General features: G+C 52.3%; 5 protein-coding genes across 6 annotated transcripts; all 5 read left to right on the top strand.

The window, feature by feature from the left end:
• Positions 1–11448: 11448 nt before the first annotated feature.
• S100a2 (S100 calcium binding protein A2) lies at positions 11449–13349 on the top strand. Its single transcript, XM_076861635.1, has 3 exons — positions 11449–11486; positions 12007–12154; positions 13099–13349. The coding sequence occupies exons 2-3, from the start codon at positions 12014–12016 to the stop codon at positions 13249–13251; spliced, it is 294 nt and encodes a 97-aa protein (XP_076717750.1). The 5' UTR covers positions 11449–11486; positions 12007–12013; the 3' UTR covers positions 13252–13349.
• A 10778-nt stretch (positions 13350–24127) lies between these two features.
• On the top strand, positions 24128–24850 carry S100a3 (S100 calcium binding protein A3). Its single transcript, XM_076861636.1, has 2 exons — positions 24128–24268; positions 24686–24850. Exons 1-2 carry the CDS (start codon positions 24128–24130, stop codon positions 24848–24850), a joined length of 306 nt encoding a protein of 101 aa, XP_076717751.1.
• A 1453-nt stretch (positions 24851–26303) lies between these two features.
• Positions 26304–28465, top strand: S100a4 (S100 calcium binding protein A4). 2 transcript variants are annotated; one of them, XM_076861637.1, is made up of 3 exons: positions 26368–26385; positions 27240–27382; positions 28301–28465. In XM_076861637.1, the coding sequence occupies exons 2-3, from the start codon at positions 27275–27277 to the stop codon at positions 28463–28465; spliced, it is 273 nt and encodes a 90-aa protein (XP_076717752.1). In that variant the 5' UTR covers positions 26368–26385; positions 27240–27274. The 2 variants fall into 2 exon arrangements, 1 of the variants encoding a protein (XP_076717752.1); XR_013091876.1 differs by lacking the exon at positions 27240–27382 and having other exon boundaries at positions 26304–26385; positions 28301–28389.
• S100a5 (S100 calcium binding protein A5) lies at positions 28447–34509 on the top strand. The gene is made up of 3 exons (XM_076861634.1): positions 28447–28516; positions 31798–31949; positions 34366–34509. Exons 1-3 carry the CDS (start codon positions 28477–28479, stop codon positions 34507–34509), a joined length of 336 nt encoding a protein of 111 aa, XP_076717749.1. The 5' UTR covers positions 28447–28476.
• A 1279-nt stretch (positions 34510–35788) lies between these two features.
• On the top strand, positions 35789–37098 carry S100a6 (S100 calcium binding protein A6). Its single transcript, XM_076861817.1, has 3 exons — positions 35789–35873; positions 36440–36598; positions 36867–37098. Exons 2-3 carry the CDS (start codon positions 36461–36463, stop codon positions 37005–37007), a joined length of 279 nt encoding a protein of 92 aa, XP_076717932.1. The 5' UTR covers positions 35789–35873; positions 36440–36460; the 3' UTR covers positions 37008–37098.
• The last annotated feature ends 14268 nt before the right edge of the window (positions 37099–51366 follow it).

Raw genomic sequence — 51366 nt, 5'->3', positions numbered from 1 at the left:
ACTAAGTTGCTCAGGGGGGCCTTGAACTTGCGATCCTCCTACCTCCACTTCCTGAGCTTCTGGGATTACAGGGATTACATTGCATCCAGTTGATTTGGGTCTTAAAGATGAGTCTGGTGACCTCGCAACAAAAGATAGCAGTATTTAGGGCTTGCTTTCCTTCTTTCTTTCTTTCTTTCTTTCTTCCTTTCTTCTTTTTTTTTCCTTTGCTTTTGAACTTTACTAAGAAAAACCAAACAGACCCAGGCACACTGGCCCATGCCTGTAATCCCAACAACTCAGAAGGCCAAAGAGGAAGACCGTGAGTTCAAAGCCAGCCACAGCAATTTAGTGAGGCCCTTACTCAATTTAAAAAAAAGAGGGGGCTGGGATGTGGCTCAGTGGTTAAGTGCCTCTGGGTTCAATCCCTGGTACAAAAAAAAAAAAAAGAAGAGAAAAACCTAAACAGAATCAAATACAGAGGATCAATAACCATGTTTAATGAAACACACAGTTCCAAGCCACAGACCATGAAGGGCCATCTGCCAGATACGGTCGTCACTGAAGGCTTGACCCTTGTTCGCGGTGCCAATCCAATAACAAGGACACTGTGTTGAGAAAAGTGAGTCTTCATTGCTTTGCTACCAAAGGAGAAACACAGGAGCCTCCTGTCCTGGAGGCTGTGATTCTGCCCACGAGGAGGAAAAATAGGTTTTAAAGGGGTGATTCAAAGGCTGTTTGACTTGTTCTCTGTTCATTTATTGATTTGGGAGATAGCCATTTTTTTAGGGGTCCCCAATATGCTTTATCTCATTCCTGGGGTGAGTGTGTGCTCAAGGACAGATTACCCCGCCCAGGATGGGGAAGAAAAGCAACTCTTTCCTCCAAGATTAAGGAGGGGCAGAGATTAGGGAGGGAGGGGAGAGAAAGAGAAAGAAATATGTCTATTTAAAAAATAAGTCCCAGTGGCAGAGCAGCAAGGGCTATCTATATTCAGTATAAAGTGGACCATTATTACACAGTGTATAGATTTGTTGTTGTTGTTGTTGTTACTGAGGATTGAATCCAGGATCACCTTACAACTGAGCTACATCCCTAGCCCTTTTTATTTTTTATTTTTATTTTTTTTGATTTTGAGGCAGGGCCTCGCTGTGTTGCTGAGGCTGGCCTTGAAATTGATAGCCTCTTGCCTCAGCCTCCCAAATCTCTGGGATTACAGGTGTGCACCCACCGTGCCCAGCTGATAGTGTGTGAATCTAAACATGGGTGTTAAATGAGAACAGAATCATGCTACCCAAAGCATCGGGCAGAATACCCCCCAAAGAGATATCCAATGTCCCTTTGATTGAAATAATGGTTTTTGAGGTTAAGAACCGGCTGAGGGAGGGGTCTCTCTAGTCTGTCACCCGAACAGCAGGGAAGAGATAGTTTAAAAAGAAACTGTAACAGAGCTCCACTTTATGCTCTGAATATAGTCCTTGTGCTCTGCCACTGCAACTTATTTAAAAAAATTTTTTTTTTTTTTTTTTTTTTTTTGTAGTTGTAGATGGACAGAATGCCTTTATTTTATTTGTTTCTCTCTATGTGGTGCTGAGGATGGAGCCCAGGGCCTCACACATGCTAGGGAAGCGCCCAGCCAGGGAGCTACAGCGCCCGCCTCCCCAACTTATTTATGGACATGTTGCTTTCTCCTCCTGTCTCCCTGCTCCTCCCTAGTCCCTCCCCTCCCTAATCTCAGGGGAAACAGGATTACCTCTGTTCCCCATCCTTGGCAGAGTTATCTGTCCCGAGCACACACCCACCATAGGAACGAAGTCATCCAGACTTTGGGGATGGCACCAGAAGATCTCAGAGATGGATACCTCCCAAACCAACAAGCGAATTACCACTCCAACAGAGGTCACTGTAGCCTTCGAATCACCTCTTTAAAAGCCTGTTCCTGCTGATGGGCAGAATCACAGCTTTTGGGACGGGAGTCCCCTGTGTTTCCCCTTTGCTAGCAAAGCAATAAACCTTCTTTCTTTTTCTCAAAACCATGTCCTCATTATTGGATTGACATGGGGACAAGGATCCAGCAGTAGCAAAAGCACATTGCTACTTGGGATGCTGAGTCAGGAGGATCCCAAGTTCTAGGTCAGCCTGGAAAACAGCAAGACCCTGTCTCAAAATAAAGAAACTAAAAAGGGTTAGGGATGTAGCTTAGTGGTAGAGCGCCCCGGGGTTCAATCCCCAGTGCTGCAAACAATTAAAAAGTTAAAAAATAAAAATAAAGGTAGACAAAAAGAGAACGGGAACTCAACTCTGTTCATAGTAGTTGAAGAAGGGAGAGACGGGAGCTCAGGAGGACGTGGTCAGGAAGTCGCTGTCCCAGGCAGGTTGGGGGGCAGGTTCTCCAGGTAGGAGAAGAAGGGTCAGTTAGGTGAGATTCCTAGGAAAACCCAGTGGCTCTTGGCGTGTGCTCAGTGGGGACTGTGGCTGGCTTGGCGTTTGGCCAACCTGGGGTTCTACAGGCCAGACGGAGGGGATGCCCACACTGGGGAGGGGAGCAGAGGGCTGGGAGGGTGGAGCTGGCTGAGCACCGTTTCCAACCCTTTGATTTTAGGAGCTGTCCAAACTGAGGGGGTATAAGACTGAGAATGAGGGAGAGAGGAAGGGAGGAAACAGAGGGAAGCAAGCAAGCGCGAGAGGTGTAGAGAACCAGTTTTAGCCTCAGTTGAGGAAGGAGGGGGCAGAGGAAAGGGGGAGGGGCCAGGGCAGGAAGCTTGGGCGAAGCAGTTGCAGGGGCAGGACTGATGGATGAGTGGCGCTCTCCTCCACGCAGAGACCACCGCCTCCACCTTCACACCAAATTAACGCAGCAGTTATCTGGGCAAAGAAGGTTTTGATAGCACAAAGAGTTACAAGGGCGGGGGGTGTGTGTCTTGGGAACTAACAGGGAGCTGACAGGGTTCTGGCAAGCATTATACAAGGGCAGACAGCAGGTTTAGGATCTACATTGTTTACCATCTCAAGGTGGGGAGCAGACTCAGTCCAACATCAGAGTTAACCAGGAGCAGCTGGGATTTCAGGGAGGGTGGTCATCTGGTCAAGGAGAGCCGGGCAGGGGGAAGTTCAAAGCAAGGGCAGGAATCCCAAGCAAGTGTTTAAAACATCCAATTATGGTCAGGCCAAATAGAAATCTTGGTATTTTACAGTCAAACAGAAATGAACTTTCGTGACTTTGTGACGAGGTGGCTCCCCATCTTAAAATGGAATTAGGCTGGGTTCATCACTCCCTCGCCAGGCCAATCTGAGTTCAAATCCTGGCACTACACTTAATCCCGAGCTTTAGTTTCCTGATCTGATTAATCATAGACATTGTTCCCGTGGTAGGGTGGCTGGGAGGATCAAATTAGATACTCTATGCTCAGTACTTAGAGCAAAGCCCAAGAGTCAGCACTCTGGAAATGTTAGCTTCTTCCTGCCGGCCTGCCTTCTGTCCTTCCTTCTCGGGAGCAGATGTTTATCTGGACAGAAACCGGGCAGGTTCAGAAGGTCATTCTTCATCACTTCACTCGGAGATGATCTGGTTCCAAGACACTAGGTCTTGTTCATCCTGTGACTTCATGATACATCCAAACATTCCGGGAACCAGCTCTGTTCCTTTCCAGGAGGAAAGTCCCAAGTGCAAGCCAGAGACTGGCTGGTAGAGAGAGAGAGCTGGGGAACTGGATGTGGATAATCTTACAGGGTTGCACGGATAAATTGGATGACATGTGTGTCTCTCCCCATGTGAGGAATTGATTTCTCATTAGGAAACGGCATAGGGGGAGACACTGGACTAGAGCAAGCCACCAAATCCCACTATCTTTGAAGCTGGACCTAGATATTTTGGCAGTTATAATGGGAGAAGCTGAGTGGTGGTAATCCCAGCAACTCAAGAGGCTGAGGCAGGAGGATCCCAAGTTTGAGGCCAGCTGGGGCAGTTTAATGAGGTCTCATCTCCAAATAAACAATGAACAGGGACTGGGAATGTGGCTCATTGGTAAAGAGCCTCTGAGTTCACTCCCTAGTACCACTCAAATGGTGAGATCACTCACCATGGGGTACACACACACACACACACACACACACACACACACACACACATTTAATCATTGAACCACATCCCCAGCCCTTTTCATTTTTTATTTTGAGACAGGGTCTTGCTAAGTTGCTCGGGGATCCTTCTGCCTCAGCCTCTGAGGCTGCTGGGATTGAAGGTGTGTGCCACCACACCCAGCTAAGTGGTGAGTGTAACTGGCTCCCTCCCTTTAGTAAGAGACCCTTGGGCACCGGGATGAGTCTCTATTCCACACTAGTCAATCATAACACTCTGTCTCCGTGGAAACAGGGATTGGCCTATGGCCCAGTGTGTGAACCCGGCAGAGCCAATCAGACTCTTCCTTGGATTAACATAGAGACACTGGGTTTTCAAAACTGGAGGAATAGGTGATCATGTTCCTCATTATACAGAGAGGCCCTGCTATGCCACAGCAAGAGGGAAGCTGACATGGAAAGAGAGACACACAGCGCGAGAGAAGGATGGATGGATGAGGGATGGAGGAATGAATGGCGTTAAGTCCCCCGTTCTGGCCCTCAAGGATGCGGTTCATGGATTTGGTGAACGATGGCAGTGACCTTATGCCCTGTAGCAGCCACACCCCTTTTGGTGAACCCGAGTTGAACTTCTGTCTTAGAGCCGAAAGATCTCCATTAATAGAATTAGAAATGGTGGAGTCAAGTCTTAGCTCCTGTGTCACAGCCATTTTCTAGTCTTACAAGTTGATCTTTTAAAATGTCTTTCTTGGGATCACTTCCTCATGAGTAATACCCTATAATTTTAAAAACCACCGCTTATACTTCTGAGTCACCTTGCTTTTTCTGAAACTGCCTCTAGTCTTTTCCTGAGACTTAGGACGTTCCCTGGCTTTATCAAGACGCAGTAAAACATATTTCTCAAGTTGGGTGTTTCTGGGAAGGTGGTTAATCACCCTGATTTATGTAGATTTCTGTTAGCACTAGTTTCACCGGAGACACTGTCCTTTCTTGGCTCTCTGTTCTGGCAAATGGCGGAGCCTGGCTTGAGACTCCAGCCTGCCTGACACCCAGGCCCGTGTACTTGCTGGGACGGCAGCCAGCCTCTGGCTGCGGGGAGGCCACGAAGAACTGGTGGCCAGTTTGGAAGCGTCCCAGGCTCTCTTGAATCAGATGTCAGGTGACAGAGCTCAGGGACTATGGGCCTTTGTACACTGACATTCCCTAAGGAACGGTGAGTTGGGGAGATGGCAAGTTCCCAATTCTGGTGCTTAGTGGTGCAGGGAAATGTTCCAGAAAAAAGGTCATGCTTTTAAAAGTTTTTATTTTATTTTATTTTATTTTTTCAGGCCAAGAGATTTAATATGACAGTGAAATATTGAAGTTGAACGAGTTTTTGTTTAAGCTACAAAGCACATTTTCCTTGGGTGACAACAGAATGTAATAAATAATCCTTTAATTATACACCAGGTGATTGTAACATATGGGATGGAAAACCATATTTTGTGGGACTCATTTTAAATAATATTCATGAGTTAGTGATAACGTAGGCATGAAACTCTAAGTTAGTAGTGGCAAATGAATGACTGATCTCAAATGTTACTAAAAACAAGTTCCTAATCTCGAAAGAGAATAAAATAGGAAGGAAATGAACTGGGGTTCCTGGAGAGATCATAAGAAATAACTGCATATGCGTTTTTTTCAGGACTGAGAATTGAACCCAGGGGTCCTTTACTGCTGAGCTACACTCCACCACCCCTTTTATATTGCTGTGTTGCTGAGGCTGGCCTCAAACTTTTGAACCTACTGCCTTAGCCTCCTAAAATGCTGGGATTACAGTTGTGCCACCACACCCAGTTGGAGAAAGACTATTTCTTGAAAAAATTATTTTTAGAAAGCTTAGCTAAGTTAATATTTGAGTATATCCTGCCATTATAGAAACTGATTTTTGGCATGTGTGGAGAAAACAGGCCCTGCTAGCATTTTGATTGTAACTGAATTATAAAATAATTGCATTGATGCTTTTATCCGACATGCATAATTTTTAATGTATTACCACTGAAAACTCTGAGACAGCTAACATGTAATAAATCTCTGATGTTTGAGAATGACATTTGAATGATTGTTGCTGTGAACGTATTTGCTAATTGTTACCATTTTAAGATTCCAAATGATATAGCTATTTGATATATCTTGTGTTGGTTAATTGGTATTTGAAAATAAGCATATTTTTTATTTCTAAGTAGTTTTGGGAAAAAGTGAATTGAATATAGTTTCCAGTCATGTGTTGTCCTAATTTGTATTAAGGAATTTATTTAAAAATCTTCTCATCAGAAGAGAGTTAATTAAGTAAGGCACAGTGGCACATGCCTATAATCCCCATAACTCAGGCAACTGAGGCCAGCCTCAACCCCTCAGCAAGACCCTGTCTCAAAATAAAAAATAAAAGGACTGAGGATGTGGCTCAGTAGTTAAGCATCCCTAGGTTCATTCCCCAGTACAGAGAGAGAGAGAGTGTGAGAGAGAGAGAGAGAGAGAGAAGAAACAACAAGAAGAGAGTTAATTAGTAACTCTCTTTTTTTTTTTTTAATGGAACCAAAAGTTTAGGAAATCTGACTTCTTTCCTTCATGGTTGGCAGGTTGACACTTACAACCATCATTTCTCTGCAAGTTTTCTACCTAGTTTATTAAAAACCAATGCTATAAATGACTTTTTAAAAAAGGGGCTGGGATGTAGCTTATGGTGGAGCACTTGCTGAGCCTGTGGGTTCAGTCCTGGGATCAGTCCCCAGGCTGCAGAAACACACACACGCACAACCTCGATGCTATGAAAGTTCTCTGAAAGTGTATTTTGGAGTCATTTTTTTTTTTTTTTCCAGCATTCTCTGAATCTGTTTCTTCCAGGGTAAATATTTTACCTAGCAGTTTTAGAATAGGAAGAGCTGTTGCCAGAAGGGAAGGCCTTTTTGGAGATATGTGCTGTTTTTCAGTGAGGTCTTTAATGTGGGTCACCCTATGAGAAACGTGAAATTTCTGGACAGCACTTTCCCACTGAAAGGGACCTGTGCATGAGCCAAGTTGGGGGACAGCAGACCACTTATTTTTATTATTTTAATATTTTCAACTTCAATATTCTTTGCTTTCGAAACCATTTTTGGAGTGGCACTTCCCAGTTTGTGATGCTGTCCTGGAAGGGTTGGGACACAGGCTCCACAGACATCCAGACGCCGTAACTTGAATATCAATTCCTCTTTATCAAAAGTTCCCTGTGACTCTGGAGTAATTATCTCTTTTGGGGGGTTGGGGGGGGTGAGTCCTGGGGATTGACCTCAGTGGCACTCAACCACTGAGCCACATCTCCAGCCCTATTGTGTATTTTATTTAGAGACAGGGTCTCACTGAGTCGTGGCTGGCCTGGAACTTGTGATCCTCCTGCCTCAGCCTCCTGACTTGCTGGGATCACAGGCCCATGCACTGGGACCCACTGTCCCTGGGCACTTGAAATGATTTCTGAGGAATCTCAGCCCACCTGGGCTTCTTAGCAGGAGCGGCTAGGAAACTCCTTTGAAGCGAGGCAGGGGTGGGTGTGGGAAGGCTCCTTGGAGGTGAATCAGCGCCGCTGGGTCCAGGGTGAGTCAGGAGCAGGGCCTGGGAAGGGCTGGCCACCAGAGGGAGAAGCGGTGGGGAAGTCGGAAGCGGAGACCCGCGCTGCAATGACATGTTGCCACCACCAGGGGGCATGAGCCGGTCGGGCAAAAGCAAGCAGACGGCTGGGGCAACACTTGTGCAAAAGCAAGCAGACCGCTGGGGCAACACTTGTGCCCACTTGGAGCACTCCGAGGGCGTGGATGGAATGCGAAGGTCCAGTTTCTCCAGCTGGACATCCTTGCCATGGGCATCCCCACTGCCTGCCTGTGTCCTGGCTTCTCTGCCTGCAGGGAAGTGGAGAATGTTGGAACAGGATCAGGCTCAGGCCTCTCATTCATCCAACAGACCTGTCCCGCGGTGGGGGAATGATTGCAAGCTGGTGGCAAGTGAGTCTGATTTTCACAGACGCAAAGCATTGCCGTTGGGTGGGCGCAATTCTGGCTTCAGTTCCTGAGGGGAGACACCTGGCTATGGACAGGCCTCCAGATGCTGGGGACTCCCGAGAGCCCTCTCCCCCTTCTGGTTCCAAACCAGTCCCTCTGTCCCCATCCCGCTTCCGTTTGACCTTTCCCCCAACTTCTCTTTCATAGCTCCTTACCCTCCCTCTCTTTCTCTCTTTTTCCATGACTGCCTCTTTGTCTCTCTTTGTCGGCCTCCTGTCTCCATCCCTCCCCACCAGGGAGTTTGCTCGGCTCCTTAGCTGGTCCCCGGGAGGGGACGTTTCCTGTGGTCACGCCTCAGGGATTTGTAGCTCTCTGAAGCTCTGTTTTCCAGCCTGGTGCCTCAGTTGCACTCCTGGGACCCAGAGGAGACGTTATTATTTGCTAGTGTGATCAGTGGTGTGACCTCGGGTGGTGACAACAACTCCCTGACCGCCTGGCTCCTAGATGCCACCCCCAGTGACCCCCATTGCCATTCAGCGGTCATAAACACTGCTTAGCGCCTGGTGTGGGTGAGACCCTTTGCTCATGCAGAAATGAATCAGGCCCAGTCCCTGCTTGGTGACCTCACCGTGAGCGGGTGAGGGCAAAAGAAAACAGGTACACAAAAGACTCAGTGTAGCTGGGAGTGCTCCAGAGGGCTCTGTGTGGGACAGAACAGGTGGAAACCGAATCTGGCTGGGCCTGGGAAGGCTCTGTGAAGGGGAGAAGGGATCTTGGCAGAAGGAGATGTAATGTGGGTGTGTGTGGGCATATTCTGAGCAAAGCGATCCGATCGCATCAGCCAAGGGTCTGGGACACGGCAGGTGTGTCCAGCCCTGTACGTGCTCAGTGAGCAAGGCAGTCGGGCATCATCAGGGAGGTGGGAAAGCAGGGGGGACCGGAGTGTGGAGCACCTCACTGCTGGCCCTACGGAAGAGCCGGTGCAGTTAGAGTAGGGAGGGACCCTCTGAAGCCCCCGTGAAATGGAACAATGGCTGTGTACCACATCCCATTTGCCCTCATCCTAACCCACTTCATCTCCTGCTCCCCTTGGCCCCTAAGTCTCACAGTGGCCCCCAGGAAGGACCGGCCCGGCTCAGGGTCTGACCTCTCTGCTCTTGGTCTGCTCAGGCTGTGTGGTGCCATCATCCATATCTAGACCTGGGTCCTGCAGTGGAGGGTCTCCATGCCAGTACTTTGGCCCGGTTTTCCGGTTGCTGCTGCCCTGTTGCTGGGGGAGTAGGGCGTGCCGCTGAGTCACTGCCTGGGCATCTGGGTCTGGAACCACGGGTGAGTCACCAAGGCGGGGGTGTTGGGGGGTTGGGGGAGGGGAAAATCTGTTTGACATCTGGAGCGGGGAGGGGAGCTAGGCCGACAGGAAGGGCGGTGCCCATCGGGGTTTAGGGTACACAGAGTGCAGGAGGTGGGTGCCCTGGGGGGGTGGTGGTGAAGCTGAATCTTCCCTGAAAACTTCTCCCCTGGGCTGGCTTGAAGGCCACAGTGCTCACCCTTCTCTGGGCTTGGAGAGGGCATGTGGGGAGTTGGGGGTGGTGAGGGGGGCTGTGGCTGGGCCTCTGCTTCAGGCCTGGCCTCCTGGCTGGGGAAACTACCCAACTCCCTCTTTCCAGCTTCAGGTAGGGGTGTCTTCCCCACCCACTCCCCCATCTTCCCAAGCTGGAGAAAAGGAGCCCAGGGTTTTCCTGTTCTGCCCTGGACCCCTCCAGGGGCTCCCTTGTGCTCCACACAGATGTTTGCTCCACTTTAACTGAGGCTGCAGGCACAGCAATCCCCATTTCTCACTGTGAGGTATTTTTAATTGCACCCCATCACTTTGTTACCTTAAAGTTACATTAGAAGTAATTTTAGTTGGGGTGCGGTGGCTCACGCCTGTAATCCCAGTGGCTCAGGAGGCTGAGGCAGGAGGATTGCAAGTTCAAAGCCAGCCTCAGCAATTCAGTGAGGCCCTAAGCAACTTAGCAAGACCCTGTCTCAAAATGGAAAGGTCTGGGGATGTGGCTCAGTGGTTAAGTGCACCTGGGTTCAATCCTTGGTACCAAACAAACAAACAAAAATTTATTTCTTTCACTTCTTAAAGTCAGCATTGACCTCCTCCTCTTGATGCCCCCCAGATGCCTTCTCTGGTCCCCGGCTTTCTAAGGGCAGCTCCAGACGCCTTCTCTCTCACACATGCTCAAACACACGCACACAGAAACATGCACACACATGCAGGCACAGGACCTCGGGGCTGCGAATCTCTTGCCTACTCTGGGTCACCAAAGCATCTGAGTGAGCTGTGACTCACAGGCATATCATGAGAACCAGGCCAAGCAGCCTCTGACCCCTGGCCCATGTGGCCCCTTTCCCATGACATCTCCCTCTAGCTGCCCTGCCCTGGGTGGGCTCAGGGGCTGCCCTTAGCTGGGGGGGGGCCCTCCTCCAGCTGGTGGAGCTCCCAGCAATCTCTGAGAGGAAGGGGGGCAGCACAGGGTGAGTGGGGTGGCAGGAGGCCAGGCTGCGGGGCAGTCAGGCCAGAACAGGTTCTGTTTCCTGAAAGCGCCAAGTCTGAGGCTGTGGGACTGACATATAAATCCCCTTCCTGAGAGCCGGGCCGCTTTGTTCCCTCCTGGGTCTCTCTGTCACCCATCTGGTGAGTGCATCTCTGTCTTGACTCTTGTTTCCATAGCTTTCTGTCTGATTCCTCGGTGGGATTGGCCTTGAGCCCCTTGGGGGGACCCTCTGTGAGATAGATGGAGGGATCTTTCTCCAGGTTCTTCCGGGAGGTCTCAGTTTGGGGGTCATCCGCGGCCTTCCCTCGGGTCTCTTGGTCGGGGCATGTTATTCTGCAGGAGAACTTCTTTGGGGGTCTAGACCAAGGGCAGGTGATATGAGTGTGAGGGGTGCTTTAAGGAGAATTCTGAGTTGGTTTTGTTTTTGCAAAGTCCTGGCTAATCCTTGGTAAGGCTGAGGAACAAGAAGCAGGGGTCTCCAACACAGGGCCCCACCCAGGGCTCTGGCCTGGAATAGCGGCATAGCTCTGCCCACGGCTGCTCCCCATGCTCTCCCACCTAGGTGAGGGCAGGTGGGTGGGCGGGGCTGGCCGCGGGGCCCAGGGCTTTCCCTGCCTCCAGGACAGCTCCTCTGGCCTTGCTCTGGGACCTGCCTGACTTTGCAGGCTGACCTCAGCCCTCTCAGCGGCAAATGGAAAATGCCCTCTGAGGTCCATCCTTGTGACCCCAGATTCTACCTGGATCCCAAGGCACGAAATGTTTAGTTTCTTTAGTTCTAATCCCAGCAAGGTCCTTCGTGGTGGGGGCATTCGGAGGCCCCTGCCCTGCCCGTGTCTTGCCAGCATACACAGCACTCCAGGACTGAGGACCTCCGGTGAGCAAGGAGACACGTCTCCGAGAGCCCCTAGCCCGAGGGAGGCAACATCCCTGCCAAAGAGGCTCCCAGGCAGTCGGCAGCCCTGGCCCGAGGCACAAGAGACCCCTGGAGGGAGCCTCAGACTTCCGGGAGCCAGGGCTATTGCCCGGTGGTGCAGGGAGCCACCGGCCAGCCCTGTGCACACCTGGGCTCCCCGGAGCTTGGCACAGCTCTAGTCACCCTGTTAGTTCCCTTCCCAAGACACTCAAAAGGGGGAGCCCTGCCCTCAGAGGTGTGTTCCTAGTGTGACTGTGCCCTTGGGGGACACGGGGAAGGTCCAGCATCTGCCCTCATGCCAGGTGTAGGCACGACCCCTGCCCACGGGAGCCACATTGTGAGGGCGAGATGGGGCCCCCACTTGCAGAGGGGCTTGGTGAAGTGGGGGGGGGCACCCAGGGCAGAAGTGGGTCCTGCTGGCTGGGCTGTGGCCCCAGGTGTCTCGGTGACATCAACATCATTGCCACTTCTACGGCCCCAGGTCCAAGATGTCCAGTCCCCTGGAGCAGGCGCTGGAGGTGATGGTCAATACCTTCCACAAGTACTCTGGCCAAGAGGGAGACAAGTTCAAGCTGAGTAAAGGGGAGATGAAGGAACTTCTGCAGAAGGAGCTGCCGAGCTTTGTAGGGGTGAGTGGGGCAGGCTGGGGGGAATGCGGGGCGGGGTGCAGGGTAAGTCTCTGCCTCTTCACTCCTGTGGTGCCTGCTGGTGCAGAGGCCAGGGTGGGGTCGAGGGTTCCCACCACGACTTTGGCTTCTTGGTTTCACTGGAGTGGGAACAAGGCCCGTGTGTGAGCATTCTGTTTATGGCTGTCCCCTGCAACATTCTTGAGAACTGTGTGCTGTTGGGGCCCTCAGAGTCCATCTGTCAATTCTCTTCACTGGAGAATTGAGCAACTCAAAGCCCAGAGAGGGAAAGTGACTGGCCCAAGATCACACAGCTAGCCTGTGTACTTCCCCCTCCTCTTATTTTCCATATTTACGTGCCAAACCAAGGGGGCATGTAGACAGGATAACGCCGCAAAGACATGCACTCTGGGACATTTTGCAGAGAAATGCAGTCATTTCCCAATTTGCCCCTTGCTACCCTTGTACTGACTAACGGTAAAGTCAGGTCTCAGGCTTTGACCATATGAGGCAGGTCTGTCCTTCCGTCCTCCCTCCCTCTCTCCCTCCGTCCATCCCTTCCTCCCTTCCTTCAATTTCCAAATCATTTTGGTGGTATAAAGAGCATTTGCTTTTTCTGAATCCCATGCTGATTTGGGGGAGCAGCAAGCCTGTGTCCTCTTTAGCAAAATGGGGTCATGATATCCAGCTGGTTGGGCTTCCGTGGGGGTTAGAGCCGATGGGCACTTAGAGGTGTGTCCAGCATCCCCCTACCCCCAGGAGGGTCCAGCCGTCTTGCTCACTGGACGCGTGTTGTAGCTTGCGGGGTCTCCCTGCCCACCACGTCCCTGGCAGCCAGTGGGAGGGAGCGCTGGGCCCTGGCTTGGGGGCCTGATTCTGGCTGTGGCTTTGGTGCGGAGTCGGGCAGGAGCCAGCCTGGCCGTGACCCCGGTCCTTCCTGCTTTCAGGAGAAGGTGGATGAGGAGGGGCTGAAGAAGCTGATGGGCAACCTCGATGAGAACAGCGACCAGCAGGTGGACTTCCAGGAGTACGCCGTATTCTTGGCCCTCGTTTCCATCATGTGCAATGACTTCTTCCAGGGCTACCCAGACCGGCCCTGAGGCCGAACTCTGGACTTGGGCCACCAATCTCTTGGGTTCAGGAGGACTCTCTGTCCCTTTTGATTTTGTACTCAATAAAGATTTTTATTTGTTGGTAATACTCTCATTGCTCAGTGCTGCCCGGTCACTTGGCTGGTTCAGTTAAAGTGCTGGGAACTGGGGCCTTCCCGAATCCCACCCCGTTCTGCACCTTGACTCTCCAGGTCAGAGCTGTGCCTTCGGCCCTCGTTTTGAGATTTCAGACACCAATAAAAATCTGGGAATCAAAATATTTTTTCAACATTTTATTTCGCCAAATAAAGATATTTTAAAAAAGGGCAAATACCATCGACCATTCCTAACATCCCATAAAAAGAAAAGTTCAGTTCCAACCCAGAAGTGTCTAACCTCAGAACAACGGACAGACTTTAATACCGTGGGCAAGGAGTGGGCCGAGAAGCTGGTGGGAGACATGGATTGGCCTCAGCAGCCCTGCCAAGCTTCAGTTTTGAGGACTCTTTGTCAGGTTGTAGGCCCTAGGCGGCGTACTTATTTTCATAAAAGCTATACTTATTTTCACATCTGCTTCCAGATTGGCTGGCTCTATCTTGAGTCCATTCCTCCCCTGTTGATCTCTGCTAAAAGCTCCTAGGGAGCTAGCTCCTGCCAAAATTCTTTTTGTTCCCCTAACATTTTCTCTAAAACCGTAGGCCAGGTTGCCACAGGTTCTGCATCCTAAGGCACATCAGGTGACACTTTGACCCGACGCTTTGCCATGTCATAACAAGGGTTACCAACCTTCCCGTCGTCATATGGTTTTCTTTGTAGTCTTTGTCCAGTTTCACATTTTATGTTCTTTTCCTTGTTAGATTCTACTTCTAGTTACCAAATGCTCTACCAGTTAGTGATGGATTTAGTTTACAGAGAGCCTGACTAGTAATGTCATAAATAAATCAGCATTTTAATGCCCCTCACAATAAGCTGTCTGGATAGGTAGGTCATGTTTGGCTCAGTGGCTCAGAGATGCTTTACGGGTTACCTGTCGATGTACAATGAACCAGCCCCCTGTATGGTGCCTTAAAACACAAATTGGTTGTCTCTAATGGTTCTGTGGCTAGCCTGGGCTTAGCTAATGGGTCTCATTTAGGATGTCTCATGCGCTTGCCGCAGTCTGGCTGGGCACAAATCACGAGCCACTCACAGCTTTGTAGATTCAAACAGCAACTCTTTATTCCCGAGCTCACACCAGCCTTCTACAAACACGTTCTGGGGAAATCCACGTTCTCTGCCCAAATCCACACCTCCACTGGGCTTCTGTCTCCCAAATATATTCTGAATCCCGTGAGAACTCAAGGGGAAACTCAGGCAGCAGGATATGCCCTATTCTAAACCGGGAACGCCCTAAACTCGGATTATCCTAAACCGGGAACACCCTAAACGCGGATCCGCCCTGGTCCTTGAGCAAGGTCACCTTACATGCAATGTCGCTGCAAAATGTCCTATTTCCACGAGTCCTTCCACTAAAGAAATATGGGAGTACGCTGGCAAGGAAATTGTCATACCTACTTGGCTGATGGCTCCCAGCATGCGCTTGGTATTGGAAATTGGAGTGGGTCATTTGAAAGTTCTGATTAGCTGGGCATGGTTGGTGCAGTTCTGAAGTGAGTCACACACACAGGTCATCAGTTCCTTGATGGAGCCCAGTGTTACTCTCTATACATGGTTCTCCTGGATCCTGGCTCTTGGCTTCATGTTCTGAGTCAACTCTTTTTTTTCCATAAGATATGTCTGGGCTGGTCATGGTGGTGAACACCTGTAATTCCGGCTACTTGGGGAGAGGCTGAGGCAGGAGGATCCCAAGTTCAAGGCCAGTCTATGTAATTGGGCAAGACTCTGTCTCAAAATAAAAAAATACAAAGGGCTGTGAATATAGCTCAGTGGTAGAGTGCCCCTGGATTCGATCTTCAATACTTGGGATGAGGATGAGAAGAGAGAGAAATGTCTGTTTTATAGGTAAGTAGCTTTCCCTATCTATTTCTTCCCTGTAAAAGGCTGAAGACTCAAAACTCTCTCCCCCCCCCCCCTCTCTCTCTCTCTCTCTTTAGAGTTTTTCTGTTCCTTTCTTTCCAAGATGATACAATTCCTTTAAAAATATTGTGGACTCCCTGCGCACCAATTTATAATTAGATGAAAGCCAGAGCTACACATCTGTTTGAGACTGATCTCTTTTTACCTTAGGCTGAGAGTCAGGGTGCTGTGAGAGAATGTTCTTAAGACCCTTAAAAGCCCTTCTCTGCAATGGTCCAAGTGGCACACTTCTAAAAGTTCTAGAAGCCAAAATGGTGGGTGCAGTGGTGCAAACCTGTGATCCTGGTGGCTTGGGAGGCTGAGGCAGGAGGATGGAGCGTTCAAGCCTACTCTGGGCTATTCAGCCAGACCCTAAAAGCTCAAAAGGCTGGGAACCTAGCTTACTGGTAAAGAGCCCTGGGTTCAATCCACAGCACTGCAAATAAGTAAATAAATAAAGTAAAAATAAAGAAGATTACTAGAATCTGTATTTTTTATTTGAGAGAGCTTAGGAAGTTCCCCTTAAGTCTTTCTGAGTCTCACGAAGAGTCCTCACCTTTGATTTCAGTTTTACCTGGAGACCCCTTCACAGGCAGAGCCCTGGAGTTGACTTTTGCCCTGAGACCCTTTATCACTTTGAGACACTTTTGCTGGCTGGAAAAACTCCAGTGGGACCTCAGTATTTCCTCTAAGTTCTGCTAAAAAACAAAAATAGGTCCTTGTTCGCTTCAGCTCTCTCTTCTCATTTTTAATCAAAGGCAGCCAGAGGAGACAGACAGGCAACTTCACTGTTCTGTCTGAAGTCTTCTTGTCTGGGATCTAGAAACGTCACCAGGTGCCTTTTCCATTCCCCCTCAACACCAGATGATGGTGTTGCCGGACATCTCACCGCTACCTGGCAGGGTCTCCCTTTTCTCCAGCTGCAGGAACAATTGGTTTTTTTGGCTGTCATTCAAATTATTACCAACTAACTACCTTTTTAAGGCCCTCCCAGCTTTCACCCGTTGCCTGGTCCCAAAGCTAATGACACCCGTTTTAGTTTTTTTTTGTACTAGCAGAATCTTCCTTGGGCACTCTACCACTGGGCTACATCCCAGCCCTTTAATTTTTCTTTCTTTCTTTCTTTTAAATTCTGAGACAGACTGGTCTCTAAATTGTCCAGGATGATCTCCAACTTGCGAGTCTCCTGCCTCAGCCTCTCTGAGTAGCTGGGATTATGGGCATGCACTACGGAGCAGGGCTAAAACATGGATTGGCCTGAATGAAAAAGGAAGAGGGGGACGGAGAGTGGACAGATAATAGGCAGTATTTTTCTGAATTGTTTTCTTATTTTTCTTCCTTCCCTGGGAAATCCGCTGCTTGGGAACCATGTGCAGAGTAGCTCAGGTTCAGTTCTCTAGGACGGAAAGGAGCCCAGGAGAAGGTGCTGGAGACCCTCTGGTTCTCACTCTTCGTCCTTCACGGCACACTGAGCCCGGTGAGGCGAGGCTGGGCCGGCCTGCAAGGATAAGTGGTCTCTTTTTGAGGCCATAAACAGACAGAAGCCCACTGTCCTCAGACTCTGCAGGGAAGGAGTGAGGAGACACAGGGAGGGGAGTCACCGTGGTGATCAGCATCTCTCTGCGCAGTTCTCAGAACTCCTTTGTGCACACTGTCATCTCAGCCTCATGGCAACCCCTCAGGAACGATCACTAGGCTCTGTTTACAGATGGAGAAATGGAGAGGTGGCAGCATCAGCCATTTGTGGAACACCCTCTCCACAGGTGCTCTGTGGGGCCTACCAAGACTGGACAGGGAATGTGCTGTTGGTTCTGCACACCACGATGAGGAAACATATGGGAGAGGAAAAAGAAGAACTTGAGCCATGTCTGTAAGAAAAGTCTGCATGTCCATGGGGCACTGGGGGTGGGGGGAGGGGCACTGGGCCTTCCTCTGCTTCTTCAAGGTGAGTCCAGAGCCCCGGGCTTTGTGTGAGCTGAAGGGACCTGGCTGACCAGAGGCCAGGTGCTTCTGGTCTTCCCGCTCTGTTTAACAGGGGGACAGGACCACTCCCTGGTGGCTGGATCCTGCAGTCTGATTTCTTTTGGACTTCTGGTCCCAGTGGGTCCTGGCTTCTGGGCCCTGGATTCTGGAACTGCTTTGGTGGGTGGAAACTGGCTTCAGTCAGCTAACCACCTCTGGAGTTGTCCCCAGCTGGGCCTGTCCCAAAGAAAGCTGATCTCCATTCCTCTTGGGTGTTTGACAAACTAACAAACAAGGCACTTTTCTAGCCACTCCCAACACTCCCCCACCCCTCTCCAGATCTCTGTGCTGAGGCAGAGAGAAGGAAGAGCTGCAGGCCAGACTCTCCCTTTCCCTGTGGGACTGCTGTTGGGAGGAGAGTTAGGGACTCTCACCTCCTGTGATGTCCTACTGGCCTTTGCTCCTTTGGGTTAGCCCCCGGCAGTTTCATTAACAGTCCAAGAAATGGAGGGCAAAGGTAGATTTCTTACCTAAGTCAAGTCTGTTTACTAGTTGCTCAGTTCTTGATTACAAGTTGTTGGGACAAGGAAAAGATAGTCTGGGAACACCGGCAAGAGGAGAGGTTGGGCTAGTGCCCTGGGTGGTGGCGAGACCCAACCACCTGAACTTAGTCTGGGTTTCAGGCTCCTTTTATCCTTAGGCAAGGGGAGCGGACTACTTGGTTTTGGAAAGGATCGAGGACAGATGACCATGTGCCTCTCCAAGCTGTGCTGCCATGGATGCTGCAATCACAAGGCGCCATGCCCCTGTGAATTTTGGAAATCTTTATCTTGGTATCTTTAGCCTTGAAGTGAGAGGAGAGAAAGTAGGGAAATTTAGGGAAAATCAATCTTGTACTAGTTCCAGACAAATGTTCCTTAAATGACTAATACGTGTATATGTGGAATTGCGCAAAAATCTGACCCAATGGTCAGATTGGGAGAAAAAAAAAAAAAAAAAGAGGAAATCTTTTTTTTGGTTTGTTTGTTTTCTTAGTCATTCATGACAGTGGAATGTATTTTGACATATCAAACATACACGGACTATCACTTTCCATTCTTGGGTTGTCCATGATGTAGAGTTTCACTGGTCCTGTATTCCGATATGAACTTAGGAAAGTGATGTCGGATTCACTCTACTGTCTTAAGAGGAAATCTTAACCAAAAGTTAAGGCACAGGAGACGGATACAATAAGAAGGCAGAGATGTTACACTTTCCCATCCTGTTTTAGTCACCGATCAGACACTTGTACAGTTGCAAGTGAAGAGTCAGTATTTTTAGCAAAAGTGGCCAGTAAGTCCTTGAAAAGACCCCAGCTATCACCATGACCCACATGACAGAGTATCACCTGCAGCTAAGCTAGTGGGAGACTCATAATGTATTGTTCAGTTACATCACTTCCAAAATTATTAATTTTTTTTTTTTTTTTTTGTATTGGGGATTAAACCCAGGGGTGCTTAACCACTGAGCCTTTTTATTTTGAGACAAGGTTTCACTAAGTTGCTGAGGCTGGCTTTGAACTTGTGATCCTCCTGCCTCAGCTTCCCAAATGGCTGGGATGATAGGCGTGAGCCACCATGCCTGGCAAAATGAGTGGTTTTTAGAGTTAATTAAGAGCGAGTGAAGTTGGAGGGTTTATTGAGGCTTTTCCTCAATTACAAGCTCTGACGCACAAAAAAGTGATTGAACTGTGAAATGGACGTCGTCAGCTGTTGACTTGGCAGACTAAAAAAAAAGGACAGATCTCCAGGTGCGGTGGCACCCACCTGTCATCCCAGCCACTCAGGGGGCTGAGGCAGGAGGATCAAAAGTTTGAGGCCTGCCTGGGCAACTTCAGAAGACCTTGTCTCAAAATTAAAAAATAAATAAATAAATAAAATAAAAATTCCTGGGGATGTAGCTGGGGGGGAGGGAAGTACTGGGGGAGGGAAAGAAAAAAACAAAACAAAAAATAGTGGTAGGTCTAAGCTTCGCAGACTCCTGGATCCCAGCTCAGGTCTTCTTTTCTGAGTTCTGTGGAGAGTCCTGCCTGGCTCCGGCCCTATCTGCAGTAATCCAATACCCCGCCCCATGCTTTCCCCATACTTGGCTCAGGAGATGAGAAAGGAGGTCAGGCCTTTGGGAAAGGTTCTTTGGCCCCGTGGGGCTGTGGGATTGGAATGGTCACTCTGTCCCCGGGGCTCAGGCCTTTTGGGCACAAATGCAGGGACTGCCCAGGTGCTCAGGACACTTCATTTTATTTTCCCCGGAGGCACAGGACAGACAGTGACCTTTCGGTGGATGATGCAGTGAAATGAGGGCACTGACAGTGGGGACAAGGGGCAGGGGACAGTGCGCTAGGAAGCACCGCCAGACAGGCAGCATGGGCAGGGGACCCCGAGGCCTCTCACATGGCCCACAGTGACAGCAAGTGAAACAAAGCCCTTGGACGCTGGATTCTTAGTCTTCTCCGTCTCCCCCCGCTTCTTTTTTTCTCCACTGGGAAGTCAACCCAGGGTCACTTGACCACTGAGCGACATTCCCCAGTCCCCCACTCTGTTGGTCCTGAGGATTGAACCCAGGGGTCCTTTACCCCTGAGCCACATCCCCAGCTCTTTCTATTTTTTTATGTTGAGACAAGGTCTTGCTGAGGCTGGCTTTGAACTTACGACTCCTGTCTCAGCCTCCTGAGCTACTGGCATCACAAGCTGTGCGCCACCACACCTGGCCCTTTTTTCTTCCTTGAGTCAGTCTCACTAAGTTGCCCAGGCTGGCCTTGAACTTGCCGTCTGCCTGCCTTCCTTAGCCTCCCAATTTGCTGGACCACGACCAGCTTCACATTAGACCTGTAAGGTAGAAATCTTCCAGATCCATTTCAGAGGCAAAGAAAGTAGTGCCCTAAAAAGGTAAAGGCACGCGTGCTGAGGTCAGTTGGTGGAGAGTGGTGGAACTCTGAGTGAGGGTCTGGCTAGGGTCCTTCCATGACGGTCCTCCAATTCCCACGGGTTTGTACCCAGCCCACCCTAGGAGTCACCTTCCAGAGTGAGCTCCTTGCCCAGTCTCTCCCAGGGGACAAACACAGGGCGGGGCAGCCATCCATGTCCAGCAACATTAAAGGCTGGTAGATAAGCACGTGGACTTGGGAGTTCTTCCCTGACCACCCATCTAAAGCAGCCTCTCACCAACACCATTTTCTTTCTCGTAACTCTGCTTTATTTTCCCTCTTGACATTATGTCACCAGACTATTAAACATTCATTTGTTATTGTCTGTTTCCCCGGCTAGATTCATCTCCCTGGAGCAGGAACTGTATCTTTCTTTTTTTTTTTTTTTTTTTTTTTTTAAATATTTTTAGTTGTAGCTGGACACAATACCTTTATTTTGTTTATTTAATTTTTTTAATGTGGTTCTAGGGATCGAACCCAGGACCTCAGCAGTGCTAGACAAGCTCTCTATCAATCACTGAGCCACAACCCCAGCCCCTGAACTGCATCCCTTTTGTTTATGGTGCCAGGTGCCAGAACAGATGCCTCTGAATATTCACATGAACAGTGGCTGGCTCCTGAGCCTGCCACTCACTAGGTATGTGGCCTTGGGCATCAACAGGCCCTTTCTACGTCCTGGGCAGCTATGTATTCCATGAACATTGTATTTATTAACTCATTTAAGCCCCACAACAAACTTATGTGGTAGTTACTACTATTGTCCTCCATCATGGGCAGAGGAAGCCCCGGGAGCAGAAGTGACCCACTTAAGGGGGAAGAAGTGATTGACCTAGAACCAAGTTAATTGTTGGCTCAACATGGCTCCCGCTTCTGAGGCATGACTGTCTCTGCCCTCTTCCCCCTGCTCCCCATAACTCCCTGCCTATAAAACAGGGTTAATCACAGCTTTTCCTTCCCTTCTGCCCCTGTCTCCAGGGGGGTGGAGGCCGTGGAGGTGACGACCCAGGCAAGGCTGGGTGCTGGGCCCTGGTGGGGTCACAGTGTCGTTAGCTCTCGGGCTGCCTCTCTGGGCATGAGGATGTCTTCACTGTCCTGTTGTCCCCTCCCCACCCCACCCTACTCTCCTGGGTCTTCAGTCTCTTTCTGTGAAACAGGGAACTTAGGGTTAGAGGGAGAACAGAGAACGGATGTGAAAGGATTTCCATTTCTGGTCATCTGGTCATTTCTGCTAAAGCAAAAACAAAGCAAAACAAAACAAACAAAAAAAAAAACAACAGAGGAAATTCTGGATACAATTAAAATTATCTATTTTTTCAGAGAATTGCCAAGGCAGTAATAATGAGTAGGTCAAAATCTAAGCGAAAAGCAGAATCTGGGAGGTGAACAGGGCACTGGCCCCTCATGCCCTGAAGGCGTTGGCCAAGCCAAGCCAAATCTGGGCTTTGGGGATTTGGGAAGAGGGAAGCTGAAGCCCAGGGTTCACGGAGGAGGCAGCACACCTGAAAGACACCCCCACCTAATGCTGGAACCCTAAAGGGCTACAGGCTTCAACTAGAAGGCGGAGGAACCTACACACCCCGCTAAGGGACCGCAAGGCTAGTCGCCCAAGGGCCCAGCAGAGCAGAGCGACTCTTCAGGAACGCAGCCCAAGTGGCTCTCCAGAGTCTGAAGCCCAGGTTCCTTCGCGTCACCTGGGGCGGAGGGCTAGAAAACCCAAGCCCAGGCTGCAGGAGCCCCCTAGGAGGAGCATCCTCTGCTTAGGCATCCGGACACCCCCCAGTAACCTCTCCCAGGGAAGAAGCAGTTCACACACAGCCTCCAGCAAGCCGGCAGCAAGGGGTGTGCAGAGAGGTCTGGCAAAGAGGGGTCTCCTTGGCCTTTCTTCCCGTTTGTGGGTGAGGGCTTCCCCCGATGGTCGCCAAGGCACCTCCTTGCACGGAGGCTCTGGGGTGCAACCTAAAAGAGGCGAACGTGTGTCCCCACTGTGTGCTGTGGGTGCTTCTTCAGAGGGAAGAGACGGGGAGAGGGATGGGAGGGATTAGCCCAGCCATGGCTGGAAGGAGCAGGCCCCAGTTCCCACTGGGGGCGGGAGAGGGGGGAATGGGGAGTGGTGTTTGAGGCCAGGGCGGGCCTTTGATGTGTGCGTGGACAGTGGGCGGTGGGCCTGTAATGGGGACTGCTGGGGGAAGCGCAGGTGAGCCCCTGGGGGCAGCCTTAGCATTGACCTACTTGGGACTCCCATAATTACTGCCCTCATTCCTGGGGAAGCTACAAATAGGGATGCCCTGTCCCTCGGCTTCTGGAACGGAAACGCCAACACCTGTGGTGAGTGGTGGCCGCTTGGTCCTTCCCTGGGTCGGCTGTTAGGGTAGCTCAGGGGGCCGCCCCGGTAGCCAGCCTGTCTCCTGACCCAGCGTCTGGGCATGGGGGTGGGCAGAGAGAGGACCACACAGGTGATGGGTGAGGGAAGTCCTACATGGTGGTTCAAGGGTTCTCCTGTGTCATGAAGGGCTCTCTGGAGGTTCAGGCCTGGGTGTGTGTGTGCAGAACTGAGGTCTGGCTCCAGGAGGGGACAGTGGGCTAGAAGTTCTGGTGGAGCCCTTAGTTGGCTCCTTGCCCTCTCCTTGCTCCCTTGCTTCATTCCCGGGGATGGGTTGGGACAAGCCAGGGCTGGAGGGAAAGATTCCTGCCAGGCTCCAGGCCCTGAGCTTCTGAAACAGTAGCAGAGGTGGTGCCAGGCAGACTGGCAGGAGCCCAGAAGGGCATGCTGTGCACCTCTGAGGCTCCTGACTCCCGGGGACCATGGCCTTTCCTCTCCAGGGAACATGGATACCTCGCTAGCCCTGGGCTGTCACAGAGAATTAGGACCCAGCAGGCTTGGCACCCCAGCCCCCTACTTCCCTGCCAATCAGAATGGCCATTTGCCCCAGCAGCAGGGGAATGGCTGGGGAGAGAGTATTGCCCTGTCTGTCCCGTGTTACAGGACTCCCGTCCCCTGGGGGAGCAGGAGTGAGTCACTGGGCTCACATGGAAACAGTTTGTCTTCCTGGCTGCCCAGGGTTTCCCTCGGCTGCAGCAATTATCCTGGAAGGGGACAGTGAGATTTAGGGAGGGGAGCAATTCCAGGATGGCTTCCCCTCCATCAGAACTGGGTCTGGAGGATGGCCTCCAGCACGTAAGGAAGGCCGGTCACAGATTGGTAAAACCCTGAGTGGGCCAACTCCCCAGAGACCTTCTGGTTCATGTCCCCGCTAGGCCTGCGGGTGGGACTGAGCCCACCTCAAGGCCTCTGAGACCCAGGGAGAAATGGCTGGCCCAGGTGCTCGCTGGCAGGGGCAGAGGCTCCCAGTGTTTCTTTTGACTGCAGTTTCCTTGGGTTCAGGGCAGGAGGCAGGGGGTCTGGGGGGTTCCCTCTCAGACTGGACCCTCCCTGCCCTTGCTCAGCTTCCCCGAGGGCCTGAGGGCAAGGACCTCCTACGCAGGTTCCTTCAGGAAGGGGCTCTGGGGTCCTGAGGGGAGGAGAGCTCTAGGGTGGGAGCAGGGGACGCCGAGCAGGGGACTGAGCCATTTCTGGGTGTTGTGGGTCAGAGAAGGTGGGCAAGTGTCAGGGAGTCCCCAGGGAGCTCCGCTGTGGGGGTGAGGGTGGTGGGCGAGTCAGTTTGCACTGACGCTGGGAAGTGAGACCTCTTTGTCCAGGAGAATCACAATGGGGACAGCGGGAAGGGAACTAGTGTGGTCAGGGAGGGTTGCTGGGAGGAGGGAGAGCTTGGGGGGCCTGAACCTGGTGGAGATTACGTCCGGAAGAGCCCCCGGGAAACACCAGGAAGGGGTCCCTGGGAAGTTCCGTGGGCAGAGAGGCTGGCTGGCCTCTGCTGCAGCTCGCATCCTTGCTCTGTGACAGTGAGGATGACCCGGCCCCTGGAGCAGGCAGTAGCTGCCATCGTGTGCACCTTCCAGGAATATGCAGGGCGCTGCGGGGACAAGTACAAGCTCTGTCAGTCGGAGCTCAAGGAGCTGCTGCAGAAGGAGATGCCCACCTGGACCCCGGTGAGCCCCGGGCTGCCCGCCCTTCCCTGACAGCAGAGGGACAAGCACGAGTGTAGGGCAGCAGGCGGGCAGAGGATAGGCCCAGGGAGGGAGGGAACCGACACAGCACAAGCCTCAGTTTCCTCATCTAGAAGATGGGGTGACGGTCACTGCTGCTACTTTGCAGGGTTTGGGGAGGATCAAGTGAGAGCTCAGTGGAGACAGACTAAAACAGCAGGCACTTGACAGTGAAGAGCAGGCCCCGGGTAAACGGCTGAGAAAGGGGGACAGAAATGGGCATGCTCCTCACCGGGAGAGGGAGGCTGAGGTTGGTGCCCAGGAGGCTGTGGGTTGTGGGGGGAGGGGAAGCAATGTGGGGGGGCTCTTCTGCCTTCCTTATCCTGCTCGTCCATCCCTTCCCATCCTGCCCTGGCACAGACTGAGTTTCGGGAGTGCGACTACAATAAATTCATGAGTGTCCTGGACACCAACAAGGACTGCGAGGTGGACTTCGCCGAGTACGTGCGCTCGCTGGCCTGCCTCTGTCTCTACTGCCACGAGTACTTCAAGGACTGCCGCCCAGAGCCCCCCTGTGCTGAGTAGCCTCCACCCGGGGCTGGCCTTGGGCAGTCTCCCACGCCCTGCCTGTCCTTCCTCCTGTCACTCTTTTGATCTGGAATTGCCCAGGTTCAGCCCATTTTACCCAAGGCTCAGAGACCTTCCCAGGATGCCCAGATGCCCAGCTGGCGAGGGGTGGCACAGCTATCAACCCCTGCTGCCTCTCTGCTGTGGACGGGAGGGGTCGGCTCTGAGGCCAGGCCCAGCAGGGTGTGCATAGGCCATGCCAGGAGGGAAGGGCCTGTCTAACCCCTAATAAAGCACTGGTGTCAGCTTGGTTGGTTGATTCTTCTGAGAGGACATGCTGGGCCGTGGGACAGGGTGCTGCAGAGCTCTTTGTTCCTCTCTGGACTTTTCCACTGGAGGAAGGAGGCTGAGGGCGGGAGCTGGAGCTCCCCTCGGGCCCTGAGGGCAGTTTCAAATGCCGCAGATGCACTGGTCTCAATGGTCCAGCAGGAGGGTGGGGTCACTCCCATCCAGAGGACCCTGGGGACTCCCTCTGCTTTGTCTTTGAGGGAGAAGCCCCCATCTTGGGCTATCAAAAAGGGAGGGTCATGGTGGGGGTGCAGGGGACAAAACTGAACCCTCCTGATGGGATGTTCCTAGGAGGAGGGTGGGGCCGAGGGGGTGGGGTGGGGCTGTGGGAGCCCAGAGGGCAGCACTAATAGGATTAGGGTGTCCAGGTGTTTGCTCCCAGCCAGGGAAGCTTCTCTGTATGGGAGGGGGGTATTTTGAGACAAACCCCACCCCTGAAACCACAGTCCCTTGGGGGCCTTAATGCCCACTACTGGTCCTATTCAATCCTGAGTGGGATGCCACACCTTGAGAGGTTAATCCGTTTCTTGCCCACCACTAGCTCCCCTAGCCACCTGGCTTCTTTATTCCTGACACCCATCCCAATCTTTAACGGCCCCTCCTGACCCCTTCTCTGAAACTTGCATCCATTCCTGAGTCCCACAGCTCACTCCCACCCCCCACTCCACCACACCTCCCCCAGAGCGTTCCCATGGATATTCCTGGGGTGTCCCAATCCCCTCCTGGACCTGCTCCCCCACACATTACACCACCGCCATCATGGTTTGGGGAGGGAAGAAGAGCTTACTAAGCTGTCCCGCTGCACTGGCCTGGGCTCCCCTCCCAAGTTCCTGGGCCACCCCCCACCTGTCACTGTGTGGGAATGGCTTCTCCTTTCCTGTCAGGTGGGCTACTCCCTCCCTGTCCCCACACCTCAGCACAGACTGCCCTGTCTTCCAACCCCCGACACCCAGGCTAAGTTGTGGACACTGGGTGGTACCCATCCTCTGGGGGTCCCTGCTGGTGTACCCCGTGCCCATCTGCGCCTCGGGGAGGGGAAGCTTGGCTTCCGCCCTGGTGGAGGGGGCTGTGGCACTTACCACAGCAGGAGGGCAGTTTCCGCTCTCCCCCATCCCCTGCATGGGCAGGGCCTGGCTGGGTATAAATAGGTCAGACTGCTGGGCTCTCCCCACAGCTCTCCCCAGCATTTCCTCTCTCTTGGTCTGGTGAGTTGTGTGGCCTGACCGGCAGGCAAGGGGTGTCCGAGGCCGAGGCTGGGGTAGGAGAAGGGGAGAGTGTGGGGGGGCAGATGTACCAAATGGATCCAGATGTGAGATTCTGATGTGGAAGCTCCGGTGCGAGTGCACACGAGTGCGCACGCGTGTACGTGTGTGCACAGGTGTGTGTGAGAGAGTGAAAAAAGAAAACGGGTGTAGGTGGCTGGATTCCAGCTCTCAGAGAGCTTCTGAGGGGCCAGGGCTTGGATGTGCTGCTGCCACAGTGTGTCTGGTGCGCGTGCCCCACGATTGGCCCGCTGGCTTGTGTCTTCTGGGTTGCACAAGCTCTTGTGTGCACACTCGGGTGTGGGAGGCAAAGCGAAGGCACCTGTGGGCTTTTGCCTCTGCCTGCACCCCGCAGCCCAGCCCAAGAGAACTCGGCCTCCGTCCCCTCCCCTGCACCCCCACCTCTGCCACCTCTTCCCGCCCGTCCCTGTGCTGGGTGCTGGGCACTAGGCAGTAGGCAGCTGTTTTTTTCCGCTGCAGGCCCCTGGGCAGGCCTCCAGCAGCCGCGCCCATGCTGGGAGGGAGAAGAATGAGCCGGGGCGGGGCACTTGTGGCTGGCAGAGGGCTGGAAAAACGCTGTTGTTGAAGCCAGACCAGAGGGAGGCCCAGGGGCTTGCTGCCTGGATCTCCAGAGCCACTGCCCAAAGCACATAGTCCCCACTGTGCACCGCTTCCTCGCCAGGAGGGGTCCCTTGGGGTGGGAGTAGAGTCTCACCAAGTGCCCCTCAAGCTGGGAGTGGAGTGGGGCTCTAGGTACATTGCTGAGGTTTGCTGGGCAAGACGCCTCCTGCCCCCAGGTCCCGACTGCTGCCATGGCTTGCCCCTGGGTGTGATGGTGCCCACCTTCCACAAGTGCTCTGGCAAAGAGGGCGACAAGTTCAGGCTCAACAAGGCAGGGCTAAAGGAACTCCTGACCCGGGAGCTGCCCAGCTTCCTGGGGGTGAGTGGGCCCTGCTTGGGAGTATGCCCTCCTGTGGGGCCGTCCCCAGGAGGAGGGGTGGGGCCCTGCTTTAGCTCCAGCTGGCATCTGTCACTAAGCTGGGTACATGGGGGCCTGGAAGCACAGTCAACATCCGGCTACCTCAGTGGTCCCCAGCAGGGAGAGGGTCGGGAGTGAGCCAGCAGGGCACAGGTCAGACTCTGCACACACTTTGCACAATTCACTGAAGGGAAAACTAAGTCTCAGAGAGGTGGGTGACTTCTCAAGGTAGTTATTCACCAGGTCGCCATCCAGACTGGTGCACACCTATACCCCAGCGATCTGGGGGGTCGAGGCAGGAAGGTCTCCAATTCGAGGCCAGTCTGGGCAACTTAGTGAGACCCTGACTGAAAAATGTAACGAGGTCTGGGGCTGGGGTTGTGGCTCAGTGGTAGAGGGCTTTCCCAGCAGCACCACATATAAATAAATTAATTAAATAAAGGTCCATCAACCACTAAAAACAATATCAAAAACAAGAGAGAGGTCTGGGGATGTATCTCGGTGGTAGAGCACCTCTGGATTCAGTCTCCAGTACAAAAAAAAAAAAAAAAAAAAAAAAAAAGTGATCTAGAACCAGGACTGTCGGATCCTGCCACCCAACAATGAACGGTGTTCTATCTGTGGAGGCATGATTACGGAGACACACACACACCTAGACTTCTCCTGCAAACACACTGCTTTCAGCACCATTATCTAATTGAAACGTTGGAACAATCTTGGGTGAAGATGTGGTCCCCCTCATTTCCCAGTTACAACAGATACTCAGAATCCCTCCCCCAGGAGCTCCTTCTCCCCCCGAGTCTGGAGGTGGAAAGCTGGTCTAGACTTGGCTCTGTTCCCTGGGCTTCTGTTCTCTACCGTAGCCTTTTCTCCCTCCAGAAAAGGACAGATGAAGCTGCCTTCCAGAAGCTGATGAGCAACTTGGACAGCAACAGGGACAACGAGGTGGACTTCCAGGAGTACTGCGTCTTCCTGTCCTGCATCGCCATGATGTGCAACGAATTCTTTGAAGGCTTCCCTGATAAGCAGCCCCGGAAGAAGTAAAGGTTCCTCCGATGCAGCTGGGGCTGGAGGTCTGCCAAAGAGGTCTTCCAGGTCGGCAGATGAGTTCATGCCGTGGTGCGGAACCCTGAGCAAGTTCAATAAAAAAATATTTGGAAGCTATAAGGCTGATGATCCGAGGGATATGTCACGGGGTGGCGGAGGGGAGCACTGGGAGTTGAGCTGCAGTTTAGTGAAGATTGGGGGGAATGTGGGGTGACCGAGGGGTGTGTGTGTGCGTGTGTGAATGCTGGGTAGAGCTGAGGCAGGGAGAGGGACCACCAGAGGTTGGGGAAGCCCCAGCTGTGGGATCTGAGCCAGCCCCCCATCCTCCAACTTCGTACTGAGGCTGGGATCCAAGGTCACATCTGCTCCTGGTTGGGGTCTGGAGGGAAGACAATAGGGCTGAGTCACAGGGAGGGAGTTGTGGGGTGAGTGGGCTGGGACGGGCTCCTGGCCCTGTTCTATTACCCTTCTAGCTCACTGGTTCTGAACCACAGGGAAGGATTACTTCTGTCCCTTTCCCGTCAATGGCTGGATCAGGGAGGGCCATGTCGGGGGGAGACGGTCAGCAGTGGCCTGAGAATATGGTAGTGCTCCAATCCACTGAATCTGCCCCCAGAGTGTCAGGGAGGGGATCTGTTATCAGGCTCCTTCACAGGTGGACAAGGGGCCTCAGAAGGGACGAGGGAGGGACAGTGACGGGGTAGGAGTGAGGGAGATGATGGGGAAATGACCATAGCTTTAGAGATAAAATTCCAGACAGATGATCTGATGAATGAAATTGAGATCCCCTGCCCCCAAAGAGGTCTGCTGTTGCTTTCCCTTAGGGTAGGCTAAAGGCTAGTGACTTCGGGGTACAGTGGGTGAGACTGAAGTTAGATTTCAGAGCTATTTCTGGATGATATGGGGGACCTTTTAGGAAGGGGTGCATAGAAAGTCCAGCCCAGAGGCTGCAGGGTTAGGTCCCCTTGACCTCTAAAGCTTCCCTTCTAATCACTCTGGGCCTTTCTCTCCGGCCTCAGAGGAGTGTGGCAGGTGACTCAGATATTCCCCTGGAATTTGACTGCAGAGGCTGGTCCAGGAAAAACCGCCTCCTCCCCTGCTCTCTCTGAGTCAATCTGCCATCTTTCCTGGGAGGCCCTCCCCCGAGCCTCCTCCTGCATCATTTTCTACTTCGGAAACTCCTGTTGCTTAGCAACCAGTCCCTGCTGCCTCACTAGCCTTGCAGCCGGGGGTGGGGAGGTGTCGGGCAGCAGGGAGACCCAGGCAGGCCAGGGTAGGGCTGTAGCAGTGGTGGGTACTGAGCCTCTAACCCATTCTGTTACAAGCAGTTGGCCTGGTGGTATGACATCATCTGAGAGGTGACCCTCCCTGACATTCACCCCATCCATGACTGCACCCTGCGCCTGGACCCCTTCTCCTAGCCGCAGCCTCTATGTCATCACAAAGTGCTAACCATTCCCTGGGTCCCCTCCCCAATCCCTGATTCTCAGTCCTCCGTGCCCAGAGTCTCCAACAATTCTTTCCCATGAAGAATTTCTTAGTGAAGTCTGAAAAAAAAAAATCATTCATTTAAGAGCCCTTTAAAAACTTTTGGCTTATTGGGAACAATGGCACATGCCTGTCATCTCAGCAATTTGGGAGGCTGAGGTAGGAGGATTGCAATTTGGAGGCCAGCCTGGGCAATTTACTCTCAGAGTAAAAAAGACTGGGGATGTAGTCTCAGTGGTAAAGCACCCTAAGTTCGATTTCCAGTACAAAAAAAACCCAAGAAAACTAAACAAATAAAACCTTTGGTTCAGGGCTAGCTAATGACCCTGACTTATAGGAAACACCTCCTCCACTGACGGTCAGGGGTCTCCAGGTGTCTCCTCTGCTCTTGGAGAGGGTGGTAGGACGGGACCCAATGTGGAGGCTGCCCTCGGCCTTGGGGAGATACCTTTTATTTGGCTCATCCCTCCTCAGCTTCTGTTTCCAAAACAGCCCGACTTCCCTTCGTCTGCCTATTGCTCTATCAGATGGTGAGTTCTGGTTTTTGGTTAGAAAAAGGACGTTTCTGGAACTGTGGATAGGTGTGCCCCTCCCTGCCCCCCACCTGTCAACAAGGAAGGCAACTGTGCAGCAGGGGTTTCTCCCCAGGGGAGTCCCAGGAGGACTGGGTGTCCTCGCGCCCCTGACCCCTCCTCATTGGCCCTTTTCTCCCTGATCCCCTGGGCCCTGGGAGCCAGGGAATAAAGGCAGAGAACGGGGGAGGGAGGCGGCGTCGGCTGCTTGCACTCCTCGGGTTCGCGCCCTCCTTGGTGAGTCCCTCCTTCTGATCTCTCTGTTCACCTCTGCTGGCCTGAGCTGGGTGACGAGGTCGCAGGGTGACCAGCCCCGCGGAAGGCCCGGCTGTGCAAGAGGGTGTGTGCTCCGGGAGGAGAGGGCAGAGTGCTGGGACTTGTGACTGCAGCCACGTCCTGGCTGAGCCTCCGGGTGGGCGGGGAGAAGCTGAGGATTTGGGGAGGTGGGAGATGAATGAGGGGTCCAGCTCAAGGACTGACGGGTGGGCTTTGGGCTGGAGGCAAGAGCCAGACATTCCTCCTCCTGGCTAAGGGCTCTCCCCCAGGTCGGCCTGCATTGCTCAAGTTCCCTGGGTAGGGCCTCCTCCTTCCCTGAGGGGAAGTGGTTTTGAGTCTGAGCTGCAGAAGCTCAGCTACCTCCGAGGGGGCTGTGCTGACAGTACTGAGGCCCTCAGTCCAACCCCACCTCTGGTCCAGGTCTCAGAAAGACCCTGGAGTTTGGAGTTAGATGTCAATCGTCCTCTGGCCTCCAGGCCTCCTGGGTGCAAGTCACCGGCCTGAGAACGGAGGTCAGACAGGCAAGTCCAGTCACCTCTTTCCTGCTTCCTGTTATGAGCTTTCAGCCCCAGCCCCTCCTACCCTCGGACACCTGTTGCCCTGTGCCCTACTTTACAGCAAGACATTCCTTGATATCAGGTGATTCGGGTGCTGGAGGAGAGGAGGTAAAACCAGGGCTCAGGCTGGACAGGACAGAGAAAAAAATCTTAACCCCTTCCCTGCTCTGCTATCGGTGACTAGTTCTTTTGGGGAGGTCATCTGTCCTCTTTCTGCCCCTAGCCCCCTGTGCCCACATCTCCCTAGTGGAGGAGTCCGCAGGTCCTTTGGGGGCTGGCCAGTCTCACTGTAATGTCCTTCTGGTGTTGGGTTTTGGTCTCATCATGGGTTCCAGTGCCCAGTCCTTGGAGGGAGGGGCTCTGGGTGGGCTAGTGATGATGGTGGGCAGAAGGTCTGGCTTCCTGAGGACTATGACTTCTCCTCTCCCCGCTCTAGAGCTGCACACTGTGATGGAGACTCCACTTGAGAAGGCCCTGACCACGATGGTCACCACATTCCACAAATATTCGGGGAGAGAGGGTAGCAAGCTGACCCTGAGTAGGAGGGAACTAAAGGAGTTGATCAAGAAGGAGCTGAGTCTTGGGGAGGTAGGTGACCATTTCTTCTCACCCCCCCCCCCCCCCCCGCAACAAAGTCACAAATCTGCCCTTGGGGGACTCAGGTCTAAGCCAGGAGTGGGGATGGCTGGAAGGTATGGCCAGAGACAGAAGGAAGAGGGTGGACTTCTCAAGCTAACAGAGCTCTGGATCTCTGAGCTGGGCGTGAGTCAGGCTTGCTGAGAAGGAGAAGGGCCGAGCCTGGGCTACACCGCAAGCCTGCGCAAGGGCTGTAAAATCAGAGGCAGATACTTTCTTTTCTTTTCTTCTTTAAAAACATTTTTAGATGTAGATGCACACAATACCTTTATTTTGTTTATTTAGCTTTTTATGTGGAGCTGGGGATGGAACCCAGTGCCTCATGCAGGCAAGGCAAGCGCTCCACCACTGAGCCCCAGCCCCAGCCCTGGATGCTTTCTTGATGGTGGGGCCAGGCTGTGACAGAAGTGGTGGAGCCTGTGCTGGGGATCCTGCAGGGTGAAAGTGCCAGGTATCTAGGTCAAGGGGGGACCCTGCCTGATCCTGTGTGCTGTGCCTGGCAGAGCCACGGCTCTCAGATGGTGCTGACCTGCAGATTAAGGGTTAGTTTGTGAACACAGGGTGGGAAGGAGACAGAGCTGATTATTATCAGATGGAGAAGGTAGAAGGGAGGTGACCGACAGAGGGGAAGGCCCATGAGTAGACATCATCTTATTTTTACAGTTAAAAAAAAAAAAAAAATCAAGGCTCAGGCTGGTTGTGGTGGTGCAATGTCAGCAATCCCAGAGACTGAGGAGGTGGAGGCAGGAGGACCACAAGTTCAAGACCAACTTGGGCTACTCAGTGAGACCCAGTCTCAAAATAAAGAATGAAAAGGGCTGGGGATGTAATTTGGTGGTCGGGCACCCCGGGGGTTTAATCCCCAGCACCTCGCAGGGGAGGAATAAAAACATCAAGAAACTTATATGGAATTTGTCCAGAGAGAGGCTGAGCTGCAGTTTCAGGGCAGTCCTGCGCATTACCCTCCCTTTTTCCTTGACAATTTGGCCTGGAGGCGAGGGAACACTGGGTAGGAAGGAGACACATCCTTCTGTCACATCCTGAACTCTGGAGGGCCCCCGAGAGAAGTTCCCTAGAGCATGCCCCCATGGGCAGAAGATGCAGCAGGGACAGGTGGTCTGCTCTCGGACCTTCCTGCCTGGATCTCACCATCCTGGAGTTGATGGGGGCAGAGGAAGGGGCTACCAGCTCATCAGGGGTTAGTTACTAGGGGACAGAGTCCCAGGGGAGGGCCTAGCTATAACAGGAGCCCAGAGAAGAACCAGGATCCTGTTGCAAAGAGGCATCCTGGATCCTAGGAACATCTGGAGCTGAGGGCAAAGACAGGGGAAGGCAGCATCTGCCTGTCTGTGGTTCCCTCCTGTTCCATCCTGAGGGCTCTGTCTCCACCCTTCTGGTGGAACCAGGGTGAGAGGACAGGGGACCAGACAGACAGCACAACCCAATGCTAGGCTGAGCTTCAGTCCAGCTCTCCTACGGGGAAGGCACAGAATGGCTTCTCAGCTTCCATGTACTGTTCTCGTGGGGACAGACTACTGCCAGGGGTGCACCTGGAATCCCAGCAACTCAGGAGTCTGAGGCAGGAGGATCCCGAGTTGGAGGCCAACCTGCACAACCCAGTGAGATCCTGTCTGAAAATAAAAAGGACTGGGGATGTGGCTCAGTGGAACAGCCCACCTAGGTTCAATCCCCAGCATGGCAAAAACAAACAAAACAAAACAAACAAACGGGACAGAATAAGTCTGAGATTTAGATGATGCTCAGTGTCACATAATCCTTAAGCTGTTTTTTATTAGGTATTAGCACGTGGAGGACGATCATGATTTTTGCATTAGCAGGGATTGAACATGGGGTGCTATATGACTGAGCTATATTCCCAGCCCCTTTTTATTTTAAGACGTGGTCTTGCTAAGTTGCCCAGGCTAGCCTCAAACTTGTGATCCTCTTGTCTCAGAGTCTAGGTAGCTGGGATTACAGGCTTGTGCCACCATGCCTGGCTAGTCCTTTGCTTTTGTTTTTTTGCAATCCTGGGGATCAAACCTAGGCCCTCAAACATGTTAGGCAAGAGCTTTACCACTAAACCACATCCCCAGCCTTAGGTTATCACTTCTCTAACAGGGGAAGGTGTGGAGGAGGGAGAGACTAGGCTAACTTTCCTATTGTAATTTATTTGGAGACAGGAGTCAGGTCACGGATCCCTACTGGGGGCCAGGCCCTGAGCCAGGTGTGGGCTGGTGGGGGGAGATTCTGGGGATCAGCATGCATACAGGGGTGCTGACTTAGCTGGAGATCACGTTGAGGGTGCCTTGTGTAGTGGAGCAGGGCAGGGAGGGGTTTCTGAGCTGTCCCTCCACCTGGACCCTTGCAGAAGATGAAGGAGAGCAGCATCGACAACCTGATGAAGAGCCTGGATAAAAACAGCGACCAGGAGATTGACTTCAAGGAGTACTCGGTGTTCCTGACCACACTGTGCATGGCCTACAATGACTTCTTCCTGGAGGACAACCAATGACCGGGGCTCCCCTCTGCCCTCTCTGTTTGCCACAGCTGTTGACCTCTCTAGCTCCTTTGACAGCCCTCTTTGGCCCCTGAGCCTCCTCTTCCTTCCTGATAGACTCTTCCAGCGGAGGCAATAAAGATTTTCCATCTCAAGTGTCTGGAGGCTGTTCTTGAAGGTGTCTTGTCCCCTCTGTGTGGGTGGGAAAGGGCACATAGATGTCCTCCAGATGTCCTCCATTAGTGAGTGGAGACAGTTTCTGGGTGTTAGGGTCCTGGGCGCCCACCCCACCTGCCGTCCCTCTGTGTGAATGTCATGGAGCTTGTCCTGGCTTAGTTTTGCCCTCCTGAAAAACAGGGAGGCTTTGCAGGATCTCTGCAGGCTGCAGAACAGCAGAGGAAACTAACAGAGAAAGTACTTTGAGAGTGAAGAGGCCGGAGCGCTGGGTGTGGCTCAGAAGGCAGTGATGACAATCAGTTCTGGCTTGTGGCTAGCTCATGGGGCAGTCTGGCTCGGCTCCAGCCCTTTCCCTTTGCTGCATCCCCTCTCAGAAGCATTTTCCCCCTGCCCCAATTGTCTCTGGGGGCCAGTGCTTTCTTCTCCCTCCTCCTCCCCCTCTCTAGATTTTTTTTCTCAAGAGAGGATCTGGAAAACTTTTCACTCAAGAGTGAATAACTAATGCGGGGGGCAGGACTTGGCTCAGGCGGGAGTGCAGTTCAACGTGAGACGGTTGTGGGAGTGGAATTCCAGGCGGGGTCGGGGGTGGGGGGTGGAGTGTTGATATTGAGAGGAATTTGTTGTTGGTGGGGACGGGTGATCTAGAGTCTTTGAATCATCTTGGGACCCCTGGCTGCTCCCTCTCCCTCCTCTAAAATTGACCCTGATCACCCTGAGGGGGTGGGGGACACCGGTCTCTTGTGAGATCCTCCCTCCCTGTCCCCTCCCCACACGGTCGCTACTTTAGGGCCACATTCAAGCCCTGGCAGGCCGGTGGCTGAGGAAGATGCAGGGATGACCGCGGCCACCGCCCCCCCGCCCCGCCCCCGGACCTCCCTCTCCATGCCCTGTCATAGACCACGAAGGGCAAAGTGAACTATGAAAATTTGGGGGGAACTCTGATGTCACCTGGCCTGCAGTGGTCTCCCCTAGACACCCTAGTCCGGCTGCTAGGCTTTCTCAATCCGGTCCTACCCGGAACAGCCCTGGGCGTGGACATCGAGGGGACCCGGCGCGTGTGAGCGGGCTGGGGCGGGGCGGGGTGGGGCGGTGGGCTGTCCCCAGCCGGCCTCCCGGATGCGGCCGGCCGCTATAAGGCCAGCGGGACTGCGACACAGCCCGTCCCGTCGCTGCTCCCGTCTTGCTCCGCTGCCTCGATCGTGGTGAGTTCTCGCCGGGACAGCGCAGGGGTCCTCCTAGGACCGGCCCGCGCTCGGGGCCAGCCGTCCCCGCTCGCCACCCCCTGCCTCCCCGTCGGGGTCGGGATTCACTGGCCCCGTCCGCGGTGCTGGGGCCGGAGGGACGGCTGGGAGAGGCGGGCTGTGCCAGGCAGCCCCGGGGCGGCGCCGAGTGTGCTTTCCTGGGGTGCGGGAGGGTGTGTCCTGGGTGTGTCGTTGTCGCAGTGTGTGGCCCTGAGAGGTGTGAGGGCAGCGTCCATCCCCTTCCCTTTTTCTGGATTATCCTGGAGACGAGTCCTCGGCCTGATCTAAGCCATCGGCCCGTTCGCTCCTCAGAACCCTGAACCGTCTCTATTCCCCCGCGGTGGCCTCTTGGGGCGCTGTCCCCTGGCCTCAGTCTGCTCCCACCTCTCCTGCGCTGCCTCCTGATGCCACCTGTGTGTGGCCTGAGGCTGGGGGGTTCAGGCAGGTCGTGGGGACAGAGCTCTGGGGGTGTGTGGTGAGCAAGAAGTCCCTGGTGCTGTGACACTAACCAGCCCTTCTGTCACCAGCTCTAGGTCCAGCCCTCAGTCATGGCGTGCCCCCTGGATCAGGCCATCGGTCTGCTCGTGGCCATCTTCCACAAGTACTCGGGCAGGGAGGGGGACAAGAGCACCCTGAGCAAGAAGGAGCTCAAGGAACTGATCCAGAAGGAGCTCTCCATCGGCGCCGTGAGTAGCCTCCTCCCCAGGCCCCTCTGCCCACTCAGCCATCTGGCCCTGGGCCGCTGGCCTCCCGGAGCTGAAGATCCATTCCCTCCGGGGTGGGGATAGTCTTATCCCGGTGTTCATTCCCCCAAGGGAGGAGCAGGGACTGAAGAGAGGTAAAGCCAAGCTGAACCCAAGGTGGATGTCCCTGAGCAGAGTGGCCTGGGAGGGAGGAAGGCAGAGCACCCAGGGGCTCATCCTTGAGTCTGCACTTTCCCTTCTAACACTTTAGAAGCTGCAGGATGCTGAAATTTCAAGGCTGATGGAAGACCTGGACCGGAACAAGGACCAGGAGGTGAACTTCCAGGAGTATGTCACCTTCCTAGGGGCCTTGGCTTTGATCTACAATGATGCCCTCAAGGACTACAAATAAGTTGGGAAGGTGGAGATGCCCTCTGGGGGCTTGTCTGAGTCCAATCCAGTGGTGGGTAATTGCACAATAAATTTTGTTGTCGTTGTTGTTATTGTTGAATCCATCCTTGTCTCATGGCTTTCCAGGGATTTCTGATTCCTCCTTGGTCTGGCTGTTCCAGCCATCAGGAAGCCTGCTTCCTTGTTAACCTCTGCACTGACTCACTGGCCGTCTGCCCTGTACGGCTGCTGCTAGCTCTTAAGGAGACTTTATGTGAATTAGAAAAGATGCCCCCACCTTGGGGAAGCCATCTTAAGGAAGGCTCAAGTGGTCTCCAGCAGAGATCTAGGGTGAGGCTGGAGAAGGAAGTGGTGTCTGGGCTGTGAGGGAGCTTGGGGTCCCTGGAAGTGGAGCAGAGACCGTCCTAGCAGCTCCCTGAAGACATGTTTTGCTCTGGGTGTGGTGACAGGGGAAGTGCTGGATGGGCCCTGGGGTGGGGCCAATCCACTCTCTCACCCTAGGGAGGTGGGTGTAGCTGGCACCTCTGAGATGCAGGAGTCCCGGTCTGAGCTGGTTTCTGAGACCACTAAAGACTGTAGAGTTGATTGAAGCTACTCATGCGCCAGTTGCAGGTCGAGAGGCACATTTTATTTTATTTTTGTATTTTCATGGTGCTGGGGGTCAAACCCAGGGCCTCAAGCATGCCAGGTAAGTGCTCTACCACTGAGCCCCATCACCAGCCCATGGAGAAGCCCACTAGAATTCTCTCTCCCTGCGTTCAGAGATGGGGTCCTTTATGTTGGGGGTCGTGGCCTGAGGAGCTGGCAGCCCCATGAACTTGTGAATCATGAGGTGCTCACACATGGGGCACAATAGGGGTCCCTGGGATGGGCCAAACGCAGCAGCTTCTGTTAATATTGACCCAGCCGATCCCTGAAGTGTCATTTGAATGAATCACCCGCCTTCCGCCTGGAGCCAAGCCCAGCGCTCAGCCCCCCTCAGAGAAGATGACTAATTGACTTATTGTCTATTGTCTGCATCAGTGTTTTCAGGCTGGAGGGTGGGGTCCGGGGAGATGAAGGGGCTTTTTACTCGACATTCCTTGCCTCTAGGCCTTGTCCAAACAGGGCAAGTTTCTCCCTGAATCCTGGGGAAAAAGTACCTCGACCTCAGATGGAGACCACTTCCTCCTTCCTCCCCTCCCCTCCTCCCTGTGCAACTCTGTGGAATTAAGCCCGCGGCAGGGGCACCCGTAAGCCGCGGAGAGCCGCACCTTTAGGAACCCTTCCTCCCGGGGTTGCCTCCCTTGCGCCGCCCTGCGGGGTTATCAGGAAGGACCACGTCTCCGCGCTGTTCAGTCCCATGGAAAAGTACTCGCCCCCTTCCCCGCCGCCGCCCAGGGGCCGACAGTTTGGGGCGCGGAGACAGCGCCCTCTCGCGGGCAGAGAGCAGGGCCCCTGCGGGAGAGTCGCGGGAGGGGCGGGGGGCGCGGGGTGGGTTTTCTTGGGCCCCGGCAGAGGGGTCAACCGTGTTAGGGTTGGCGCACAGGGTCACAGCCCTGGAGACGGATCTTGGCGCTCAGAGGAGGTTAAGGCAGAAGGATCTCCCGGTGCCCAGCCATCAACTTCACCTGAGGCCCGCCCACTCTAAGCAAAGTCAAGCGAGGGTCGGTGAGAGGCCAGGAGAGCTGGGTGCGAGTCAGTGCTGCCCCGCAGGGAAGGGTCTTGTTTCAGTGGGCAGATGGGTCCAGGCTGCGGGGAGCGTTGCTCGGGCAAGGGCATACGGTCCGCTTTTCTAGGGGGTTCTGGAGGGTGGGCCGCCCAGAGGTTGGAGAGAAGCACAGGTGCACAGAACACCTGTCCTTTAACTTCTGCGTCTCTACAGGATGGAAAGGGACAGGAGCAAATGCTTCCGTTTGCTTTAGTGACATAATTTTAAATTTTAAAAAAGAATACATTTTATTTTGTTTTTGCGGTGGGGAGTAGGGAAGCGGCATTTACAATGGAATCTGGTAGGTGAAGCAATCAAGGGGTGGGATTGAGTGTGGCTAGGTGCACAGACTGCCCCTCCCCACACTTGGGACCTAACCTAGGGGCGCTCTGCTCCTGAGCTACATCCCTATCCCTTTTTTTTTTTTTATTTTATATTTTCGGACTGGGTCTAAATTCATGAGGCTGACCTCGAATTTACGATTCTCCTGCCTCAGCCTCCAGTCTCTGAGATTACAGGTGTGTGCCACCACATCTGGCTTCCAGGGTTAGATTTCTTTGTGTGTAACCTGCTTGGGCTTCACAATCTTCTTGAACCCATGGAAGTGATTTTTTTTTTAATAATTTTTTTGTACCTTTATTTTATTTATTGGTTTTTGTGTGGTGCTGAGGATCAAACCCAGGGCCTCTCTTTTCTTCTCTTTCTGGAACTGTGAGAAAATTTCCCCTGGATTGAACCCAGGGGAGCTCTACCTGGAGATATGTCTCCAGGTTGTGTTTTATTTTGAGGGGGGGGGTTCTCACTATGTTGCTCAGGCTGACCTCCAATCTCCTGATCCTCCTGTCTCAGTGTCCTGAGCTGCTGGGGTTACAGGCATGCACCACCACCCAGCACCCGCTCCACCCAGCACCCGCTCCACCCAGCACCCGCTTTTGTTTTGTGATTTTTGACCGTGAACACAGTCTTTGGAAACCTTGTGGGTGGAAATTTTTGGAGGCCTCTTAGTTGAAGCTGGTTTCTTTATAGCAAGTTTAAATTTGTCTTAGCAGATTCTGGGGGCACACTTGAGGGATGACTAGATTGTTTAATTGAGAGTCCCCTCCCCTCCCCCAAACCCAATACCCAGATTTAAAGAAGGCAAATTCTCCAGAGTCTCTAGATGTGTAGGTTTATCTCTACCTCACACTTACCCTACAGGGGAGGCTTTTGAAAGCTCAGCTTTATGTAGGGGTGGAGGAGACAGGGCTTCCCCAATATGCTCCCTCCTTAGGAAAGATCTTGAGTACTGGCAAACGCCCTCAGGCAAAACCCAGCTTCCAAGCTGCCATTTCTCTGAGTTTCTGTTTTTATTTAGATTTAACCTCTTAAGTTATCCTGCTAAATATCCTACTGTTGCACTTTGATAAGGACTTTCAGCCAGGTGTGGTGGTGCACGTCTTTAATCCCAGTCACTCTATCTGGGAGGCTGAGGCAGGAGAACTGGGAGGTTCAAGGTCGGCTTGGGCAACTTGGTGAGACTCTGTCTCAAAAATCAAAAAATGAAAAATAAAAAACAAGGGCTGGGGATGTAGCTCAGTGGTAGGGTGCCCCTGGGCTCAATTCTCCGTACTGAAAATGAATAAATAAATTCATATTTTTACATAATAAAAGTGTTTATACTTTAAGTAACGGTTTTAGATGTTTCTGGCTGGCCAAGGTACTTATTCTGCCATTTTGTTAGTCATCTTTTCATCATTGAGACCAGAATATCTGACCCAAACAACTTGGAGGAGTAAAGATTTATTTTGGCTCATAGTTTCAGAACTTTGGATCTGGAGTCAAACGTGCTACCGTTGTGCCACCAGGTTCTAGTTCCAGAACTTGTCGTCCTCAGTCGGCTGCCTCCATTGCGTTGGGCCTCAGGTGAGGTGGAACGTCGTGGCAGAACGGTAGGGCATATTAAAACTCTCAGTTCATGGTAGCCTGGAGGGAGTTGAGGGGGAGGACGAGAGGGAAGGAGGAATGGGCCAGAAACAAGAGAGTCCCCAAGGACACACCCCCAGTGACATACTTCCCGCCGCCACACCCTGCCTGCCTAGTTTCCACCACTTCCCATTAGTCCATCAGCCATCAGTGCATCAATCCATCCATAAGAGCAATGTCCTCACCATCTAATCACTCTGGGCACTGCTGCCTTGGGGACCTAGCCTTCAACACGTCAGCTTCTGGGGGACATTCCAGATCCAAACCATAATAGCTATCATTTGTTCTTTTATTCAACACATTGATGCTCAGGAAGTGCCTCCGTGTGCCAGAAACCACCCTCATTGCTGGGGACGCTGGGAAGGACGAGATACCCTGTCTGACTCAAGGGAATTCTCAACCCACAGCCCTAAGAGGAACTCATTTCAGTTTACTTAGAAACGTGATTTTAATGGATTGTACAGCTGCAATAAGATATCTCACAAAAAACGCATGGCTCAACTGCTTTATCCGGGAGCCAGGCTGCCAGTCTGAAGAAGTGTGGGGTACCAGTGCTGGGTGGGCTGTTGGCGGTGGGTGGGTCCCCGGAGGTACCCTAGGCAGGGCTGCTGAGGACAGTTATACAAGAGTGCTCTGCACAGAAAATCCCTGACAGGGAGTCAGTGCAGGCTGAAATTCAGTGTGTGCTGCACTTTTTGAACCACCACCTTGGTGCCTGGCTGCACACGGTCGGGAGGATGAGACACCTTTTCTACATTTGCACAAAGGTGACACCTGGATTAGCAGGCTCGGGGATGTTATGTAGCTACGGGACTCAGGGGGATGCCAGTGGCCAGGGCCTGGGAACCTCTTCCTCGTTTCTGGCTAGGAGACTTACTTTTACCCATTATATGTTCGGTCTCTTCCCAGAACTTCATTTTTATTATGTGTTTATTTATTTTTGGGTCCTGGGGATTGAACTCAGGGGCACTCAACCACTGAGCCCCATCCCCATCCCTATTTTGTATTTTATTCAGAGACAGGGTCTCACTGAGTTGCTTAGGCCCTCTCTAAATTGTTGAGGCTGGATTTGAACTCAAGATCCTCCTGCCTCAGTCTCCTGAGCTGCTGGGATGACAGGTGTGTGCCACCATGCTCTGCTCCAGAATTTCATTGTTAAAACCCACATTTTGAAAAGCCCAGGGGCACTGCATCAATGAGCTGTCTCCAGCCCTTTTTATTTTTTACCGTGAGACAGGGTCTCTCTTAGTTGTCCAGGTTGGACTTAAAACTCATGCTCCTCTTACCTCAGCCTCCTGAGTGGCTGGGATTACAGGTGTGCATTGCAGCACCTGGTGGTTTATGCTACCTTAAAAAAAATTGTGATATGCTCTAACTGTGGTTAGGATGAAGAGTAGAACTGTCCAGCCTGACAGGGAGGAGGGGGTGTGGGTATTCTGGTGGAGGTGCACCTTGGGACTGTGAAGGAGAAGTTAATTTGGCTCTGGACACTTCTACATGCTTTCTTTCCTAACTTGTCAACTGAATTCATATTATTTATATGCCTATTTCTCACAATTAAATACTTTTTTTTTTTTTGGAACCAGGGATTGAACCCAGAGGTGCTTTACCACTGGGCCACATCATCCCCAGCCCTTTTTATATTTTATTTATAGACAGGGTCTTGCTGAGTTGCTTAGGGTCTCACTAATTGCTGAAGCTGGCTTTGAACTTGCAATCTTTGTGCCTCAGCCTCCAGAGCCACTGAGATTACAGGCGAGCACCACTGTGCAGAGTAAATATCTTTATATACATCCTTAAGTGGATGCTTTTTTTTTTTTTTTTTTAATGGCACAGACTCCCAGAAGTGAAACTGCTGGGTGTAGGGCGTATGCATATTTAATATAAATTCCTATTGCTATATTACTTTCCAAAACATCAATAACACTTCACACTTCCCATTAGAAGTGAGACAGCCTTTCTGGCATCTCTGATAGCCTTAGGCAGGATCATTTAAAAAAGTTTTGGCCAGTGAAATTGGAAATAAAGATCAGGCGTGGGTCCTCAGGGATGGTTCAGAAGCCTCCCTGCCATGGGGTGTGGTTCAGAGAGTGTCTCAGGGCCCCTTACGGTATTGCAGTCGCAGTCAGAGCCCTACATTTTTCTTTTTCTTTTCTTTTCTTCTTCTTCTTCTTTTTTTTTTTTTTAACTGTGCACGTAAAGGTCTGACAGAGCTGTGAAAGGTACAGCCCCCTGCAGGTGGTGGGAATGTTCCTGCAGAATCTGCACCTAACGTCACATAAACAGAGAGCATCTTGTTCCTTACAGAGGCGCGTAGGGACTACTGTGCCATTGCCACCTGACATAGCATGTAGGTATGTGCAATGGATGGACAAATCATACGATTATTTATCACAAATAAACTCGCTTCACATCTCTCAAAAACAGATCCTATTTTTCACGGATGTGGAGGTTCGTGTATGAGAAATGGTCGCGTGCTTATTTAGCTCAGCCGTGCAGAGCTCGTGTGTATGCCACTAAGCACTTTAAAAGTTGGTCTCCTTTTGAAAACATCTGCTTAGATTTAGGATTCTTAAACTATCGTGACACTAATGAGATGCATGGGTAGAAATTAGGAAGTGATACATCCACGGTTCTGGGGATGTAAGGGGAGGAAGGACTCAAGGGAACAGTCTTCCCTTAAAAACTTCCAGAAGGAAAAGAAACTTTGAACCTAGGAGGTGGCTGGGGCCACCCAGTCCAGAGGAGAGGGACCTGTGTACTTACCATTTCAGGCTCAGAGCGCTGCCAACTGGCTTTCCGTCAAGCAGAGATCTTATCCTACCCCCAAGGACTGTTTTCCTCCAGAAGACAGAAGATGTCCGTTCTGACTCAGGTGGGAAGTGTGTCTCTCCTACAGACGTTGTCCTAACGGGTCTGACCAGGGCTGTGGGGTGCGGCGGCAGGGCAGGTCCCCCCTCGAGGCAGAACTAGTCCTGCAATGACAAACTGTAGGAGAGAAAACTTCCACAGGAGAAACTAGATATTCCTTTAAATGTTTCTCATCAGGCTTCTCCAGGGTCTTACTTTAAGGAAGGGTCCTAGGGACAGACCTCTAAGCCCTGGGTGTGGGTGGTTAGGGAAGGTTTGAACAGGAGGGGCCGTGATGGACATCAAGAGATTTGGAGGCGGGGAGGTGCTGGACTGGACAGAGTCGGAAGCCGATGTTGAGGTACTGAGGGTCTGGAGTGGAGGAGATGGCGGGGGAGGTAGACAGGTGCTCAAAGATGCACATGGAGGCTTCGCTGGACAAAGGACAGCAGGGTGGAGTCCTGGGAGGTAGGATGGAGCCAAGGGGGGAGACTGGGGTGGCATATTCTTGGCTCCTGGTGGCCAGGCGGCCCACGGTGGCACTCCTGCACTTCACTTGGAGACCTAGTGTAGGTGGTGACAGGAGCAGACCCAGTGGGCCCTGAAGAGGGGCGGGGGAGGGAAGGGGTCTTGCTCCACAAGAAGCAAGAGTCACTGAAGGAGGAAGGCCTTCCTGTCCTCCAGGCTCAGACCAGGGCTTTCAGACGGCGGCGGGGGGTGCGCAGGCTCCCTCTGAGGATGCCTCTTTTCCCTCTTCCTCCCCGAGTCCTCGGGCTCCATTTCTGCCCCACCAAGCTCCTCCCTTGGGGCACTCCATTTCACCCACCGTGAGGAGGTCCTAGCTGTAGTCCCTTGGCTTTCTAGAATGTTCCTGGAGCTTTCCCGTCCTGGCTCGCCAGCTCTGAAGGGTGGGGCCAAGGTCCTCGACCAGAAGGCTCCAGCTGGGCTCCTGATACCCATGACCGGGCAGCAGGGGACCTATGACTCCCATGTCCCTAGGCATCTTAGCCTCTGGGCCCTTCCCCCATAGAAAGATATCAAAGATCATATTTTCTGATGCTGTTGATGAAGGCACATAGAAGCCAAGACGGTTTCTGGACATTTCATGTCAATGAGGTCAGCAGTATGTGGCCTTCTGTGACAGACTTCTTCCGCTTAGCACAGGGTGTTCAAGGTTCCGCTGTCCTGTGGCACGTGAGGGCCCTTGATTCTTCCTGTGGTTGAATAACAGGGCTTCACAGGTACGTACCCATTCACCAGCTGGATTCCCCTACTTTTTGGCTATTATGGATAAGACTACACGAACATTCATACAGGTTTTGTGCAGGCAGATGTTTTCCGTTCTCTTGGAGACAGATACCCAGGAGTGGACGGCCTTTCTTATATAGAGACAGCAAATTACGGCACTTTTAACGTCACCGACCCTCTTCCTGGTTGTCCGAGTTTAGGTAGGAGACGTCCCCCCCAAGTTCATTTGTGAGACAATGCAAGAAAGTTTAGAGGTGAAATCATGGGGTTATGGGAGCTTTAATGGAATCAGCCTCTGAGTCCACTGACAGGATTCACTGGGTGGTGACTGAGGGCAGGTAGGGTGTGGCTGGAGGAGGTGGTCGCGGGTGTGCCTTTGGGGTTTACCTTTTGTCCCTGCTGAGTGAAGCTCTTTCTTTCCTGATCGCTGTATCCTGGGCTGCTTTCCTCCTCCTCACCCCTCCACCTCCGCGTTCCGCCGCACTCAGGCTCAGAGCCAGGAGTCGTCCATCTGTGGAAAGAGAGCTCTAAAATGATGAATAGCAAATAAACTTTTCCTGCTCTAAAATTGTTCTTCTCAAGTCTTTTTGGTCACAGTGGTGAAAAAGCTAACGAAAACACTTGTGAAGTAGCAATTCTGACATTATCATGGCCTAATTCCCTCAGATTCTTCTCCTTCTCCTTCGGTTTTTTTTTTTTTTTTTGAACCAGGCATTGAACTCAGGGGCACTTGAGCACTGAGCCACTTCCCCAGCCCTATTTTGTGTTTTATTGAAAGACAGTGTCTCCATGAATTGCTTAGTGCCTCACTATTGCTGAGGCTGGCTTTGAACTTGTGATCCTCTTACCTCAGCCTCCTGAGCTGCTGGGATTACAGGCGTGCGTCACCACACCTGGCCCTCAGAGATTCTTTACAAGGGTCACTGTGTTAGAGTTGTATAGCCCCCCAGTGCTAGGGATTGAGCTCAGGGACGGTATCACTGAGCTACATTCCCAGCCCTTTTTAAATTTGGAGATAGAATCTCTCTAAGTTGCCCAGCCTTGACTTGAACTTGTAATCCTCCTACCACAGTCTCCCTAATTGCTAGGACTTCAGGCGTGAGCTACTCTACCTGGCAGCTCTGTATAGTTCTGCTTGAACCAATGGAGTATTTGGTGTGAGCTCCAAATAGATCTTCTGCTGCAGTCCAGCTGGATGGGCAAAATAACCGGGGGGTGACGAGCAACTTGTGTAGATTGATACAGCAGGAGTGGGAGCCGTTTATTGTGGGACAGGAGGGGTATATATACATTCCACACAGCTTATCTTAATTAACGTAAACTAGATACAGCAGCCAACCCATAAGGAATCTCCACACTTAATGGCTCGCTGGCGTTACTTCACAAACCACTCCCTCTGGCAAAATGCCAGGCGCCATCCTGACTTGTTTACAGACCCTAACAATCTTCCCAATCCCCATCTTTCTCCCTGAGCAGAGAAGGGGATGGGGGGTGTTCTTTACCTATGGCCACACAGGGATACCCAGCTGTCCAGTCTGTGATTGGGCTCTGGAGCCCAGCTCCCTGTGCACGGGGTCCTTGGGTCATAGCTCGACCACAGCACTTGCAGCATCTGTTCACCCCAGGACTGCAAACGCCCTCCCACAGTGTGCCCTCACTGGAGGCCTGAGCATGCTCAAGCTAATTGTACCCCTCAAAGCCTCTGTTCTGTTCTCTTAAACGGAGATGCTGCTAGGTGTGGTGGACAGTTGTAAGTTCAAGGCCAGCCTCTGCCACTTAGCCAGACTGTGTTTCAAAATAAAAAATAAAAAGAACCGGGGATATGTGGCTCAGTGGGAGAGTGCGCTTGGTGGGGTTCAATCCCCAGAACAGGGGTGGGAGTGGAGGGAACGGAGATGCAAATTACCTTCCTGTTAGAGGTGTGAGAATGAAAGGAAGTAATACGTTTACAGTACCTGGTACAGTATTATAGTGGATGATAATTATAACGAGTTTTATTAATATAGTGAAGTGATAATAACATAGCAAATACTTATTAGGTAGTTTTGAGTTTGTTGAGAGGTTAGAGATGCTTTTCTATTACCAGATCCCTCAAAGCTCAAGGGTGTGGACAGCTGGGAACCCAGCATCTATCACCTCCTTACAAGGGAGAAAGCCACATGCTGGTGTCCCTCAGAGCAGCCACCCAGGACTCACTCAGCATCGGGCTGAAGTGACTAAGGTCAGGTCTGGGTCAAGAAGTAGCAGGTACACTTGTTAAAGGTGACATTCTGGGGAGTGGGCCTGGGGCAGGGCAGAGGAAGGTTGTTTTCCTTATAAGGTACAACTTGAATCCCTGCCTCCTGATGCTGGGGATTGGACCTAAAGGCACCTTACCACTGCGCTACATCCCTGGCCCTTTTTATTTTTTATTTTGAGACAGGTCTCACTGCCCAGGCCAGCTTGGAACTTGTGATTCTCCTGCCTTAGCCTCTGGGGTTGCTGGGATAACAGGTGTGTGTCACTGCCTGGCACCGAATTCTTTATTATTATTATTATTATTATCAGGGATCGAACCCAGGAGCTCTTAACCACTGAGCCACATCCCCAGCCCTTTTCTATATTTTTATTCAGAGACAGGGTCTCACTGAGTTGCTAGGGCCTCGCTCATTGCTGAGGCTGGCTTTGAATTCTCGATCCTCCTGCCTCAGCCTCCCCAGTGGCTGGGAGGACAGGTGGGCGCCACCACGCCCAGCTGAATTCTTTATTTTTAAACTAAGTAGCCATATGTCAAAATGACAACCGCAGTACACAAAGCTGACAGATCCAGCCATAGGGAAATGACATCACAGCCGCATTGCAGAAGTAGTCACCAGAGCTCAAGACCCAAACGATTCAAAGGGACTGTGGGCAGGGACAATGTGCAATTCAGTTTGTCACCTTGTGTGGTCACTATTTGGAGATAAGCCATAAGAACAAAGACCACAGAAAGAGCCAAGCTGGCCGAGGCCCAGCACTGTGGAGGATGAGTCCCGTGCACGCCGAGACCGTCCCACTCACCCCAACACCTGGGGAAGGAGGTCGACCAGGAGGAGATGCTTGTGGGTCTGGGCATTCAGAAAGGCGCCAGGGCCCAGTCAGTAGAGGAGGGCCTCCGTGGGGTGGAATTCCCTGGGGGGGCTTGCCGTCTGTGGAGGAGGGGGTGCGCGCTCCAGGGCAAGGGGCTGGTGGGTGGGATGGGAGCAGATTTTCCCACTGTGGTGGGGAAATCAAGCCTGGTCTTCCCGAGGGACGTGCTTGGGATCCGGAAGACAGAATCATCCCCACAAGGAACCAGCAAGAGAAAGGAGCAACCGCACATTCAGACTTCAGGTGTCTGAGGTCCGGAGAGCCGGCGTGCAGCCTGGACTGCAGAGCGCCTGAGCAGAGGGCCCCTCGAGGTGCCACGGCATGTGCAGAAAACCCACAGAAGGCCAAGGACACAGTGGACACCAAGAGAATAAGAAGCAGAGGTCCCCGGGACAGTGAGATATTTAGCAAAGAAATTGAAGAGGGAAAAAATACAGTTAGTTTAGTGATAAATTTTTAGTATACTTATTATTTTTTTTAGAGAGATAGAGAGATTTTTTTAATATTTATTTTTTAGTTTTCGGCAGACACAGCGTCTTTATTTTATGTGGTACTGAGGATGGAACCCAGCGCCGCATGCATGCCAGGCGAGCGCGCTACCGCTTGAGCCACACCTCCAGCCCTTTAGTATACTTTTTGATACCAGGATAAAAGTGAATTCTGTAAATTATGATATGGTTGTGTTTATGGGAAGAAAGGGTTTTTGGGTTTTGGTTTATCATTAGAATCCTGCAAAGGGCCTGCCAGGGGCATTGCTGGCCAGTTCCTAAGTGGTAATCACTTACGTCTGGGGCAAGTGGGCAAAGCATGTTTTCTCCATAATGCACAAGAGAGTCCTGCGTCCTGGGTGTGTGTGTGTGGGGGGGGCGCGGGGGAAGGAGCAAAGGGCAGTAAACTTAGGAATTTTTAGGAATTTTGAAGAGACATTGTTACAGAGAAGAAAATAAAAATATTAACAATTCAGAGTTCTACCTGTGCTTTCCAGTTGGGTGTCTCCACTACTTTCCTGTGCCTTTGACTTTCACATGGTTGTACTCCTGGTGAATGTACCATGTGGGTCTACTTTTTAAACTTGACCTCATGGTATGTACTTGACCTCTCCCCTCTCCGTACTCGGTTTATCCTTCCAGGTGGAGCAGGGGGAGTCCCTCTCCACCTCCTCGCCAGCTGTCCAGGGTGCCGTCTGGCTGTACAGTTGTCCTGGGGTGCTATGGGAAGCTGTTCTTGGGTACATGTCTGGCTGGGTCAGGGTGACAGCTGACACTGACCAGGCTTTCACTGGGCAGAGAGGGAGGTGTCCACTCACAGGAGGATTTGAATAACATCAGTGTGGAGGCGTGACGCCTGAGGGACTGTCTTCTTGTGTCCCCTGGGGACTTGCGCACGTGCCTCACATGGTGCCTTCTCTCCCCCTGATGCCCAGGAACCCTGGACAATGGGTGGCGACTTCCCGACAGTTTCCCAGCCCTGCTGGCTCCGTGTCCCGCACTACGGACCCCCATCCTTCTTCCTCTTTTCCTGGAGACCCCCCGCTCCCTCTGCTTCTGCCTCCATGGTGGAAGCCCTGTCCTGACTTCAGCCTAAGTGACCAGCAACAGAAGAACCGGCTGAGCCTGGGGGAGCTCCTTCTCCGTGGTTGTTATATGGGGGCGAGAGGTGACACCTGTGTCTTGGTATTTGGCGCCTTAATTAGATACGAAATTGTATTCTATGTGAAAGTTTTCAAAATTTATAACATTAAGATAATGGAACTATGGGCTTAATAAATTTTGAAAGAAAATTAGAAAACACTATAAGCCATCAAATTAAGGGCAAAGGATCTAAATCTTGAGCCAAGTGAGAAGCCCGTGTGCCTGCTCTGAGTCTCTCAGGTGAGGGGAGATATTCCAAGTCTGTGTAGAGGGAACCGCTCCCAGGGAGGGAAGAAAACTCCGTTCAGTGTATTCCCCACCCCAAAGGCAAATATTCCTGACTTCTTACCAAACCTTCCCACAGAGGCATAATCACCGTTTTAATGACAACACCCAGTTTCTTCCTGTTGCTGTTCAATATTTGCCAAAGTTTCGAACACTTAGTTTCTGTTTCTGGGTGCCCTTGCCTGAGTTACAGATTGTGGCAAATCTGTCCTAAGTACAGCATCTTGTCTGCCACTTACTCTCCAGAGGATGAATCATCGCCAGATCCGCCAGTTCTGTGACCTGCACTGCGTGCTGACAGATTATTTTATGTTTTGACAAAGTGTCTTTTGCAGCTCAGAGCTGCAGCATTTGTTTGGGAACATGTGAATTTACTGTTCAAAATTTGATCAGGATTTTAGCAGGCTTGGTAAATAAAATCTCTTCAAGGAACTGGGAAGAGCCCTCAAAAAACCTGGTGTGAGGGTCGTGTTTGCCTGGTCCCCTGCCTCAAATGTGGGACTGAAAATGTCTCCTTTCTTTTTTGAGGTCCACTTGAGGTCAGAGCGTGGGGCTAGGAAGGACAGCCCATAGGGTCAGGCTGTATTAGGGCTTGGGGACCAGTGGCTCTCCTCTCCCCACCACTGGTCCTTTGGCTCCCCCTGCTGGCCATCCGTTCCCTCTCACTGTGGTTCTGCCCTGGAGAGAGGAGGGGGTGCGGGGATTGCCAAGGGACCGCCTTCAAGAACCTAAAGCCAGGTGTTTGAACAGCGTACTAGGGCAGAGTCCAGACCCTTCTGCTCCTCTTCAGGGTCAAATCACCGAGCTCTGAATGTGTAGCCACCCAGGGTAAGGAAAAAAGCTGAGTTAGACTTTTACATTGTGGTACCTTCGTTATTCTGGCAAATAAAGCTGGCTCCATAAACCCTACCTTGCCTTCCTACAGCACCATAGAACCAGTCCTGGGTCTTTAGGTTTGCACCCAGACCTTCACGAGTTCGTCGCTGCCTTTTCTTCTGTTTCTGTAACTTGTCTCCTTCCCTAGGCCTGGGTCTGGGCCCTGGGTAGAAGTACTTCTGGAGACCAAAGAAACCTTGTTTCAGTGACCTGTAGAGAGACGTGGAGTTAGGACAAGACTCAGCAGCAAGGCGCCATTTGGTCTGATGGCTGAGGCAGCTAATGTGGGGTCCTTTGAAGGAGTCAACCAGAAACAAGAAAAGTTCACCACAGCATGATACAGCTAGTGCTGCCCTTTTACCAAGAGGACTGCGGGTACAGGAGAGGGGGACTCTGTATCTTTCAGGTAGAAAATTTGATTTTGGTGAGTTGTGTTTGCTAACAGGCATTTCAGAAGAAGCCCTGATCGTAGAACCAAAGTGGACAGAACATTTGCTAGCCCAGCTTCACGGAACCCAGCCCACACCTCCTCCCTGAACAGCTTGCTAAAGCCACCCCCTGCTGGCAGGAAGAAGGAGTACTGTCCACACGCGGGATACTCGCTCTGGCCCCCTGATCTTGCGGGCCCTTTGCACCTCCATGATCTGTGTGCATGAAATTTCTGCCGTCTCCTGGCAATGCCTGCAGCTCCCTCCCCCACAACTTTCTAT

The sequence above is a fragment of the Callospermophilus lateralis genome, chromosome 7 (assembly GCF_048772815.1).
Source record: "Callospermophilus lateralis isolate mCalLat2 chromosome 7, mCalLat2.hap1, whole genome shotgun sequence".
NCBI classification, from domain to species: domain Eukaryota; kingdom Metazoa; phylum Chordata; class Mammalia; order Rodentia; family Sciuridae; genus Callospermophilus; species Callospermophilus lateralis.
The sequence above is the reverse complement of the archived record's forward strand: the minus strand, read 5'-3'. Positions and strand labels throughout refer to the sequence as shown.

Excerpts from the sequence above, each read along its gene's own strand:
- S100a2 (XM_076861635.1), top strand. The coding sequence starts at position 12,014 with ATGTCCAGTCCCCTGGAGCAGGCGCTGGAGGTGATGGTCAATACCTTC. Across the intron at positions 12,155-13,098 it reads AGCTGCCGAGCTTTGTAGGG|GAGAAGGTGGATGAGGAGGG; the intron begins GTGAGTGGGGCA and ends TCCTGCTTTCAG.
- S100a5 (XM_076861634.1), top strand. The coding sequence starts at position 28,477 with ATGCAGCTGGGGCTGGAGGTCTGCCAAAGAGGTCTTCCAG. Across the intron at positions 28,517-31,797 it reads CTGCCAAAGAGGTCTTCCAG|AGCTGCACACTGTGATGGAG; the intron begins GTCGGCAGATGA and ends TCCCCGCTCTAG. Across the intron at positions 31,950-34,365 it reads AGGAGCTGAGTCTTGGGGAG|AAGATGAAGGAGAGCAGCAT; the intron begins GTAGGTGACCAT and ends GGACCCTTGCAG.
- S100a6 (XM_076861817.1), top strand. The coding sequence starts at position 36,461 with ATGGCGTGCCCCCTGGATCAGGCCATCGGTCTGCTCGTGGCCATCTTC. Across the intron at positions 36,599-36,866 it reads AGGAGCTCTCCATCGGCGCC|AAGCTGCAGGATGCTGAAAT; the intron begins GTGAGTAGCCTC and ends CTAACACTTTAG.
- S100a4 (XM_076861637.1), top strand. The coding sequence starts at position 27,275 with ATGGTGCCCACCTTCCACAAGTGCTCTGGCAAAGAGGGCGACAAGTTC. Across the intron at positions 27,383-28,300 it reads AGCTGCCCAGCTTCCTGGGG|AAAAGGACAGATGAAGCTGC; the intron begins GTGAGTGGGCCC and ends TTCTCCCTCCAG.
- S100a3 (XM_076861636.1), top strand. The coding sequence starts at position 24,128 with ATGACCCGGCCCCTGGAGCAGGCAGTAGCTGCCATCGTGTGCACCTTC. Across the intron at positions 24,269-24,685 it reads AGATGCCCACCTGGACCCCG|ACTGAGTTTCGGGAGTGCGA; the intron begins GTGAGCCCCGGG and ends GCCCTGGCACAG.